Here is a 72,089-nt window from a genome sequence, read left to right as displayed (position 1 = left end):
GGGTTTTTTTCATGGCACACAATTATAAGTGTATGACCCTGGCAACTTCAGGTCACTTCTGTCCATAAGTGCAATTATGGACAAACAGTTCTCACAATCTTATAATCAGTTTTGTCATATATAATGCTTTTCTTGAAGCCCCATCTCTCATATTCATATTCATATCATTATGTGACAATCTCAAGTTATATTCTTTGAAAAATAAATGAAGGGTGGGATTCATCTCACCTAATTTAATCTAAGTAGAATGTAGACACCTACATCTTAGCCAACTTCCTAGGCTGACTTCATATTTAATGAAGAGAATTAGGCAATTTTAAAGCTTGGTTCCTCTGTTCTATTTTAGAAGTCTATTTTAGGCTGCGCCCAAGTGCCAACTTCTCCCCACTGACAGAGAGGAAGCTCAGGATTAATAGCTGAGCTGTAGATGATGACATTTGGTCAGATAAAATCTTTTTACCTCTGGAACTTCTGTAAAAAAAAAAACCAGAATGTCATGTCTAATATAGATAACTTTCTAATTACTATAACATTAATATGCAAATGAGAATAACCACAAATATTGTATTTAAAAACACATATGCTTCAAGAATTTCAGACTTCCCTTTCTTTAGTCTATTTGATGAGCAGACTGGTTTTCATCTTTTTGCTATATTTGAGTACCTGAAACTGATATTAAATACTGCTTTAAAAATACCATTTCCCCTTCTCTTCAAATATTTCTTTTTCTCTCACTTCACTCACCTTGAAGCTCTCTCACTTTCTATGGCTTTTTTTTTTTTTTTTTCTGGGATTTACTGTACTGACTTCTGCAAGGGTATGTGGAAGGCGAGAACATACAAGGTTTATCTGATCAATGGCCTTTTCAATGGAAAAGGAGATAAGTGAAGGGGAAAGGGTTAACAAGACAAAAAAGGTAGGCAAAGGATAGATAATAAAGACAATGGTAAAGACCAAAAGTCTCCAGGTACTAATTGCTGGACCATTAAGAAGCTCCAGGCACAAGTTTGGAGAAGATCAACCTCAAGACGTTTCTGTGTCTGTGTGAATGCGGGGTCTTGGACCTGGCCACTTTGGTAGGAATGGTGTGTGTCCCAAAAAATAGCTACTAGCAAGTGAGGCAGGCATGAGTGAGGAGTGTGAGGGACTCAACACTGGCAGCTGGAATGAGACCATGGATCATGGCCTGTGTGCCTGCTGCCAGCTGCTGGGCAGGGGCACATGTCTGTATCTCCCCCAAACCACGTGTGTGGGTTTTGTGGGGTCGCTAGCAAACCCCCACAGGACCAGCCTGTGAGCAAAGGACCTTGGGAAGTGTTGAAGTGCACAGGGTCTGGGCAGGGGTGGCAGCTGGACAAGTACCAGTACCAAGCCAGTACTTGAGACATGTGAACGTACAAGTGCTTGTGAACCCAGACTGGTGCATATGTGACCTTTAGAAAACTCCAGAAAATAGCTGAGATTTTTTTAACTGGCATTAAAAAAATAAAATCTCTACTCTTCTTTTCTTCTACCCTGTGTTTGAGGTTTTCTTCTCTTGTTTATGCACTATATCTGGCTGCATTTGACACACCTTGTAATACGTATCTCAAATAGAGCTGTGTGCAACTTGGCAGTTTCACTTCCCAGGGGCTCATGCAATTACAGTCTGTCAAACATATATCACTTAGCTAAGCAACAACTAAGGAGAGCAATAATAACCTACAAATTTTTCACGGGAAAGCACTGCAGAAGAAGAGGCACTGTTCCAAGTGACAAAAAAGGATTTTAGCTCCAGAAAGAATAATGAGATAAAATTAAGACGGGTGTTTGTTTTAATTATTTTGCTAAATATCAGGAGGGGAAATTATTCTGACTAGGGAATTATTCACCTTGTTACTCCTTTAAGAGAAATATTAGAAACTATGTCACTTGGAAAATACATTGGCAACTGGACAAAGGGGAAAATAAAGAACAAGCCACAAGATAAAAAGACAAGTTTGAGGGAGAGCTGGATGCTTTTTCAGACTTTTTAAAATTAGATTGTTTTGGGGGTTTTTGACAGAAAGGATTGTGAAACTATGTTCTTTGTGGCTTTTGGGTATTCACTCACTGTTTGTCAGATTCTCAACAGATTAAACACTCCTGTATTTTCTTTTGAGTTGGTTTTTGTAGTACAGCTTCACTCTATTTTCTGACTTCTGAGAAAACAAAACCTATACTTGTTTTTCTTTTTCTTTTCTTCCTATTTTTTTGGTAACATTCTGGGTCTATGCTAAGCAGATCACTGTTCAACAGTTTCACTGTGAATAAAAGAGAAAGAAATTACCGTATTTTCATCTCAAAATGAAAATAATAAATTTTCTGCAAAGGGCAAGGGTTCACTGATTCTTGCAGAATCTAATTTGCTAAGCATAGCAAATTAGACCAAGAAAGCTGATTATGTGTGAGGTTTTTACTTCATTCTGTAGTCTGCTATTCCATAAATGGTTGCAGGATAAACCTATTCAATTAAGATAAGGTATTGTATATTGTTCAGAAAATATATTATGCCTTTTTGAAAGTAAGTTCCTGGTTTTTCATCTCTTTTTTGAAGTTTTCTTTCTTATGGAAAAAGCCTCTGCTTTCTGTGTTCTTGTTTGAGCTCAAAGTACATTTCATGATCTGAAATAAAAAGTCTGCATTAAAAACATTGCAACATTTAAAATATTATACATTAGTTTACTGACCCCTATCATCAACAGTAAAATATCTGCCATATTTCCAGTGATAGTGTAAAATCTGTGATATATTATTTGATATCTTATTATTAAAAATATTACATATAATTCTATGTTATTATACCTTTATATCTGTAATTTCATAATAACTGTATAGCAATTCAATTTCAAAAGACAACAACACCACGTTTAGAAAAGAACATTGTCCTGGAAGGACCAACCATCCTTGTATTTGATTTTCACATAATAAGGCCTGCAGGGGAAATTTGGAGTCCCAGCCCAGTTATCATAATGTCTTAGGAAATAAAGTGCTTGGCAGTGTCACTGCAACAGGCCCCCCACTGGGTAATAATTAGCATTGACTCCATGGTTCACAGAGGCTGATCAATCTCTTCATTATTATCATTATTAAGAAGCCCATTGCTTCTATAGACAGTTACAATACACCTGGACCTAATTGGTCCACCAATCCAAATACCATCACCATTGGCTAATTGAGAAACAAATTGGTAAACAAATCTCCATAACCTATTCCACATGTTCACAATACCAAGTGCAGCAAGGGAAGATAAGAATTATTTATCATTCATTTCTCTGATCTTCTCACAGCCTTTCCCCAGAAAGGCCTGGGAAAGTTGTCTGGTGCTCTCTGCGGCCAGAGATCTGCTGCCACACTTGGGAGTAGCATCCATTCAGAAATCCACTGTGTTAAAAAAATCTTAAACACTGAAATGAGGAAAAAAAAATGTAAAATCTTCTTTTGTCTGTCATCATAAACACCTATTGGTCATAAACATCTATGTGGTTACATATATCTGGTATATCTATCTGAAAGTAGAGTTCACTGGGTGTAGAATTTACAGTAGAACCCCTTGTCTTTTCTGTGAAGTCTCAAGTCTTAATTCTGGCTAAGAAAAATACATAATGTTATCAATGTTTTTCATTAGACAGAAAAGCAACGTGTAAGGGAAGTCTCTCTCCTCTCCTCTCCTCTCCTCTCCTCTCCTCTCCTCTCCTCTCCTCTCCTCTCCTCTCCTCTCCTCTCCTCTCCTCTCCTCTCCTCTCCTCTCCTCTCCTCTCCTCTCCTCTCCTCTCTCCTCTCTCCTCTCTCCTCTCTCCTCTCTCCTCTCTCCTCTCTCCTCTCTCCTCTCTCCTCTCTCCTCTCTCCTCTCTCCTCTCTCCTCTCCCCTCCCCTCTCCTCTCCTCTCCTCTCTCCTCTCCTCCTTTTTGTTTTTTCTTTCCCTCTCCCCCTCCCTCTTGTCTCTCTTGTTTTTTAAGAATACAAACCCTGAATGGAGCTTGTTGTAAACTCCTCCTGGGTTCTGGTTCCTCCTTCCACATCTGCCTATGTGTTCTGCATTGTAAAAATGCAGAAAAAAACATATGAAAAAAATATAGAAGCCAAATCCATGTTTTCTGCCTTACATCTGAGAACTGACAGTGTTAGACCAGCAGCACCTTGAACCCTGCATCCCCTTCTGCATAGCAGGACAGCTTCAATAAAGATTCCATGCTGTAATCTACAAGCATGTTTCAGTTTCAAGATCTATTGTTTCAGTGATAGACTACCAGTGACTGCAGCTGTAATACACACCAAGCTGAATTAGGGCTAATGTTCTGAGAGGTAAAACTGGTACAATAACAAGAAAGATTATTTTCTCTTTGCTGATACAACCTTCTATTCCTGGAGAGAGAGAGAAGGAAAAGGTTGCTTTCCTGATCAGGCATCCCAGAAGCAATATATTCTCTGTTACTAGAGGTTAAGATTAACTTGAAAATTAACAGCAGGAAGCTCCAAGCTCTCAGTCACAAAAGAGACATGGAATTATCCTCTAGGAATAAATCCTTCCTCACAAAAAAAAAAAAAAAAAAAAAAAAAAAAAAAAAGCCACCCTGCATCTATCAATTGACTTAGAAAACTGATGAGCATTCCTTACTCCTGGTAGATATGACTTGAAGATACTGCACTTAATTGTACATTCATTAATTACCCTGAGTTACAGGGTGTAATGTGATCAGTGGTTTTCAGCTTGTTGTTCCCACAAAAGAACGGCTTCACCTACTAACTGGTCATGTCAGAGAGGCTGGGGAGGACACTTAGGAGATAAAGTACTCTGCTTAGGTGACTTCAGACTCTCAGTTCTTGACATGGAACCCACTGCCATTTCACAAAATCAATCTTTCTCAACTACTGGAGCAAGACCAGAAAAATATTTAAAGCACAATTATATTGATGTTATTGGATACCATCTACTCAGCTAATGAGTGTTGAAATACAGGTTATATATGTCCCATTGCCACCATAGGATTTTTTTAACTAAGCAGAATCCAGCTCACCCTGTCAGATGTGGACATGAAATAAGTTTTTATCCTGGGCAAACAAAAGCAAAATGGAAGGTTTGTGATAAGGAATAAGCAGACAGAAACTGAAGCCATCTGCACATGGTCTGCACTGTTTTTTTTTTCCAAAGGCTCCAACACACATCAAAATGCCTGAGCACTACAGTGTGTGCAAGCCCACCAGAGGCAAAGTCAGGACACAGGTATAAATAAATGTTATGGCATCACTGCCAGAAAAAACAATTGGTTAGGTAATTTGGCTTACCAATTAGTGTAGGCAACCCACAGATGTACAGTTTATAATAAGTTATTTAAGCCGTCTGCATATAAAAATGACTTAATAGAAACACATGGAATCTGAATAATTTTTAAGCAGGTGAAGTAAGCTATTTTCCATGTTGCACAAACATAATAAGGTCATTTAAGAAACAATTATAAGGCACCACAGGGTGAATAAAATATAAAACTAGAATGACTGATGGCCAATATAACCTATCTTAGTTTCCATAATTGCCTATGTGTTCTACAAAGTTAAGTAAAGGGACACATGCAATTAGTTGCTACTGTATGATTAGCTATTATCAAGGAAATAGGATGATTCCAGAGCAGGAACTTAGCTCAAGGAATACAGAATTAAGCAATGTTTTCTTCATACTGCTGGTAGGGGATTTTTTAAATTGTATAACTTTTTTAAATTTATATCTTGAGAAATATTCTCACTCACTGTTAAATGTCCATCAGCCTTCCAGAATTCATCACTGAGTACCACCAGTAGCTGTCAGTCAGACAATTGTCTACCAGATAATTCAACCTACCCTGCTATCTTCTCCAAGGGAGTGAAATAGCCACATAACAGGAGCTTAAATGGTGGTTTTATCCAGAAGATTATTCTGTTTGTGAAGCAGTTGATTTTGAAAGATTAGAAGTCCTTTACATACTTTACATTCTATCAACAAAACAATGTACTGATAAAAGTTAAAGCAGTCTCTCTAATTATAATCAAATAGCACACGATATATTGTATAGAACCTTCAAAGTCTGCTAACTTATCCATACTTTTCTGGCTCTTAGGTACTTATGACTACATAGATTTGCTTCTTTTAAAGAGTAGATTATGCCTTATCAGCTGTTTGGAAAAAATCTTGATTTGACAGTCTATCAAAGCTTGACATTAGAAAGACAAAACGTTTTTATATATCACTATGGAATGTAATATTGATCCTATTTTAAGCTAGTTAATATAACTTTTAATTAGGGCTTTTACTTAGAGAATTATAGCCATTTTTCTAGTTGGTTACAGTTTTCAGATTTGATGCAATCAAAACACAAACCTTTGTGATGTACAAAAGAACAGTGCACATAGTGTAAATGGACTCCTGAATAGAAGTAGTATGACCTTGAGATTTAAATATACATACCTAAATTAAAATTATGACTCCATGCAAAAATCCAACAGCAAAGCTGGAATGTAGCTGTGTTTTGATACATCAAACCTGGATGACTTATATTAAATTAATCAGAAATGTAGAACTCAGCAAGAGAATGCTTATTAAAATCCCCTTACATAGGCATTTCTCATTAGCTTTGAAAAGATGCTATAGCAAACACTTCTCTAAGCTTAGCACCTTCCTGCAAAAAAAACCTGAATATATCTTTTATGTTCTACTGAATGGACTGTGGTGAATAGCAATTCTAACCAAAGTCTTAATTTGTTGTACAACTAACTGTACAGTCCTTCTCATCACTGCCTTATAATCACAGAATCAGAGAACACACTGAGTTGGAAGGGACCCATCAGGGTCATCAAGTCCAAATCCTGGCCCTGTGTAGCACACCCAAAGAGTCACATCATGCACCTGAGGGCGTTGTCCAAACAATTAATACCATTGATTTTACAATATCCCTGTAAGTAACTATAATTTTTTCCACTGAAGAAATGAGGCAATGGGAAATAAATCTTTTATCAGGGATCCCACTAAAAATCAAAGGCAAGATATCCATGCAAAGTATCCATGTCCTAGTCAAGCGAAAATTACTAATGCAAAATATTTGGCATAGTACAAGAAGAAAGTTGACAGCTCATGTTTTTCCACATTTTGGTTAAAGGCACTGTTGTGGTTAATTCTAGAATCCTATTAACCCAAAAGAAAAGGGTTTTTTTTTTCTGACAGAAACTGCCTGCAAGCCCAGAAACAATGTTCTTCTGTCTCTACTGATGGAAAATGAGATATTTTAGCCAGTTTGGAAGTTTGGGTCACAGTCTGAAGGCCAGGCAAGAAGGACTCATGAAGGAATCAATTTTATTTCTTGCAACATCAATCCTAAAGAATTCTTGAAAGGCAAATTAGAACCTAAATAGATAGTATTGATTTGGGTGAACTTTTCTTGAGAATTTTGAAATCTAGTGGACACAGCTCTAGAAATCTCTTCTCAAATATGTTTATCCTCCAGTACAATCCAGACAATGAATCTGCTAGTCTGAGAAGAATCTATGCCCCACAGCAACCTCAGGATAATTCATCTGCCACTACTTGAGCTTAGTTTCCACACCTGAAGCCGTCTATTCTTCTAGAAAGGAAATTTGTCTCTTAATATTAAAACTATCTTTCTTCAAAGACTTCAGATGAAATAAAAATGGAATTTTCCCTTTGTGTCCAGTTTTACTATTTAAGTTTTAATAATTTAAAGTTTTATTGTCCTGAATAACTGAAATCATCTGCTGCCTCTGATCTAAACTGCTCTCTGGGGCAGGAATTGTCTAAGAATTATCTTCAAAACCAGACACTCAGCCTAAATGCAAACAAACTTGTAAGCACAGCCTGCTCATGCCTTCCAAATCATGGAAGTGTGCCGGGTAAGTCTGCATACTGCTAGGCACACTGCTTGCACTCAAGTCTACATTTCAGATTTGTGGATGGCAGTCAAGCAGGATGCACAGCACATTGCATTCAAGACCTCTTCAGGGGCAACTGGGTCTCATCCCACATAAAGCTAAGCCGCTACGGAAATATAAAATGATTGAGAGGTGATAAAACATTTTTAGGTAAAAATTCTATTCAGTCCCACATCATATACTTGTGCTTCACATCAATTTGATAATGATGGCTGAGCTGTGCTGTTCAAGGGAAAAAATACTAAATATAATAATAAATCATAGTGCTTTAATAAATGGTACTAACTTAATGTTTGGCAGCTAAACATGTTGGTCAAAACTGTATCCCTCTTGTATTTTGTAAGACAGATGTAGATTAATACATTTTAAAACAAAATAATAGTTTTTGAGATTCTATAAAGGACTTTTACTCTACTCTTGCAGTCCTTAAGCATCAGGAGGAAAAAACTTCTGTTACATTAGCTACTTACTGTGAACACACTCAACACAACATTTTCTTGCCTCTTTGGAAGTGTTTTCTAGCTTAGGAGTAAAAGTCCTTCAGAAATAAAATGTCTTTATTCACTATTCTTCTTGTAAAGCCTAGTACAGTCACACTGAGACCTCTGGCTGTAACTACTGCAGACATAATGTAGATGAGAAACGTCTGCAAATTATTTCTGACTCTAAAGAATGCAGTCTGTGGTGTGCAAAAATCCAGCCTTTAATTATATAACCTTAAAAATAATTTCTTTGCATGATGCAAAGTGTTCTGAGGGATCTTATCTCTTATTGAGCACTGACAGTGACAGCCTTGGAGTATTTCTCTCTTATTCAGCATACTGATGCTTAGGCAGTACAACTGTCTGGAAAATGTAAGACTATCTTTGGATAATAAGACACTGTTAAGAAGTAAAACTCAACATATAGGACTAGGATTGTTCACTGAAGCAAACAAATCAAGTAATAATCTGGAGATTGGTAGTCTCAAGGTTCCACACATATTCTGTGGTTTGTAAATCATCTCTCACTCTATTTCTGACAGAAAAGCCACATGGTTCATCTTCAAGAAGTCTCTTTTCACTGCATCAGGGTTACCAATTCTAGCACCAGAATGAGAGGAGGTAATTCATGACCTTACTTTCTGCCCTGGGACCCTGTCAGTCCCAAAGACAAAAGATGAAATAAAATATCTTTTGGAAAAAAAGAAAAATCTATTCACAAAATCAGCATGGAACTAATTATAAACCAGGAAGAACTCCCATTAAGGCCTGATAGTAGACAAAGCCATTTGAGTTCTGACCAAAAACACATACCAGTGTATTTATTTAGCTCTCTCTAGGAAGAGAAGAGAAATTGTTACATTCAGTAACTAACTTCCAGTAATGAACAGGTGCCCATCATCACTGTATGATCACTAGTCTGTCTGACAATTAGCCAATACACAGATTTTTATCACTTGCACAATAGGGCCATATTTTCTTTTCCTGCAGAAGCTCTCTTTAAATAACACCTTTTAGAGACAGCTGAAGTTCATCAGTTGATGACAGGAACTAGACAGTGCCATCTGCCTTAGCAGCAGTTCAGGTAATAGCAAAGAAAAGATAATTGCCAAATATGAAATGTGCAGGAGTGGATTTTTTTTTAAACTTCCCATCAGAATTGGATCTACATGGCACTATGTGATACTCTGAAGAAGCACTTTGAGTCAGCTCTCAAAGAGCTTTGCTACCAGTGTAAGTGTCCTGTGTTGAATATTATGTTATCGCAGTTTTGTTGCTTTTGGTATCTGAAATAGTTGGAGATCTTTGCCTAACAACCCACAGCACTTAAATGTGGTCTGCATACCAGCATAATAGCTGTACTTAAGGGGTATGTACATTTTTCCTCCTTTCCTGGGCTGACAAAGGTTATCTCCAGGACACTATTAAGGGAGAAGCATTACTGACGTCACTAAGGGTGCTGCACATGCAGGTCTCATCTATCCCACGCTGCATTGAAGGTGTTCAAATCAGAGCAGCAGAAAAAGTGGCTCTGCAAAGCAGTTGCATGGAGAAACTCAGTAGCAGACACTAGAGGTGACTACTGACTCTGGGGCCAAAAAGGCACCAACTCAGAGGTGGGCACATAGCAACAGGAAGATCTCTTGAGGGAAGGAAGCTTCAGATGGCCTCACAGATATGGGGCAAAACACTCCCTCCACAGGGCAAGGCTGATAGCCCAGGACTGCATTTCCCCTTCTGAGGTCAATTTGAAAGTACATGGAAGGGAGAGGTAGAAACACACAGTAATACTGCTTCTGTTTTTCATTTAGTTTAAAAGGGATAAACATATCTGCACTCAGGGACAGTATCTCAAGTCTACCTCATCCCAGATGGATAGTCTCAGTTCTAGGCAACAGATTCAAGCTCTTCTCTCCCAGTGTTTCCTATAACAGAGATTCCAATTTATTTTCACACAGTAGCCTGGGTTCAGCGGGAAAAGTTCCTTAGTACCAGGTAGTTTGCAGCAAAAATGGGAAGTACAGGGTTTGTTTTCCATCAGGGAAGTGATCCATGGATCTGGACCCACTCCCCAAGTGATCATCTACTCCATCACACAAGCCAGTATATCAAGAGAGCAGCACTGTTTCAAAGGGACTAAAAAACAAGCTCTTGGCACTGGGCAGCTGCTCTAAGAAGCAGTTGGAGCCTCTGGAGCTGCAGCCATCTTGCCAACCATGCAGCTGTGGCCACCATGCCCCTGGAGAGTGCTCCAAATGCACAAATGTTCCTGCCCTTAGAAGAATTTTAGCTCTCAGTAAGTAGCATCATGGAAAAATAGGAGCCTGGGTGTCTGCTGCAGGCCTGTGAATACTATCCAGGCAGCTGACTGCCCAACTCTAAGGAATAAGACAGGTAAAAACAGAAATTTCCATAAGAAGATTACCTCCAAGCGAAGGCAGGTTGTTGGAACTACTGCCTGTTTCTTAGAGGGTATCAGTACTGATAGTAGTAAAAATTTAGCATACACCTCTCTAAAATATCTTCTAATCAAGCTCCAGTAGGTGTATATACTACCTACTATTCCAGTAGGTACTTATACTACTATACTACAAGTGAAACTATGTCATATTTAGAAGATTCTTTTGCTGGCATGTACACAAAATTTCTTGGACTCTTGCACTGATTAGAACATGATTTCTATATTGGGGATCATTAGAAAAATTAAAACAATGTCTCCTGTAAAATTAAACACAAGCTGTATGGGGAATCCGTACAGCCCTATTCTCACTTTAGAATTTGGCAATAACACCCAGCCCTTTGGGCCAGTATCTGTGTAATCTAGATGTATTATTATTATTTCTGAAGTGTCTATTACAGTGGTATCAACACACTGTAGTTTGCCAAGAATCTGAACTCCCAAAGCAACGTCTTTCAATAACTATTCAAAAATTACCTTTTCTACTATTTTCTAATCGCTAGCATACACTTATAAAGGTCACATTCTGAAAGTTTGCATGGAACAGACATGGCACACACTTCTTCTTATTACTGCCTATCCAGACACATTCAAACTAATAAACAGCTTGAGAATTTTTTAAGAACAATCATGTCTTGCTCTGCTTCTGAGTCACCAGGGATGAGAACATCCAGTTTTATGTCCACTAGTTTTAACTTTAGCATCAGGAAAATCTTCACTCCATCACAAAACTCAAAGTAAAAATCTGTCCTTTTTCACAATACAGCATGCCTGTCTTTTTATTGAACTTCTTAATCTCTTGAAAATTCTCCTTAATTTTTTTCAGACTAGCTGCAGACTGTCTTTGACAGGATTACAGGAACCATGTCTAAATTATGCTTCTCTATGAAGCAGTCTTGGACTGCCACAGTCTCTCTGATCCAAATTCCCATGAGCCAGAATTGTTGGATTTGGCAAGTCTGCAGTTACACATGGCCTCCAGCTGTTCTATGATAGGTTAGAAAATAAACTGGCCTTCATCCAGCTCAAGGGATTCATGTCAAACGCTGTGTCATAAGAATTATATGTGCGCAATAGTAAATATTCACATTTTATTCCCATTTTCTTAACAGTCCACAGATATTTATTATATTACTAATAAAACAGAAAAAATGGCTTTTTATTCTTGAAAAAGAAAAGGATATATTTAATTCAAGCTGAGAACTATATGAAGTCTTCAGTATTAAACACAGCCTTCTAACAAGCATATATAAAAATTATAGCTACTCTACATTTTAAGCAACATATGCATAGTTGTCATACAGAAACAGTGGTTCAGAAAAGATTCAACGCTATATTTTTGTTCCTAATAGTAGTAGTAGATTAATGGCATCTCTCAATTTTGTTATAAGAAATTAAAATGAGTTCAGTTACACTTCAGTGACAGGATGTATGGTCAATCATTAAAAAAAAAAAACAAAAAAACAAAAACAAAAAAAAAAAAACAACTAAGCCTTTTAAACCCTTTACAATTAAATAGAAGTTCATAACCAGCAGAGAAATGAAAATCCATCCATTATCCACCAATCCTTGCCACCAAAAGGCACTATAAATAACACCTAATAAAAGGCCAAGAACAGTGTCCTCTGGATTGGGTTTCTGAAGGAGAAAACCAGAGCTGAAGCAGCAGTTGAGTTAGATGCAGAAATCAACTGAACAGGACTCACAAGACTAAATGCAGACCAATCTGACACTTAAACAGTATGTATGGCATCAGTTCTTATGTGAAATTATAATGTGGAGTGATAATGAGTATCAGAGAGATGACTAATCAGACTAAACAGTCTAAAAAAGGCAAGTTAGTAATTGCACTAGCACTTTTTGCTGGTAAATCACTGAAAGACTCTAAGCAGGTTTTGCCATTATTTTGCTAGAATCATGACTGAAATTTCTTAGCTACTCAGCAGGCACCAAGAGAATGATATTCAATAAAAGAACTGCACTTCACAAACTTTTGACAAATAACAATGTTCTGAGGCTAGTATGTGCTTTTAGTATAACTGCCTACATTTCAGTAAGATTAAATTTTTATTAAAAGAATTTTTTCCTTTTCTTCTCTTACTGTGAAAATTTGTATACTCTACTGTTGTGAAACAGTTATTTTTATCAGAGAAAAAAAAAGGATTGAGAAAAAATGACCTAAATTATGATAATAATTTACATTTCCAATAACTGAAGATGCATTTTGAAAAGCATTTGTATCACAACTGTCTCTACACAGGCCGGCTGAGATTATGCTAAGCTTTATATTGGCAAATGGTGAGATATAAACCTGATCCTAAGAGTTTGCAGAATAAGTGACAGGTATCAGGGACTACAGTAAGTCTGTAAGTGGCAGCTACTGAGCTTCTTCTAGAGATATCACTACTGCTGCTGACTTCATGTAGAGAGTTTTACAGGGGAGTCACATTATAGGGTGCTGGCTAGAACAGTCTTAAAATGGATTCCAAGATCCTCGGATAGATAGGATGAGATGGTTAATAGATATAGAGAATACAAAACAAAAGAGATAAACAGAGGAGGCACATTTACCCAACTGGGAGATGTGGATATGCACCACAAGCCCTCTATTCTCACTCTCACATATTTGGCTACCCTGGGTACATCTGCCACTGCCGGCTGCCTGCAAGTCAGGGGAGCCAGGAGATAGGGAGCAGTGCCACAGTACACACCCACAGCTCAGTTCCAACATAGCCTAAGGGATCTGCTCAACATCAGAAAAAAAGTTAGGGATCATTATGGAGGAGAAACAAGGATTCCTAGCTCCTGACCAAAAAACTGTACAGATTTATATTGTGAAAGCTGACTGAGAAAATGAATATGCAGTTAAGGAGCAACACAAAAGTATGTGGAAGAAAAGGATCCCCTACAACAATCAGTGTGTTACCAAATGCCCAAGCAGGCTCTGGCTGTACTTCCTAAGGAATCTTATGCTATTCCCCACCTGCCCCAGTAGATTTACCTTCTCATCAATAATAAAGAATTTGCTTTCCCCAAAAGCCCAGGCAGACTAGAAGTAAAACATCTTTGTGTGTACTCAAAGATAAAGCAAGCACTTGTAGCTTTTGCTGATTAGCAATTACAAGATTAGCCCTGTGAGGAAAAATTCCCTAAGATTTATAACTGGAAAGCACTTTTATAGGCCTTTGTGGACCATCTGGTAGAATTTAACAGAAAACTCTGCTTACCTCATAGAATTCTTTGCTGGCATTTTCCATTACGTCTAGGGCTTTTTCTGTCAGGAATCTCTCCATACATTTTGCTGACTCTAAGATTCTCTGGATGAAAGAATGAGCTCTGCACTCATTATAATGGACAACTTCTCTCCAGCCTTTCATTCTATCATTGTAAATGAAGTGACACTAAAAAAGGACATTTTGGGCTGTTTCCTGGCAGGACATTATGCAATTCTGTTCCTTCCTCAACCTATAGGGCAATATGCACCACACATCAAATATGCACTATAGCTTCTCTGCTGTCCTCTTTACCATTCTTAAAAAAAAAAATGTAAATGCATGGTTCTGCCATTACTTGTGTCCATAAAATAGCAGGCTATTGTAAGATAGCCTGTATTTGCAGTACTTGAAACTCTGCTTTTTCCTCTCATTCAGTCTTTCCTTTCTTTTCCCTGCATGTGACCAGTTTCTCACAGGAGACCTAGTCTGGCACAGCAGCATCATGAAAAAGGCATCAGGGTAGATTCTCCATGATGTAAAATTAGAGTCTTCCAGTCCAATCATATCCCCATCAAGGCCCTCAAATGAAACCTCCCACTGAGATACAAGCGACTGGGTTTCCATCTGTGTGTCTCTTGCTGTCAGTGGCTATTGTTTAAGTAAACACTGGTTTGTATTACTTTCTCCTTTTTTTTTATTTTATTCAATACATGTTGAGGCCTGGTTAAAAGGAAATGAAAATTGATGTATTAAAAGACTAGTATTTTCAGCATCTTGTGATGTAAATTGCTAATTTAAAACCCAAAATATTGTTAAAGTGTCTTTATTTAATAGCAGACGATTGCAAGCTGTAATTTGCAAGCTGTAGTTGCAGATGGCAATGTTTTTCTCTCTTTTCAGCAGCACAGTAAAGTATTTACTGCAGTGATCTGCAGACAATGACATACCAACTGAAAAGAAATGCTCAGGGGTAATACAAACTATCAGGATTCCCATGAGGTCCAGCATGCAAGGTACCTGCAACTAAAGCATGAAATTTAAATACCAATTATAATATTAAAATCTCTTACTTGTTCTCAAACAACTCTTTGCAATAGACAATTTTATGGCATTCAATTGCCAAGTATGTTTCTAACACAAAACAACAACTCTTGTTTTCTTTCCTGATCTTTAATCCCTTTAGATTGAACACACTTATTTTCCAATTCAGACCTGGAGGCCCAAGTCTGGATTTGAAACTGACAGCCACCATCTGGACCACATGAGCAGAAAGGGTGATATGTGATCTGGCACATGTCTAGCATCCTGTTCCACTTTTTGTACATCAGGACATGTCAAGATACCACAAATGTATTGAACGAAAGCTTTGCCTTTTATTTCATTTTGTTAAACAACTCACTACACTCACGGAAGTTTATTTTTCAAGAGAAAAATTATTTAATATCATCTATTTAATAGCATTGTATGAAACATTTAAATACTGCATTCTGTAGTGCCATCTAGGGGATTTAAAACCTGGAATAAAGTGCTTATGATATTAAAAAAACAATAAACACTAAAAAATCAGCTATGAGTGCCAAGGCAATTTCTTATGTATATCTAGTGTTTGGATTACTTTTTCCTGCAATAGGAATATTTGAATAAGGTCTATGTACAGTGTCACATCTGTAGAATCCATAAATAGGATAAGACGTATTTTTTCATACTTCTCCTTTATGGACAAATAATTTACAAAAGCAATCTTAAAAAAAATATCTAAAATAAAATCAATGTCATGCTCTGAAATGGGATTTAGAAAAAAATTCTAGCCTTAGTTCAGTTACCAGGAAATATATGGGATTTTTTTTGCACTACAGATATTTATAAAAATATCAGACATGTTATTGTATAAAATTATAGGAAACTGAAATAAAACAGGAGAGCTACTGGCATTTTCTTCAATCCTCATTTTCATTCAGATTATTATTTTTCTAAAGTTTTCTGAAAAAAAATGCATTACAGACAGCATTACATAGTAATTTCCAATGCATGACTGAAGAAATTGTTAGCAATTTTTAATTTTATATCCTTGTTGATAGCTAGAATGATCTACAGGCTCTTCAAACACATTTAGTTTTTTTTCTTCTTACAGAAACCAACTATAACAAGTTCACACATTCTAGAAGTGATCACTTGAAAAGGAAATGCAGAGCAAAAATCAGACGATGTAAACCAGAGAGCTACAAGCCTCCCTTCACTCAGACGACAGACATGGTCCATTAGTTCATGCCAGCACATAAAAAAAGATATCTCTGGATCATCAACAGTCATCAGCTGCCAAAACATCATTGAAATCTGTGAATAATTTACACAGGCAGAGAACCTACCTACACACTTACATGATCATGCATTTTTTCATAGTCCCTGTAACAGATCAGTTTCCAGACATCAGGACAAGAGACAGGAGCATGTACTTTACTTCTGAATTTCCAAACCTCACATTTTTACATTCTTCAAACATGTACATTGAACATTTGCAGTTGTGTGCTGAAAACTATTTGTTCCTAAGGGTAAGATTTGAAAAGCACCTAATAAGTGTCTTAAAAACACATATAACACAGCTTTTGACACAGCTTTTATTTGGAGCTATTTTAGGCAGTAGTCAGCCTTTGATCCTGAAAGAAGCTTCCATATTCAGCTGGCTGCCCCCAGTTCCCTGCTCCTCTCACTGCAAACTGCCACTTAGATGCATTATCCTTTACACCCTCCAGTCCCACACTCTACATCATAAAGTAATATATTCCTCCCTTCTCACCCACCCAGACCGTGTTCCTGTATCTTCTTCCCCACATTTTTTATCCCATTGCACCAACCCAGTGCTGCACTCTGTGCCTGCCAAGGCCTTTACCCTGTGCTCCCACTTGGAAGGACAGAGCACAGCAGTGGCTCAGGCACTTGAGAGTGAGTAGAGAAGCAGGCAGGAGACACAGGCTGTTAGCATGTATATCCTGATCAATAGTAATTGCAGTTCACTGGGCTCTTGCCCAGTGCAGACCAACAGGTATATCACAATTTAATAAAAGGAGAGGCAGAAGCTCTGAATGTGTATTCCTATGGGAGGTCATGCAACTATCTCTAATAAGCCCACAAGGGTTTAAAAGGGATGATGCAGTATCCAAAAATATGATTCTACTAAGTGGTGTTAGATTTGCTGCCACCTTCCCCAGCAGCTCCAGCCCAGGTCCCTCTTGCCCAACTGCTGAAGCCCAGCCCAATGCCTGGGGACCCCTGAGGGACCTGAGGGAAATGGTTGCTGCTTTCCTGACTGCAGCTTCTACTAGTATCAGAGCTTCACATGTCCCAGAAACACAGAGATGGACACAGAGGACACTGACACAGCTGGTCACACAAGCTGCCTGCCACAGACTAGGTGCTGCCTTCAGCAGCACCTACACACAAAACTCATAAAACACAAGCCAGCCAGCCAACTGCCCTCCTTGCCTTCAGCTGGTAGACAGGAGGTCACTAGTGCAGGCAGACACATGGCAATCTCTAGATCCACAAGCATACACATATCCTCTGTTCCCTTGGCTACCCAGGCAGCAGCCAGGTCCCCTACTTGCCAGCTACTCCAGCTTGATGCTCACTAGCAAACACACGGGCTCACACATTCATCCCTCGTGCACTTCACATTTTCAAGTCTCCCTGGATGTACCAGCACAGACCTTCTGCCCACCTCATGCCACAGCCCAGGCTCAAGGTCCCCTCCTCACTGTCTGGACCACCTTGACGTTTGCTAACAAAAGCCCCACCCCTCACACACACTTGGTTGGAGAAGATCAAGCAGCAGCTGGCACCTGGCATACAGGCTGTGGTCCCAGCCTGTATGTGATCCTGTATTTGATCCCAGGCACTTCAGCTGCCAGTGCAGAGTCCCTCATTTCCTCTCTCACACCACTGCTTCCTTCTCCCAGTAGCTGGGAGCACACAGTGTTCCTGTCCAAGTGGCTGGAAGATAAAGACCCACACTGTTCCAGCAGATGGCACAGAGGCCTCACTGGTTCCAGTAGCTGCCAGCACAGGCACCCTCACCCCTGGCCTGACTCCAGTAGCTAACACAGAATCCACTGAGACGCATACAGCTCTCACCAGTGACTGGCACTTACTCCTTGCAACACACACAGACACAGAGTGAGTTAAGAAAAGATTTAATAAAGCATAAGAAGATAGGACATACTACAGAGATCAGGCACAGTGCTTGGTCAGGCAATGTACAGACCTGGACCATTTTACAAATGACCAATCTCCTTCCCCTGCAGGTTCCCCATGGGATTGTACTTATCTGTTCATCCTTGGCAACCTCCTGATCCAGAGTTCCTCTGGTTTACAATTTTATCTGCTACAAAGTCCAGGTTGATCTTCCTGGAAGTGGCATCTGTGGTTCCTTGACAGCCCACAATTAGTGTGAGTGTTGTCACTGTCTCCATGTTTACTTTATGAGGTCTGTGTCTTGGTTTGGTTTCTGGCTTCCTCCTTTTTCCCTAGAATTCCCAATAGACAAGGTCACTGATCAGATCCCTACATTACCTCCCTGGAATAAACATTCTGACACGTTCACAGGTCCCCATCAATTAGTGTGATTGATCAGCTTTGGTTCCCATCGCTGCCTCACTCATCCTTTGGTCGTCAGCTTTGCGTCCTTCTATGTTCTTGTTTATGGCCTTCTCTTTTTCCAATTATCCCTTGGCATTGGAAAGGTCCTTGACCAGAAACCCTTAAAGCATCACACCCTCTCCTGCACACAGCCTTGTACACACCCTTCCATCCTGTGAAAAGGCATACCAGAGATTCTGCTTCCCCAGGTTGGCTGATGCTGCTGCTGACCCACTTGCTTATTTCTTGCCACTTTCTTTGTTTTCTTTATACCAATGGTGACCATAAACAGAACAGTGCTAATGGAAAAAGTATCATCTTTTTTTTTTTTTCAATGAGCACAGAACTAGAGAGAATATAGCACAAAAACAGAAAAACAGTCAATATATTTGACATTTTCCAGGCTACAGGACTTAACTGGCTTGAAAAATTTGAATGAAATAAAGTTTGAAGCAGTGTTGATATAGAAAAGGATGCAAAATACAGGCTTTACAACAGCAATTATTTTTGAGGATAACAATCTGTTCACCTAAAACACCATCTATATTTAAAATAAGAAGTCACAGGAGATCAGGGGAATTACAAAGCAATGAGACTTACTGTGGTTTCAGAGAAAGTAATTAAGAGCCTAATTAAGGACAAAACCATATAAAAACAAAAGTAAAGTTTGACAGGGGAAAAAACCGCAGAGCTTCCGCAAGAGGAAAGCACTTTTTCCAGCCCTGATATATTTCCTTGAGGGAATGAACACTCAAACAAGATTTTGTGGGCCAAACTCAGAGAGGAACTTGAAATAGGCAACTAATCCATGGAAAGGACAAATTTTACTTCACAGTAGTATAAGGTAATGTACCCAAGCAGTAAGCTGACAGCCTGGAAAATTAAATCTTACTTTACCATAACCAGATTGTACACCCAGTATCTGATAACCATAAAAATAAAGTAGAAGCTTAAGGCAATTCTAATTGACTTGCTATACTTTCCAGGACAAAACCGAAATTTACGGTATCTGCAGCAGTATGTAACTGCTAGAATATCCCTGTATGGACAGTCATGAATTATACATTGTTTTTATTATTGCTATGTGGAAGATACAGGGGTTGAAGGCAGAAGAACAACTGGATGCATGCCTGAGTCACCAGGAAGGTTTTGTTTTCTTTCTTCAAAGTGCACTAGGAGACAGACATGGTGACCTATCAAGGAGAGCTTTGAACTAGGGGCCCACATCCAGAGGCAAGCTAGAAAGCAGTATATACAGGGGAAGTCTGCCTAGGAAAGGGCTGCAAATGCACGATCCTGCTCCATGTGCTTCTGTATTAATGCTCACAGCTTGGACAGGAAACAAAACCCAGAGCCAAAGTTATCTTGGTAGAGATGCTATACAAGCACAAGAACAATAACACAAGATGCAGCCAAAAATAACAGAAGCTGCAGCTTGGGAGGTTCAGGCTGGACTTCTACAGTACTCTTCACTGAGAGAGGAGAGCAGCACTCAGGAGTCAGTAGATTCACTGAGCTGCACATTGGACTAGAGGACTTCCAGGCATTCCCTCTAAGCAATTCTTCTGGGATTCTCTGACATATTTAATGTGCTCCATCTGCTAATTTGAATTTAGTCTATGGGACAGGACTAGAGCTCTTCTGAAGACACCAAAACCAAAAATGTGAATGTCAGCTTCTCAGCATAATTTTGCTCTACTGTGTTGCGCTACTTACTAAAATAGACATAGCCAAAGAAGGCAATTTTAATACCTGTAGGAATTAAAGGCTACTGATACAAACCCACAATGATTTTCAAGAATTTCAATACCCATTTATATTTCTTCTAATACAACGCTGAATGCTTCTGGAAAATCCCCTTTGGCATCTATCTGAATCTTCAGGCACTTTTAAAAATTTAGACCTAAATTTTCTAAGCTCCTTTGGAAAATCCCAGCCTTTATCCTTTTAGGAATGAAAAGAATGAACTGCACAATTTGAAGTTAAGGAAAAGTAATAGCTCATGCACATAGTACCAGCAAATTAACTACAAATATGTGCTTAACATTCTCAACAAAAAAGCCCTGCAAAAGATAGGACACATCAGAAAGCTTATAAAGCAAGATAACCATTATTTTCAATATAATTCTTCTAACCTGATTCTGAAGTCCTCATTTTAAATTATTTAATGGTTTTGATCAGGCCATAGTGTTTTTTTCATCATTCGTTTCGCTGACTAGCATAAGAAACATAATTATCCATCAATTTTATAAAGTTTGCATTTCATCACAGTTTTACTATTATAGAATTAATCATGCAGGAAATTCAAGTGCAGAGACTAGAATGGATCAAATTAAATAAATTATAAAAGTAGGGAAGAAAACTCCATAGGTATTTTTTAAACAAAACAGCAAGGTAGCAAGACTACTTGTTAATAGGGTTTAACCCCAGCCTGCAACAAATTACCCCACAGCCACTCACTCAGTCCCCTTCAGTGCAACGGGGGAGAGGATCAGAAGACTAGAAGTGACAAAAATCCGTGGATTGAGACAGTTTACCTGCTCACACAAGCAAAGCAAAACAAGGAATTAATTCACTCCTTCCCATGGGCAGGCAGGTGTTCAGCCATCTCCAGGAAATCAGGAAAAATTACCTCAGGTAATGGTGACTTGAGAAGACAAATGTCATCACTCCAAACATCCCCCCTTCTTTCTTCTTCCTCTCAGCAGCATATGCTGAGCATGATGCTACTGGGTATAGAATAGCCCTTGGGTCAGTTTGGATCAGCTGTCCCAGCTGTGTCCCCTCCCAACTTCTTGTGTACTCCCAATCTCCCCACTGATGGGGTGGAGTGAGAAGCAGAAAAGGCCTTGACCCTGTGCAAACATGGCTTAGCAATGGCTAAAGCAACATTCTGTTATCAATAATGTTTTCAGCAGAAATGCCAAACATAGCCCCACACTAGCTACTATGAATAAAATTAACTCTACCCCAACTAAAACAACCACACTTGTAAAAGCTCCTACTAGCTGTGAATGATTTCTTATTTCTACCAAACAGAACTAATAAAATTTTTTATACAATATTCATAAAGCTGTGAGCAAAACCACAATAATAACACTTTAGAGTTGTATTGTATCTTTTGTCAAGAATCTATGAAAATCTTCCCAACCACTCATCTGCACTAGCAGAGCAACTCCTCTATGAGGCATTTGTCAAACAGAACTGGGTAAACTGAGGCAAAAATAATTTTCATGGCAGGGGTTGAAATAGATAATAAGTATCCTGCTACCCACTGCTGTGCTTTTATTTCAAATAATTCTTTTGCTAACTCATTTAGAAGAAGTTAATCCCACTTTATCCATTTATTTGAGCAGCACCACGAGTCTGACAATATTCTTTGGGGAGAAAAAACATTGATTTTACATGACTTTGGATCATCCAGTCTCAGACTTTTCTAGGTCAAGAAGGACCATGACAGATTTGTGTAGCACACTACACTACTTCATAAACTAACAGCAGGAGCAGAGAGCTGACACGTGTAAGGAGCAAGAAGCATTTGTAATTATGCTGTCAGGGTACAAAAAAGCAAGTTCCCTGCTCAACTTATGCTATAGATAACCTTCCTCATGCAATATTCACAGCAGACTTCTATCACATTATTAGCAATCTCTTAGCATCAGAAATAATGCTGGTGACACTTGTCATCTAATCCTTTCATTACAAGTTAGAGTAGGATCAGCAGTTGATCAGCACTAGGAAGAGCTGTATTTCTCTGAAGTTATCTCCATAGAAATGGCTGATTTAATCCTAACCCTCAGTTTATCAGTTCATAACTTTGTCCTCTGCAAAAAGAAGCTACTTGTAGAGAATGATACATGATAGTCTCTATTAATATTTTCATCTTTTGACACATTGCATATCCCCTCTGGAATGAAACAATTAGAAGCACAATAGCAAAATTGCTGCAGCAGCCAAAAATCTCTGAATGCTGAATTCAGAGTCCTGTATTGAGCAGCTAGCTGGGGACTTCTGAGTCTTGGCTTTTCCCCCCATGGAGCAAGTCAGCCACTTGGATAGGTGAAGCAGTGATTATTACAGCAGGTCAAGAGAGTACAGAAACCATCAGTGAATTAAAGATCTGGAAGCATGGAAAGTGATATGTAGAACACCTATTTGCTGAGTTCAGCAGCACTTAAATTAAACATTGCTTATGTGACTTTTCTTTCACAGGAAGCATAGTATTTCAATGTCTCTCTCATTGCCTGGCAGTCCTGCACATATTTAACTCTTTACACTACCCTGTGTGCCAGTTCTCTGCAGCATCACATCTCTGTCTGGTCTTTAAAACACCCCAGCTTTTCTGTTTCATGCTGCATCATCATAATACCCAGAACTGTCATCACTGAACTGGTGTGATACTGGGGACAACAGCCCTCAAACACACCCTCTCACATCACAGTCACTGCTGACATGAAGGAGAAGAGGAAGAGTGACCCTGTGGTTGGGACCAGCTGCTGGCCAGTTAAACTGAACCTTACTAGAGCTAAGATCTTTGATATACAGCTGCGTAGCAATGTCAAGTGACTGGTTATTTCAGAGGTGTTTAGCTTCCCTTTCAGACTTCCCTAGATGTGGTAAATCCAGGATCCATGGCAGTTGTCATCTCTCACAGTTGCTCATTACCTCCATTTTAACAGGTTCTGCTCACTTAGGAGTCGTTACAAAGGGAAGAGGAAACAATAAACAAAATCGGCCAAATCATCCAAGAATCATACAGAAGGTAATAACACATTCCAGGGAATAGCAGCCAGGCAAGGAAAAGAAAAAGAAAAAACTTCCCTTGTTCTCTTTGACAAGCTCTTTTCCCTTCCATCTATTTCCTGCTAGTGCAATAGTTTCCTTTTGCTGCTGAATTTTGAACTGAGAAGCAGTAAATGCATTCCTGAAGTAATTTTCCTTTAATTCTCAGTTGTCATCTCCATTTCTTCTTTCTCACTTTTTGCCAAGTATTTTTTCCACTCCTTCCTCCTAATTTTAGTAATTTGTTTGATTCTTCAATATCCTTCTCAATATTGTGTCTCCTTTTCACCTTCAAAGAATCAAAAATCGATCTTACCTCCTTTGCTCTAAAAACTTAAGACACTAAAGAGAGTTTATAAAACCATAATTGTGTAGATATGCATGTTATCACGTGGATCCTTCTATTTAATTTCCTTCCCAGTCAAATGAGATGTTGTGACTTCATTTCATGCTTTGGCTAAAAATGCAAGCTCTTACTATGAAAAAAGAAGCAATGGCAAATCAAAAGGAGAAAATGGCACCAAAAAAATCTACTAAACATGCTGATTCTGTCCTTGATACTTGAAGTTAAGATATAGTGCCTCAAAATTATAAGCTGAGTGATCATATTCCTACAGTCCAGTCATTTTTCTCAGTCAGGTGTCTGCAAGTTAATAAATCTGTTAGCTGACCCTAGCTATGGATTACCTAACTAATGCTCTGTTTATGAAGGATGAAACTCAGGAAGCGTTTTGTAGCACTAAGAAGCCATTAATTCAGTCCTCTAGGAATGCAAGAAAAGGGGATGTTTTAAAATATAATGTATGCTCTATGCCAAGAGTTAGTGAGCCACTAATTGTACTTACAACAAGTTTAATAAAAGAAACTATAACTAACAGCTATCAAGATGCTGAAAAATTCACCAGGGAGTATTATCAAGCTGCTGAGCAGAATCAGCAGACAGGAGTGAAACACATATATGTGTTTCACAAATAGTTGAAAGGTCCTGTGAGCCGCACAAAAATATCTGCACAGGTGTCAAGAGTGCATCAAGATATTCAATCAATCTGTTTAGGAGCAGTCACTTGCACGTTGGTTTTTTTTTTTTTTTTTTTTGAATGTCCTAGTTATTTTTTAGATACTGATTAATTAGAAATATTTAATTGCACTGTATTAGCTTCAGAGTGCTGCTAGTAGACACAGATTTATAATATAGGTAAAATCGAGCAAACAGATAAAAACTAGATCCAGAAGGGCAGAGGTCATAGCAGGATGTTAAAGTGAGACTTGAATCCTCTCTCCCACACTACCAGGTTCTCATTCCTATATCTCTTTTCTTCTTCACTGGGCTATGGATCTGTAGAGCTACACTTGATGCAGAAGGGGAAGGTTTAAATACACAGATTTTGGCCTGCCTACAAGGTGGTTGAGTGTCCTACTTGGATTCACTAAGCAGCTGCAAAAACAGAAGTACCAACACAACCATGAGAGCTGTGTAGTGATTTCCTAATGGTCATGGAACTGTCTTAGAGGAGAGGCAAAATGCATTTGCATCCCAAGCCTAGAGGGGAAATACTAGCTATTAGGTTGTAAGCCAGATTCCTCCAACTGTGTTTTTGTAACTAGATACACCTTTTATTGGATATATTAGAAATTGATTTACTTGGTGAGCCCTGTGTAAGTTTAGGTGGAAAAATGTTTGCTAAACCCTAAAGTACGTATCATAAACTAAAATACAGTCTGGTCTTCGTACAGTGCCCTCCACGCAGCAAGAGAAGGCACGGAGCTGGAAGCAAAAGAGTCAACACAAGAATAGATGGGAATGTGAAGAGTATCTTGAAATGTGAAGGAAAGAGAGAGTGACAAAAGGGTGGAAAGGAGAGTGGCACCTATCACCCGAATGATGCTTTCATTTTTAGACACTGAGACTTTCCTTCAGAAGTCTTTCTCTCTACTTTGCTATTCTGCTTTCATCTCTTACACTCTAATAAACCTGTTGTCTCTCCCTTTATTCCCTCCACTACAAAACAGGGAAATCACTACAGGCATTGCCATGTCCAAGACCAGCATGGACACCCTTTCAGAAAAATATTTAGAAAAAATAGAAAAATAGAGATGTTTCTTTCAGAAACTTGCTCTAGGAGTTTGACATTCAATTTCACCTACAGTAAAATTATTATCTGATATGGAACATGTTTTCTAGTCCTAAAAGCAAATTGAAATATTCTTTATTATTGAGATTGAAGGAAACAGCACCATGCCTACTACCTGGAGGATATAATATTAATATTCCTACACAGTCAAAATCTAGCAAAGAGAACCTAACAATCAAAGTCAATAAACGTGGCCTTTTTGGCAAATTCTTTTATCACGTTTCTAATAATTTTAATTACATTTTTTCTTTATCAATCAAGGAAATCCAATTTCATTTTATCTGCAGTGTGTAATTGGTCATCTATTTCGCTGTTTTTATTTGTTTCTCATGTTCTCTGGCTGATTCAATAAACAGTGAACAGCAGATATTTTTCTTCATGCATAAATGCTCTTATTCTAGTCCAAACCTGAGAATCCCCAGGTGTTTGCACAAACAAAATCCATTAGCACTGAGTTAGATCAATATCTATGAAAGAGTAATAGGGACATGGTCAAGCCAAACAGCTGAAGCAGGTCATTCAGTTAAAATCATGACTATACTGTTGGAGGCATTTCAGCACTCCTGACAAGATGTATGTCAGGCAGGATCCAATAATCCAGAAAGCAAACAAGATATGTACCCTGCACCACTGAAGTTGATGGTTGCATTAGCACTATAGTCTAAATTTTCCAAAATAACTCAAAGACACCAACATGAATGCAAGAGTACTTTAGGATATAATCCTGACTAGATAGATTGCTAGAACAAGTTTCAGTGATGATTTCTGGGAAAAAAAATTAGTTTTGATTTTCTTGTGAAGAAAATAATAATAAGCTCTTATGAGTTATGCTGCCCTACAGCAAGTATTTTTGCTGGTCTACAGAAAGGCCAAAATAGAAATTCCTAACACTTTATTCATGAAGCCATAGTGACTGAGAAAGCGTTTAACTGCTTGCCTCATGAGAATATTCAGCACAGTTCACATCCTTTAAATTTAATAGGCTGGTCACAAATAAACAAAACTTTTTTCTTTTTTATTGCAGTATAAATGGCTTTTCAGAATGCACTTATTTCTCACATTCTGCAATATGCAATTATTTCTTCCCTGGAAACCCCTCACCTAAGTTACACAGCTTGCCTAATATTTTGTCATTGGCCATTTATTCTCGTGCGAACTATCAGCCTTGTCCTTGGCTGTGTCAATCCAAGTACTCCTGGCAACAGCTTTACAAGCCAGAAAATCATTAGCAGAACTAAATTTGGCAACCTTATCCAATTGCTTCACCTCAGCCAACCTTTCAGCACCCTCAGGTGAATCTAATATGGTCCAAGGTTTTGAATACATTCAGTTTCTATAAGCAGTTCCTAACCTGTTGCTTCTCTGTCCTGTGGTCCTCCCCACCCTGTTTTTCTGGTACTCAAAATTTTGCTTGTGAAGACAGAGGCCAAAAAAGACACAGAGTCATTCAGCCTTTTCTGAACCATCTGTTTCTCCTACACTCATTGATGGACCCACATTTTCCCTGGGCATCCCACTGATGCTAGAATATTCTCCTGTTACCCCTTATGTGTCTCAGTACTTTTATCTGCAGCTGTGCTTTGGTCTTTCTGATTTTGCTCCAAATGCTCAAGCAATTGTCTTTGTATTCCTCCTTTGTTGCCTAGTTTTCACTTCTTGTGTGTTCTTGTGTTTCCTTTCATCCAGAAGCACCCTGCCAGCCAAATGACTCTTCTGCCAAAATTTCTCATCTTCCTGTGCAAATGGAAGAGAGTTAATTTTTGAACTCTCAGTAAGTTTTCTTTGAAAAACAATTTTGCTTATGCACTGTCTTTCCTTCATGGCAGCTTCCAGTGGGAATTCTGCCTAACATTTTGAAACATGGGCAAAGAAATTGCCAGAATAGATTGAAATCTGGTTCCTGAAGGTGAGACCCAACTCTGCTCTACATCTTTCCAGCTTTCCTTCTGACTGACCTTGGACACGTGTGAACAGCGGGTCACATACACCATTATACTGTCTGACCCCTCCAGTATTTGCACTGGGAAGCAGCCAATATGCAGCGCAACTGTTTCTTGAATTAACTGCATAATGCTGCCCTTCCAGGATTTGTCTGGACTGTTAAAAATCCCACAAAAAAGATAAGGATGTACAGGCATCAACCTCCTGTTAGTTGCTTTTGTCCATCCTCATCTCCTTTCGGTCAGGTGGCCTGTAGCACACCCCCAGCATGGTATCCCCAGTGTCAATCATCAAACACATTTGCAGTTTCATGGGAGAGGACTCTACCATAGCTTTCCTCCTCTTCTCCTAATTTTCCTAGAAAGGCTGTAAACACTCGTGGAAGTGTCTAAATTGTGAATAGTATTGCACCTGATCTTAGTGATTTTGATATTTACAGGCTTATGGAAGTGCATGGAATCACAGACCTTTCTTGTTTACCAAGCTCTGCATGCTAGAATACAGACACTTGAGAAAAGCCACATATTGCCATATTTACAACTTTCCTTCTTATAAAAAGCTTTGTTCCCAGTTATGCCAGTTCTCTCAGAAATATATAACAAAATAGAGCTTTCTAAGCCTTTTGGATACTTCTATATTTAGCCCCACATTTTTGTCTCCACACAGAAATATATACAGCAATGCACTTCTGGTCTCTCTTTTGTTTCCATTTCATCCTAAAGTCATGTCAAGAACCAATGGAAACAAGGCAAAACACTAAGGGAACCACAACAGTGATATAAAAGCAGTTAGAAGGAAGGAAGTAGCAGTAAATAAGATCTCAGGCCGTGTGAACATCAAACCACACCACTATAGCACAGCTTGTTTTCTGTGCATTTCACCTTGAAGTTGTCTTTAAAATATACCCTAAAAAAAAGCAGCCACTCTGTTTCCACACCTGGAAAATGTATGGTTTGCCAATGAAGATGAACATTTCCTCCTATAAAAAAGCAAAGGTGATGAAAAATCTTCCAAAATAAAACCTCAAATAATTATATATATGTATCTGTATATGTATATATATGTATATATGTATGCATATATATGTATGCATATGTAAATATATATGTTCCTTCATGATAAGCCATTTATTTCAAAACCTCCTAACAAGTTAAACCTAAGCCTATCCCTACATTCTCTCCCCTAAAATAAAATTTAAAAAAACTGGAAGAAAAAATAATTTTAGGTTTTTTATAAGATGAAAAAAGCATTTTAAAATAAAAAGCAACTAAATTTTTTGTAGTCCTAATGAGGAAATTGAAACATGTGCAGATGATGCTACAGTTACTCTAGTTCAAAGAGGTATGTCTCAGCTTAATAAGGTCCATTTTATTTGCCAATGAAGAGACTCCTGCAGGATGTGAGAAAAAGAAATATCATAATTTGCTCTCCAGAAACTGCTAGCATCACTTTTGGTGCATATTAATGCAGCTCAGTACTGTCAATGAGGTGATTATTTGCTCCCTAGAGAGCTCATCTCACAGCTAGTTTTTAGGATCCTTAGGAGTTTTTTGTTTCATGTGGTGCAATGTATAAATTATATTCTACAGCTTATTCCAGCAGCAGTGTCAGAGAAACCACCTCCAGTTCTGGTTTTAGTCACTAATTTACAAAGTTGCAGAAACAAATGTGTAATTTTTCATTTTATGGGGTTAAATCAAATACACTTTACTTCTACACCTGTGAAGTCATTCTACCAGTGTAGGAGGTTCACTGCAGTTTGTACAGGTACTGTGACACTTCTCTTAAGTACCGGCTGTAAAGCTACAGTGATACAGACTTCAGTAGTGCCAGATTCCCTAAGTGCCAAGGGTTCTGGTGTGCTTGTGTAAGGAAGTTTCTCTGCCTTGGTGCCAAATAGGAGCAATTAAAGCTAGCTGAGATGTGCCTAAACAAGCCTTGATCACATGTAAGTATTTTTTTAATGTTGGACTGATTAGTTACTGTATTGGATGGAGGCAATAGGGATGCATCTGCATTAGTGCTTTGAATTTAGGAGCTTTGAGAGGATTAAGTGCTATACTTTGGCTCCAGTCACAGAGGAATCTTGGAGTGTACAATCTGTATGTCTTTTGGATGACTCTGGGAGAAGTACTCTGGCAACTCGATTCATACACTTCAAACACAAATGATAATTCAGTTCACTGAGCTAGACTAATGTTAACTTGAAGTAATCCCTCTGAAATTCTTGCTGCAAAGACACTAACTCTTAGAAGTGATCATAACATGGTCAAAACTCACTTTTCTTGGACATGTGTCCTATTATAAATGCAACTGAACTACAATGGACTTCACAGCTTCTTGTGTTATAAAGAAATATAATTTCATCCCTTACTGTATTATTTGAAGCTGCTGCAAGACATAATATTGTTTTAATAGTTGGATGCAGTTTACAGCAATTGACACACTTAACATTTAATGAAAACACATCTCATATTTTTATATCTACCTCCCATTTAATGACAGCAAATTCTTTTTGTAATTATAACTCGTATAAAATAGTACACTCAGGCCAACTAAGCAACAGCGGTATTTCTTTCAGTGGATACATGCAGTGTAAATGCACTGTGACACCTATTGAAAACCAGCAACTTGTTCAGAGCTCTCTCTGGAGTGTATGTGAAAGATTATCCAATCCTGAACTGAAAAATAAGTAGGAAGCACACCTTGTCATGCTAACAGCTGCTTTAAAAGGCAGCCATGCTTTAAAAGGCACCCAAATGACTATGCAAAGACAGTCACCCAAAATGTGAATTCTAGACTCTCCTCTCCTTGGCAAAATAAAGGTCATATGACCCTAAAGCTCTCATAACCAATTGCCATTATAAAACTTATTTTGTCCTTTTAGAAAGAAAGCAAAAGGGAGAGTTACTGGTTATGTAAGGAGCTCATTATGTGTCATACTTCACTCTAAATAAAAAAATCAGAATATGATTTTTAATGTCAACTACAAAGTTAGGTAGCTACACAGCATCTAAAGCCTCTAGATTTTGCTTTCTGCATTTCACGTTTCTTGTCTGTTAGTTTTGTCATTACATAAATTTCATAGATGTTCTTTCTTGCATGGCAAGAATGGTAGGGTGGCCATCTATATAATATGCATTTCAATAGAAGTCAGTTATTCCAGATTTAAACCTAAGTAAACTTGTTTTGTATTCTGAGGATTAAAAGAGAACTTAGCACAGATACTTTTCTGTCTTCTGCCTTATAAATATGAAATAGGCATTTGGAATATTTTTCTTATAAGAGTTCCAAAGAATTTCCTTTACATGACGACAAAGAAGTACCATGACCTAAGAAACTCTGTATAAATTTATGTGATTACCTATGCTTTCATGCCATTTTCAAAGACAGTACTTGTGGCCAAAGGTTGGGGTTTCAGTTGGTTAAGGGTTTTCTCATTATTCAAATTACTAAAATGAGAAGAAAGTGCTTTACCTCAAGCTACTTTCCAGAGGCTTCCTTTTCATACCTAACATAAAATATTGCCTTCTTGTCACCAAAACACTTAATAAGAAGCCTCTACTTTGTATTCCACAACTGTTCTTCTTAGAGGCATAAGATGATGCAGTAGTTACAGAAATTATCTCTGTGTCCCCACTAATGCACATTTTAAAGCAGTATTATCACCACAGCTTTGTGGCATACCAGTTTCTGCCAGTGTTTTTACATATTTCTGCAAACAGCCCCTTTTAATTTTCTGAACTCAGGCTCTGTAATCTCTGTCAGTAAAAGAAATAGTCAAAGTGCCTGGTGAATGGCACATACACAAATCTATATATATGTCTGTATCTACACATATAGAGTCATTAAAACAAATCCCCTATATCTAATTCACAAAAGTTAACTCTGCTAGGTCTCAAACAACAGAATTTATGTTTATGGTTACTATAGACTGTAGCTAAGTATCTTCTTTATTTATCTTGTTATTTTTCTAGTCTCTCCCATCAGTGTGTGCCATTTTAGGAGTAATTAGATCTAAAAAATTCCTCCTGTTCACAACGGCACTTAACTGAAAAGGCGAGCTTGATTCCAGTATATGCGATATAAATTTAGAACTACTGCGTGTTTGTCTACATCAGCAAGCACAAAGAACATTAATCCCAGCTCATGAGCATACCAAAATCAACAACAAAGATTTCTAGCTTTTTGTTGCATAACTCATCTCTCAAATGGCTAAAAAAATCCTCCTCCCTCTACCCCCCAAAAGCCTTTTTAAAGCTAACCCCTTAGAATAATTATCTTCCAATTGTAGTATTTATCACTGAATACAATACTGATGTGTGAGAAGGAAAAGAAAATGCTAGATTTCTTCCACAGGAAATGAAAATGGAGCATTTTATCCTTGCCACTTAAAATCCTTGGACATAAATACTGCGCCCATTACCCTGTTCCATGTTAGTCATAGAGAAATTGTGCTTAGATTTTTTTATCATGCTCCTCACTTCAGTGCATTAAGTGACCTGATTAGCATCCGCTCTCTTGCCAGAGAAGGCAATGTACACAAGCACTTCATTTAATACAATTCTTAAAGTACTTTCAATGTATAAATAAAAGCATATTGCCATCTATTTATTTTAGGGAGGAAAGGACACAGAAATATATGGTCCACTTAGAGAAAACATGAATTAATCAATACAGCATGCACTTTGTATCATTTGACAGCAGAAAGCCAGCACAGCTGCACAGTTCTATCATGGCTGTCCAGCTGCATCCCAGCTCAGAGGTGATGGATCATATTGCAATCTGTACAGGAAAATATCCCATAGTTACAAGCTTAAGTTTCTGAACACATAAGCCTTACACTGTCATGGAGAGTTTTACTGTGTCAGAGCATGTTTATCTTGGAGCTTCAGGTGAGTGGGATGAACTATGCTTACACTTCAGCATCCAGTAGCATGTTGTAGCTCTTGGTCCTGGCACACATTCTGGTCACGTTCAAGCACACAAGAGCCCCAGCTGCTTGCTCCCTATTTCACAATTTGGACAATCAAGAGACCAGAGCTACAGCAGACTTGGGAATATTTTTGTCTATGTGCAAGCCTAAAATATCTTTTTGTCAATGTTTAATGGGAAGTCTAGACAGAGAGAAGAAAACAGAGTCATTTAGGAAAACATGCAGATATATAAAGAGCCCTGTAAGCTCACAGGCTTTCCAAAGCTTTCTGTTCAAGTTGTCATAGTCCATGTAAAACTCAGCAAAGGTGTGGCAACTGAGCAAAAAAATCTGTCAAGGTGAGATAGAGCCTCCTAGCTAACCAAAGACAGTATAGAGCAAAACTGATGTTATGAGTGGCCTCAGTACTCACAAGCCAAATTTCTCCTTATTGATATGAAAATTAACTTCTCACAAATTATGCAATATCCTATACTCCTCTTGCCTAGAAGAAATCGTCAACTACCTGCAGATGTAGCATGCAAATGCTTTGAAACATGGCTACTCCTCAGAGTTCTGTTGAAACAGTATAATTGGGTCTGATTAAAGACTATGCCTAAACACTACACTAGTTATATAGCTACATAATATATTACAGAGGGCTAAAAAATAAATCAAGTGAAGGTAAAGCCATTTTCCCTCAACCAGCAAAGTTCCAGTGTTTCTGTGCAAACGTGCTCATTGTTAAACAAAGTCAGCATATTTGGTTGTGCAGCCTTTTTTGGCTTTGGCTTCTGTTTACCTCATTAGTGAACTGCTCTTTTAATCAATAGGTTGCCAACTGGGAAGCTAAGTTTCTTGTTCACAGCTTTGCATGTTCCAGTGTTCTCAGAAACACTGATGAAATTGCATCCCGTTTTCCTTAAAACAGCATCTCTCTTTTTGGTTCATTTTACCCTGTGTACCAGAGAAATTGGAATATTCTTGATTTCATTAATAGTATTACTGAACCCAGAGTATTTTCTCTATATGCTGAAAAAGCTAAAATAGGCGTACTATGTTCTGCATTTGTTTTTCAAGAGATATGGTCTATCCCCAAAGCCCCAAATTAAGTCTATGAACATGCAAAAAAGTTATTGGAAAAATTTCAGCGGAATTATCTGTGATGCATATCTGAACACACAGCTTCTGAATTTGTGACAAGTCTTGATAAAAACAAAGTATGCCTGTATGTGTACTGCAGGGTAAATAAATGAACACAGTGCACAAGTTTTAATGTATTCTAAGTTCACACACCAGCTTACCCAGCATTAATTTTTCCACATGCATACTTTCAGCAAGAAGATGTTTAGTGTGACATTTTAATATGTCATGTATGAAAAAACAAAAATAAATTATGTGATGCATTTCTTAAGAAACAATTTACAGCTTTCCACACAGCTCAAACATGCTTTTCAGCAGCCAAGAGTTTTTCATTCACAATATTGCATGCTATAGTATTAAAAACCCTTTAAAAAAATCTCATATACATTTATCCTACTTCTTTGATGGGAATTGTTTCTAATGAATACCAGGGTCTGATCCTACATTTTTTTTGCACATGCCTGTCAAGGTACTTTAAAACTAAAAATGAAAATAGAGAGCAAAGCAGAAATTCACTTTACTTTTTACTGAAATGGATGCTCAGTAGAAATTGGTTCTGCCTAAAACATTTTTTATAGTCAGTTAAAATATGTTGAATAACACTTTAAGCCCTTTAAGTACCAACTCTCTCTAAGCAACCCATCTAACAGCCCCATACATGTGTCAACTGTGCATTGGCTAAAATTCCTTAACATCAGGAACCCCTGTTTGAAGCAATTTTGCTCTCTAATGATGCAAGCTTAACACTCTATGCTTCTCAGCATCTTGCTTCATAACAACTCTGCTTTACCAGAGCTAGATGCAACATACAGAATGCTTCTAATACAGAAGCATTTGAATCAAAATATTAGATCACACCAAGGTCCATCAAATCTTAATGATCTCTTAGAACATCCAATGCAACTGTTTCACAGGAAAGTGTCAAATCATTCCAGAATGAAAATTGTCTACACCAATCTACACAAAGTTTCATCTTGGTCTCATATCATTAGACATAAGTTTAAGCTCTGAAATGAGAACATAGGATGGTTTACTAAGTTCTTACAATTAATTTTAATGACTTTGTATAGCATGATTAAAATTATAAACATGCATAAACATACTGTCTTTAGTTTTGCTAAATGTTTGGTCCTATCACTTTCTGTTGCACTGTAGTTCTCCCATTTAATTACTTTATGCATGGGGGAAAAATATCAGCTTTCAATTTCCCATCTATATTACATACATCCCTAAGCTTTTTCTGTACAGCACGTGGATCTCTGTCTCTGCAGGTCCAAGTCCTTGTGGAATAGGTTATCCTAATGCTGCTTAGGTCTTATGTGGAGATATTTATTGCATAATTATGTAAGGAAGACCACATCCTTCCTTACATCTCTATTATTCTAAATATAAGTAAATAAATGTTCTCATTAATGCCTCTTTTGTCTTGTATTATAAAAGAGGAAGAAAAATTGTTCTTAATCTTTCTACAGTATTCAGTATTCTGTAAATTTTATTGTGCCCCCACTTACTCATCTTCTTTCTAAAGAAAACCTTCCCAATTTTCTTTCATGAGAGGTGTTCCAGATTCTCTATAATTGTTATTGTCCTTCTCTGAAGCCACTTATAGATGGTTAATATCTCTCTGAGATGTGGTGGAAAGCCCTGCACACAGCGCTATACAAGAATATATACTCCCACTATGGACTCACAAAAGTATTATAATAATCTCTTATTATTCTTCACCTTACTCCATATGTGTCCCAAAATCATGCTAACTTTCCTGACTGTAGCTGTGCACTTAACTGCTTGTAATTATTTTTCTCCCTTTCTCCAAGCAATACTCTTGACTTAGAATTCTGTAAAGTACACCACTAGGTTTAATTTTAACTTCAGTATGTATTTATTAACACTGAATTTCATTTGCTTTTTTGTTGCTCACTTAGCATCTCTACATTTTTGAAATTTTCTACTGTTTTCTTTGGTCAAGCAAATTTTCTTCACCAGGGCTTAAAGTGACATGTGGAACAACTAGATCTTTTTGAATCAGTCAGACTGGTCAATGGATGGACTTAGATGACAGCTTTTGAATAAATCACATCTCAGTAAGCAAACATGCAAAACAAAAACAAAAAAAAAACCCAAACCAGCAGTTGCCAGGAAATGCACATAAATAGGAAATCCTTTTTGATTACAAAGAAGTGGCATTTGCAAATACAACAGAATCACTACACATAGTATTAACTAGGACACGTACATTGTATTGAGCAAACGAGATAACCCTATTAGCATTCAAAACTTGGTAGCATAATGGTAGCACAGAATATTATAAATGCATTACAGTGTCACCTTGTATTGTGGATAAGTGGGGTTTTTAATAGCTGAATCAGAGCAGCGATAAATTTGAGTCCAGCACTGAATAACGTTTTTAGTCTTTTTTTTCTCTAAACAAACAAAGATCTATTAGCCATCCACTTCTTTTTTTATTTGTGTTCTTATAATTCTAAGAACTATAGAACCATGATACATCTTCTATGTGCTTTAGATAGAGAAAACCTTTCTGACTACATTGTTAGTGCTTCACCTCCTAGTAACATGTAATCATGACTTTCAGAACAATTTGTATAAACTACCAGCTTTAATATAGACAAAGAGCTTAAATCTCCCAAAACAGTTTAAATTTGCATGAGAATAAGTTTATGGGAAAATATACTTTGGATAGAATGCAATTTTTGTATTAATCTTATCATATGACTCTGATCCACATAGGTTTGACTATGCCCTGAAATATTTTCAGCAAAAATACACATCCTCACAATATTGGCCCTACACATTTGACCTAAGACAACCTGGGTTTTTCACATACTTACCCACATTTATAGACTCTTCTTGCATCATTTTCAGTGTAAACCCAGAGGCACCAATGACTAGGAAGAAGAAAAAGCATAAATGTCACAAATTACCACATCCTACCTCTGGATATGACTACAGTTCTATATAATAAATTCACATCTCTTTTTTAGTCTGCCCCCCTGTGACAGCATTTGCTTAGCCTAAACATTCCAGTTAATTAAAATAGAATGCTTTGTTTGGGTTGGATTTTTTTTATTGGGGGAGTTTAATCTCAAAATTTCATTTGGTGTAAAGCTAAATATCACAATTTTCATATTTTGGGAGAGGGAATAAAATATGTTTGCTTTGTTGAATCATGTTGTTTGCTTTTATTTTTTCTGAAGCTATTTATCAAATGCATTAAGATAATAAATCAATATGTTTTGTGGGTTTAAAAGCCTTTCTCCTGAAATGTTTTGGCTTGATCTAATTATGGCATCATTTAGTTTTTTCTGGAATCACAATGCTCTGACTAATTTCATTTACTCTCAAACATAACTTCCCTTATTTTTCTCTCCATCATTCCCTCCTGTGATTTTATGACTTGCTTTTTATGCATGCAAGTAAAAATCACATGAAGCTGCTGGGACCACTCAGTCAAAAACTCCGTTATTTTGTTTACACATAGTTTGCAGAGGTTTAAATCTAGTAAGAAACCTTGATACCTAACTCTTATCCCACTGAAAATAATCAATGATATGACTCAATCAGATCAGGACTGCATCCATGATTTCTGTACATCCCTAAAATACAGAAGCAAATCCAACTTGAATAAAATCAGTTTGGGAAAAGAGGAGGAAATATTTGCATTACAAAATAATCCTTGCAGTATCTACTTGAAAATCTCTAAAATAAAACAAGCTATAACACTGATCTAAAAATCTCACAAAAATATTTTCCATGTGAATTATGTCTTTGGTGAAATTTTTTTTGCTTTTTTGAGGTTTAACAATCTTATGTATACTTGCTGTGTGTAAATCACACTCAGCACTTTCGCCAAAAAAAATCCAGAGAATTCCATAGAATGTAGTATTAATACAATAGAACTAGCATAGCTCCTGAAATAACAAAACAAAAGAAAAAAAAAGAAAGAAAAAAAAGAAAAAAAATTTTAAAAAATCCAAAGAAAGTGATATTGAGAAAGCAAACATTTGCTCCTGCTGAAAGATGAACTTTTTTAATTAAGTCTACTTCTTTCTTTCTCTTCTATTTTGAAATGCATTATTATATTACGTATCATATATTACCTAACTGCAAATACCTGTTGCAGTATTTTGCATATGAAAGGCTTTATCGTAATGCCTTCCATTGTAAAAACCATACAGAAACAAAATATTAACATTCCAAGCTGAAAGTATTACACATTATGAACAGAACAAACCTGTTGTTTACACCCCAGCAACTTGCACACATGTCCCAGATAACGGCAACAGAATTATGCCAGGGATGATTTAAGGATTTAGGCCCAGTGTACATCAATTTAGTGGCTTCAGTGAAACTGGCTACTTCCAAAGTTTCTAATTCACTTTGAGGGGGACAAAATTTTGCAGTAATTTTTTGAAGTTGAAGGAAATGGGAATGGGACAAAGAATGCAAGGGACAGGGACCGAACTTACAGAGAAATGGGGAAGAAGATGTCTTTCTATTTAGGAGTCTGAGTTCTGTAAATAACTAGTCTCCCCTATCTCCCTGCGTGATTAATTAGGACATCCTAATACTCATCTAATCTGTACACATCGAAAAACTCAAAACAAATGAAATGCAGTTGTTCAAATGTCATTTTGCATACAGATGGAGGGATCATTCAGGAGCTCTGTGAAGGAAGGCCTGGCAGATCAATCATTCTTGAACTCACAGTTTTCACTACTAGGTATTCCTGTGAAAGATAGAAGGAAAATCACTACTGACACTGGAGTACGTTGGCACCTCTGTATGTGAAAACCTGTGATTTCTTCCTACTCAAAGAGCATGCTCACTTGAAGTAATTTCTGTATATTCATGCTGATATTTACTATGATGCTAAAAGATTCTAGGACAGCAATGCTGTCAGCAAGACAGTGCAGCATTTTCAAGTTCCTTCCCTGAGTGTGAGATGAAGTATTTAATCTTTCCAATAAGCATAAATGTGAAGGAAAAATTGCAGCCTGAATGATTTTCCTAGTCAGAGATGATTAAAACACAGTGTGAGCTTACAGACATTAGTACAGAACAGGTATTCATCTTTGTTTAAAAATACAAAACAATGGGCTGCAAGAGATGACTGCGGAATTAGGAAACAATAGCAGGAGCTTGGCCACAAGACATGAATTAAGTCCTACACCAAAAAGATGGAATGCTATTCCAAAAAGAAATCCTAAACTCTGTCACATACTAGGTCTCCATGCAACTTGTAAGAAAGCCTTTTCCCAAGAAGCATATGCACTTCGCTATTGCTTGGTAATAGCTCTCTAGTCTTTTATTCTGAATGAATGGGGTTTTTTAATTTTACCGAGATCCTTCACATAGCTCTTGGCATACAGGGCTGAAGGCTTTCCTCACTCAAGTTCACTACAGATGTTTGCCTTCCTGTAATCCCTTCCACAGCAGAAATCACCTATTCCTCTGCCCTTTATTTTTTCTATACAGTTTGAATGACTCTTCAACATCCCCTATACAGTTTGATTAACCCTGCAACAGGTCCTTTAAAGATTCAAAGATTTTAACAGCTAATTTTAAGTGAGATCTAATCTACCAAGAAGCCACAAACCTCAGAAAAAACATTCATTTGTGGCATCTGGGTAGGACTTTTGTTGATGGCTGAAGTATATTGCTATAGCTTTCTCTAAAAAATCAGCTGACACGTGCTTCAGAAGTTCTCTAGATACATACCTGCAGGTACACTTACAGATACACAAGTTTCATTAAGTGAATAACTACTGTTTATTACTTCAGAAGATTTTTCTTTTCTTTCTTCTCACTCTCTGTCCTTTTCATATTTAAGTACTTATCTTTGTTCTTTTTCTTCTTACCGCATCTTTGTATGGTTTTCTTCTTACCGCACCCCATTGTATTCTTATTTTTCTTTCCTTTTTCCCTTTTTCTAAGCCTCACATACCTTGTCCTAATTTTGCTTGCCCTTGGTGATTTTGCAATGTTACACTTTAGTATCTAGAATATCAGTGGTAGAAAAGATTGTAATTTTTTGATAAACAGATTGGTAAGAGATAAAAGAGTTAATGATTAGCCAGGAAAAAACAGATTAAGTGGACATCCCAATAAAAGCATTAAAATTTTTCCACTTATCTGTTCTGTGCTGAAAAATACTGCCTAGAATGTGTAAGGAAGGTACTTCCTTTGTGTGTCTTTCAAAATTCATTTTGAATACATAAGGGTGCCCTTCCTTTTCAGTTACACATTTAGTATCAGCTCCCTAATTTACTGAAAACTGGGTTAGGGAAGCTCTACACATAGATTCTGCTGCCAGTATAACGTAGGGCATTGCAAATGGTACAGCAATAAGCATTGGAGTTATAGAAAACACAATTATGTTTCTACACATGAGGAATCCATCAACTAAAGATAGCTTCTACTTCTTACAAGACTGCAAACAATGGCCAGTGGGTTAACCTTGACTGGCTGCCAGATGCCCACCAAAGCACTCTCCATTCCTCCTCCTCGGCAAAACAAGGAGGTGAAATAAGATGGAAATGCTCAGGGCTTAATTAGGACAGGAAACTGCTACATGCAAAACAAACTCTAGCTGGAGAAGATTGATTTAATTTTCTGCCAGTTAAAAATAGACTAGAATTGTCAGAAAAAGAGCAAACTAAATATGCTTTCCCCTCACTCCCCCTTCTTCCCAGGCTCAACTTCCTTCCTTCACTCCTTGCTCTTCAATTTTCTCTCTGCCCTAAGTGGTACAGTAGGATAAGGAGTGAGGGTGGTGGTCAGTCCATAATAACATTCCATCTCTGCTTCTCCTTCGTCCCCACACTGTTCTCCAGCGGCAACAAGGGGTCCTTCCCACAGGATACAGCTCTTCCCAACCTGCCTCAGTGTGGCTCCTTCCTATGGACTGAAGTTGTTCATAAAGTGCTCCAACGTGGCTTCTTTGCACACAGCACAGTCCTTCAGGAACAGACTGCTCCAGTGTGGGTTCTCTGCAGTCCACAGTTCCTGCCAGCAAACCTGCTTCATGTGGGCTCCGCCTGGGCTGCAGCTTCCTTTACGACACAATCACTTCCTCCAGCCTGGGATCCTCCATGGGCTGCAGTTTGCAGCATTATCTGCTCCACCCGTGTGTTCCATGGGCTGCAGGGGCTCAGCCTGCATTACCGTGTTCTGCCCCTCGGGATGCAGGGGAATCTCTGCTCTGACACCTGTTAACACCTGCTCCCCTTCCTACACTGACCTTGGTGTCTGCGGAGCTTTTTCAGCATTTTTTCTCATGTCTCAGTCCTCTTTTTCACAGCTGCTGTGCAGCATTTTTACTCTTTCAAAAGTACATTTATACAGAGACACCACAAGCGTGACTGCTCTGATCATCTTTGACCAGTGGTGAGTCCATTTCAGAGCAAGCTGAAACTGACTGAGCGACACAGGGACAGCCAGGGGCTGCTCTCACAGAAGGCACCTTTTAATAGCCCAAATCCTCACCCCCTGTGTACCAAAACGTGCTTTGCCCTGTTTATAATCTAGACTCTTTCTAAAAGTCACTTTGAATGTTAACTTGTTTCCTCAACTTTTGCATCTACGGATGTATTTAGAAATGAAAAAACAGTAGCAAACAAAACTTGGACATAATTTTAGCAAGACAAGGGAGCAAAATGAGCTTTGCAGGATAAACAATGAGCCAAATTTTTACTGTAACTAAAAAACTACTAAATTGTTAAAAAGCTGATAAGTCCTGGCAAGTATGAATCTTGCTAATATTATACCCCAGAAAACTGGGATATACAAGGCTGCAGGACTTCCCAATGGTAAAATGTTCTCATTATTATAGAGAATCTATCATCAATATAAAAGTAGTAAGTAGGCATTTTTCTTCAAGTATTTTATGCACTAAAACTTATCCTTAATTTCAAAGCTATCTGGTTATGGGAACTGATCAAAAAGTGAATTAATGGAAATACAGATAAAAATATGTTTGATGCCTATAAACAAGAAAACTGAGCAGAAATGTTCATCTAATTGCAATTCTCAGCTGTATCCCTGTCTTCTCAGAAAGTCATCCTCAGCAAACTAAGCTGGATGCCACACATTTTCACATGAATATATAACAGTATTACTGTTAGACAAACCCAGATTTTAATATTGACTAAGAGTGAGAAGCCTGGGAGAAAAAATAACAAACCAATCCAAGTGAATGAAGCATACAGGGAAGTTTCCCACAGTGTGCAGCAGTTTTATACCTGCTTTGCTTTCACCTGGATTTACAGTGAAAGGATTTGAAGACAGCTTCCTTCCGTCTAGAAACCATTTTTCTCTTCTTTTAATTTTCCTAGCACTCTAAACAAGAACAGTGTCTCAAATAATCACTCTGAGTCTAACCATCTCCAACACAGCACAAGGATGTGTTTTGCCATGGAAGTGGCAGCACAGGAACCAGTTTTCAATGGTGACAAAATGAAGTGGGTAACAAAAGAATAAAGTCACAGTTTATGACAAAGACAGAACCGTGGTTACCTGACAAGGAAAAAAATGTAGCTCCTATGAAAATTCAATGACAAGGTATTGAGATAAATACCATAGGGGACAAAGCAAAGCAAATTACATTGTGTGTATTTCAAAGGTTTTAATTTATGAAGCTCACAAAATAGGCAAGAAGAATACATTTCTTGTACTTGTCATGATGGAAGTTGGTCCTGAGGCAGGATTAACATTGCAAACTGATATCAAATACACACAAGAAATCATGAATATTTATGATAATGTATTTCATAAACACATAGAGCCAATAACTGCAATCCTAGATAACCTGGTACTGTTAAATCTAATCCTTACTTGGATGTTATAAAGAAACTGATGCAGCACTTCTATGTAAAATACCAAATGACATATTCAAATAAGCTGTAAGAGCTATTGTATCAGGTACAGAAAGTAAATTAAATAACTGTCACTCATTACAAAAGACTTGCTAATGTTTCAGCACCAGACTTCTGTGTCCTCTTAGGGAAAAACAGGAATACCTTGAAGGGTGGAAGAAAGCACTATTTCAGTTTAAAACTTTGAGCAATAAACAGATAAGAAAGTACCACACAGTCATGTTATCAAATAACCACTAAATAGGTAAATAAATCAATAAGAAACACTGGCTAAAAAAAGATAAAATAAAGATAGAACATCTGAACAAAGTAAAGCTTTAGAGACTGTCAGGATTTGTGAAGAAAGCATGTAAAAATGAAAAATTAGCTCTAAAGAAAGAGTTAAATTTAGAAAGGGAAGGGCAGTAGGTGACCAGCAAGGAGGTAGGTGAAAACTCAAACCTTTAGAAGAAAGTTCCAGTTGCTTTCTGGAGAGACTGCCACATACTCTAGACTTTGGGAAATCTGAGAAGGAGAAATTAATAAACATGCAAAGTAGGAAGAGTTTTCCATGTCCCATTAGAACAAAACCAGCACCAAAACAACCAAGAACCCTGACTCTGACAGGTGCTTCACTCCCTGCCCCAGCAGGGCAAGCCCAGAACAGAGGCAGCAGGAGAAAACAAAAGCTGGTCATTAAGCAGGGGGAAGAATCAACAGCAAACACAGTGCTAAAATATTAACTCCCTAGAACAGAGGAAATGGTCTAGAATAACAACAATAAAAACATTTACTACAACATACAAGTGCATATAATCCCAGGATTTCAGTTTTAGATTCTTGAATTGCTACAGTGCTACTACAGTACCTTCTTTGTCTGTCAGAAGTCACAGCCCAGGGAGGCCCAAAAGGCCTACAATGCAAATCTATAGTTTTCCTAGGACAGCATGACATGCTGTAGCATCTCAGCTCTTCAAAGAAAAATGTTATTTTCTACAGCTCCGCCCTATGTTTATTTTGTATTTTGTTCTGCATGAACACCATACAAAAAATATTTGCAACAAAATTTCCCTGACTCTTAAGTCATTAAACTTCTGAAGTGTTTAAACATATCAGGAAGGCATAAATCACCACTCATCCAAATCACTGCATTTAAGCACATATAACATAAAGCAAGAGATTTTGTTCAAATAATGGATGTATGTTAGATGACATTATCTGCAATTGTTGACCAACTGCACTGAGCCCACAGAGTGAATTTCCACCTAAAACAAATCACATCACTTGCTTTCTGCTTCCATAGTGATTAATGATTTTTTTTTTTTAATAGAAACTTAAGATGGTTTCCAAACAAACTTCCTAGAGTAACCAATACTTTGACTTTCTAAACCTCTTGGCTATATCTCATGGCAGGAAATTTTCTATAGCACGTTTCACACATTCAGTGTCTATCTTATATGTACATATAGCCAAATGGATTCCACCTAAACAGTAAATGAACATGCTGAAGTTATTTTTAATTAGTATATGCTACCAAAAAAATCTAAGCTAAAGTAACAAGCCAAAGTTTCAGTAAGTAACATGTAAGAACATGCACACTAACATACCTTTGATTAAGTAAGTTCAGTACATTTAGCTGCAGTTCTCAACAGAGTCAAACAAAACCTTGAGGTTTTCAGCAATTTAATCTATTCCAAAGACTGCATAAGTGTAATGTGGCAGTTGCTATAGTAACGACATTTTTCCTTGGAACTCAGAGTAGATACAAGTGTAAGCGATTTCTCCATCTCACTGTCTAAGTTACTGCTGTGCTATGATTCTAAGCAGCAACTCTAACCCAGAAACTATCCCACTTGCTAGTTATTTAAAATACATTTAACATTTTCTAAAATATCCCTTTCTGATTGCTTAATTCTACCCTATACTGCTCTGACATCACACCCTTTCATAAATCCTCTAGATGACAGTTCAGAAAAATGAAAAAATTTGAACAATTGGAAAAATGATAAATAGAACAATTTATAATTTATTAATTGTATTGAAATTATAATTTCCATATATAATATATAGAAATCTGTCAACACTTATTATTAAAATTTCTGCTTAGAACATTCTTTGAAGTATATCTCGGTGGCAATGAATCCAAAAGAACTGGAATTTTTGTTTAAAAAGCTGTTACTTATTGATAGCTTCTGTGAAGCATTTTTCTTTTTTGCCACATTTTCATTTCATTCCCTCACAATCAAAACACTCCAGACTTGAAGCCATGTTGGTAATTTACACCTCTGTAAATGCATTACCAGATTCTGCTGGTTTGACTCCTGGCTTTCTGGTGTAAAAGGTGGAAGTATCATTCTACTTGCATTTAGTTGCCAAAGATTAAATCTGCCAAATATGCTACAGGTGAAAACATACAGTAGAACAGGAATGTTTTCGTTAGTCAATACATCACCATATTAATGAGCAAAAATGTAGGGGACTGTGCACTAAAAACTGCCTTGTAATAAAAAGAACAATCTGAATACACGTCAGGGATTTCAGGGGTGCTGAGCATCTGCAGCTCCAAGTGAAAAGAATGGGAATTGACATCAGTGGAATTATACCAGCTTCCAGCACCTGTGAATTTGGCCTCAAGGTGACCTAATATGCCTTTTCCATCTTTCATTTCTGTTTGATAGCAACAGCACAACCAAAATATTTTCTCCTCTTTACAATTAAACTAACCAAATAAGCTATTTAGAGCAGAACATTCAATGTATTGAGGCAATTTACTATGTAAGGATTTTCTAAAAAAATATCATTTTCTTGATTGTCAACTATTCAAATTCTATTTAAAATTCCCATAAAATCCTCCCAAGCAAACAAGAACATTTAAAACTCAGATGGTGAACAATCATTTCAGAGTCCACTGCTTGTACTTCATCTGTGGGTGAGTTAATACAGATTTTCAACTACAATTTTTGGTCCCTGTATTTCCAATTATAAATTAATCATTTCTCTTCTGCAAAGGCTCTTTTCATTTTAAGTTTGTCAGATGTACTGGCTTGGAACACTAGACTTGTAGTAGAAGGTAAAAGTAGGTAAGGCTAAAAATCTGAGTACCATGCTCTACCAGGACTCAATGTAATTTTTTGATGCAGCTTGGGAAGGTTGGTAACAAATTCTCAATGTCCCAAGGAGTTTCACAGGCTTCATATGGAAAAGCTGGCCATGACTTCAAAGATATTAAATGGACATTTCATGTCAGCTGTGACTGCTTGCTACTAACCACTGCCTCTGACACAAGCAATGCCTTCCTTTATGTAATAATAATATGCCTGATAATGTCATGAGCTATCATGGAGTGGGAAAAATTATCTTGATGTCCTTCACATTCTCAGATTATTCTTATCCCTGGCAGATCTCTTACAGAAAAGAAATGGACATTTTACCACTGCTGTTTAAACCAAACCAGTCCCTAGAAAATAATTCAAGCAAAAAAAAAAAAAAAACAAAAATGTAATTGTTGCCTTTAAAAGCCTCTCATTTTCAATTTTACCCATAGCAAAAATGATGGTGTTAGCAATGTTGAAAATAATGATCTATTTCATGGCAAGGAATAATTAATGTTTATACAGAATCTCAAAGGTAGCAAGTAATGTTGGTAGGATACATGAATAAATACAGAGCCAAAACAAAGCCTCTGGAAGTTTTCCTACTTTTGGAAAATGAGGGTGTACATACTGATCAAGCACAGTGTGACAAAGCACTGTTAGTCCACAATGAATGATGGATAAGACGGATATCTTTTTCTACTATGAAGACTGGTTGTGCATCCTTCCTAGCTACCAGTCTGAATTAAATTGCATTTTGTAATCTGTTCATATAGAAAAGGGTACAGTAAAAAGGGTAGCTATTTCTTATGTTTCTCAGCTATGGCAAACCTGTCATCTTTTTTCTATTTGAGTTACTAGATAACAGTTTCTAACTGCACCAGACTGCACCAGACCTTTTGACAATTTCCTTAAAGTAAATTTGCTATTTCTTATCTAATCCAAATAGCAATAATTGTTCACTATACTTGTCCTATCATACTTAAAGTATGGGGCTACTATTGTCAAACAGCATTTTGACTTCCATGTAGAGAGAACTGTTTCTTGGCATATAATTTCCATTACTCACAGTTAAAGCTCAGATTCCATTTTGCTAGTCAGTCTCTCATTTAGGGCTTTTTCCCCCTGTTCTTCCTTTAGCTTCTTTCTCCTACACTCAGTATACATGTATCTATTGAAGATTAAGAACCACCATAATGGTAAAAAAAAACATTGTTTTGTTTCTTGCAAAGAACTTGGAGATACTGACAGATGAGTTAAACTTGAGTTGTCAGAACATTTGTTTTCAGCTTGAACCCAGGTCAGTTTTTTCCTTAACTTGAAATAGTATTTCTGTAACTCAGGCCATTGTGGTAAATCCTAAGGAAATCACCAAGCAAGAACAACCAACATCCTAACACAGCTAAAGTGCTTGTAAATAGATTTCTTCTGTGTCCTAAATTAAATTGAAGTGTAAAGATTTATAGCATTACCCTGTGACAACAGTCACTAAATTAGATGTTCCATTACCCATTAAGCGCTAAACATTTTATTTATATTGCTTTGTTTTTTAGAACTGTATGATGACCTGAAACAGTAAATAAGTATTATGTCACTATAATGGATTCCACATGTAAATTGCAACTCTGTCTTTAATACAGCTTTACCCAGTTTTAGTCAAATAAATATTCTCACAACAAATAGGTTGTTCTTCCTACTAAACTTGAAGATGGATTAAAAATTCAGATACCTTGAATGTGAATCTCTTTGTCACATTATGCTAATATTTTCTGAAGTCTTCAGGGCCCACTGTTAAAGTTTTTAGGCTCCTACATGAAACCAAGGGGCTTGAATGATGCAAACTTAGGGAATTTAGGGCTTTATTACATTACAAAATTTACCCAGGCATATAGATCAGATTCATAGAAGAGTTTTGCTTCTGTCTTTTTTTAGAATTTATAGAAACACCAGGTCAATTTCCAAATATTTAAAAGCAACGGTGACAGAGATGTAGAGCTCCAACTTGGAAATCAAGAATTTGTCAAATGGATAATTTTTCAGCAGAGAGAAAAAGAAGAAGAAAGGAAAAGGAAGGTGGGACTGTTAAGTATATACATAATAACCACATTGGCATTGACACTACTCTGTACTGAGAGGATAATTTCATCAAGCTATTTGTTGTGCTTTCAGTCTCCTACTGCATTTTTCTCAGTTTGCAAACATAGGCAATGTAGAATTAGTAAAAATGGATCTGTTTCAGAGTCCAGTGCAAATCAAAGATTCAATGCCATTACATTTTCTCCCTCCTTCGTCAGAATGAATTCAATGTGCTAGTAACTCAACACATAAGCTGCTCTACTCTGCCTACATGTTACAGGGAAGTCATAAAGTGTTACCACCAGCCTGGGAGTGTAACACTCAATGTCCTTAACTTTTTTAACCTTTTCAGCTTTTTATGAACAGAGAGTACTGGTTCTATGGAGGGTTTTTTGAGGTTTCTTCTCTTTCTAAATAGTAGTGTGAGCATTGAAGGATTTTAATTTCTGTTTTGCTTTAGAAAACCAAGTCTATTACATGATCATCTCCAAGTAAATAAAACAAGAGGACTATGGGTATGATGATGCTTTTACAGAAGTTCTACTTTAGTTAGAGTGATATCATTAGTCAGTTTGAATGCATACGTATTAAGTGCCCCACTGCCTCTATGAGGTCGAGCTGATTTGTAGGGGATCCCCATATACACAGAACAAGCACAACCGAATCATTTTGCTTTGTTAGAGGGTTACAGTGGTTTCAGTCACCACCATGCACAATACCATTCGGAATTATCTATCTTCTGTTTCCTGATCATTAAGAGTCCAAAATTACATATAAGGTCTTTACACCACAAATTCAATATCAGCGTTTAAGCCAACTTACAGGCACTGCAAAGAGAATTTTGAATAGCAAGTCTTATTCTGATGTAAATATATCTGTTTCAAAATATCTCATGGCATTTACTTCAATACACTTCGTCCCAGCATGACCTGTTAGATGATATCAGAATCTATGCTTAACATAAAAGTAGAAGGTTTTGATTTAATTTTTCTGTCTTTTTTTCCCCAGTACTGCCACAGAATGATAATCAGCATCAACAGTAGAAATTTTTTTTAAATATACGATTTTTCAAACTGACATAAAGTTTACTTTGAGATTGCTGTTTACAGACTACATTGTCCTAAACCCTATCATTGTGATAGCTTGTTAAATCTCCCTGGCTCATGTTTTTTGACTTTTCATTACCATTGGTTTTCTGGTTTCTTATTCCAATGTCACATTTTGGTTTTCATTCAGGAGGATTCTGATTTTGATTCGTCACCTCCTAACAGCTAAAGCAATGTTTTACTGATTGAAAAAAAATTAAAATATAAAAAGGCAACAAGGAGAGAAAGGGAAGGGAATTGACTGCTGGTCTTCCTTAATTCCTCTATGAGGCCTTTCTGTTTTGGATGTGTGAGAACATCACCAAGTTACCTACCATCCTTCTAGCAAGACATGAGCACTCCCACTGAACCAAATTCTGCATGAATACACATTAGTGCTACTTTGATTTCTGAGGACAATGGCCTGATGAAATCACACAATTGTAGTTGCATGATTTAGGTGATGTTATGCAAAAACAAGGCATCATGCAGCAACTGAGGGAAAAGCAATTACAAATCTAAATGCACCATCACACAATAACACTGCAGAGCAAGGTTTACTTAATTAGTGAAACACTCCGTGGCATTAGAAAACACCACATTGTTTGGTTACCTAACTGCCAAGGTTGTGACTACCAAATATCTTTGCTGTGTATTTCTGGGAATAGTGAAAGACTACCTGACACAGCCTGATACTAACACTAACACTACGGATATACTAGTCAACAAGCCCAAATTTCCTTCTGTATGTGAGAGAAATACTAGCAAAAGTTCTACCATTACACCTAGGTAACTTTTGCTGATAAATATTTAAACTCCATCATAAGATTTCATATGCATACCAATGAAAACTACTACACAAGGGTGCTGCAAATGAATTGGCAATAAGAACAGAGAAGAAAGATTTCAAAGAGAAATTCATACCTGGCTGTGGTTTTCAAACCTGCCAAAATGCAGAAGGCAAGAGGCAGATACAGAGGATTAAATCCAAGTCCATTTTGAAGAATTATTTTATCATGAAACTGCAGAGAAAAGAAAAAGAGAGAAAAAATAGTAACAAGGATGAATCAGGGATAAAGAATACAGGAATATTTCTCTTTCAACATTAATCTTACAAACTGCATACAAACATACAAAGCTTTGCAGCCAGACATAAGATTAAATTTCCCATATAATTGTATTCCAAACTATGTTTTTCTTTTCTCTCAGGTATTCATCCCCTAATTAGGCCTAGGAAGATGACTAAACATGTTTGTATTTCTATTACTACTGACTACATGTTGTTAACCACAGATGATGTCAGATCCATTCAGCAAAAAATGTGTAGCTTACTTAAATTCTGACCTATACTTTTTTTTATTTTGTAAATTATGTGGTGCAACTTAGTGTTTTGGAAAATTTCCATGTTTATTCACTTTATAAAAGATAAATTTAGATGTAATGCACAAATTCTCATTGATGAGCAATTAGTCTTAAAGCTATTTTCCTATGCTACAAATCAGCACAGGAAAAAGCAATCTGCATGTGCCTCTTAGAAACTGTTAAACATACAAAAGCCATGACAAAATACTGTGATTGAAATATATTTAAAACTTAACTTTTTTACTGTTTCTTTCCAATGTGGTTCCTTGGGGAAATGCAATGTTTCTTTGTGGAGAGATGTGTAATAATGTAGCTCTAACACTAACTGGGATTTAACTCTTTGAAACAAAAAAAATTCTCTTTGGCATTCCAATTTCATAATTGTGGCTGTCAAATCTAACTGCTGAGCTGCTGTCTCAGACAGCAGCAGCACGGAGATGAGGAAATAAAGCAATTTTCCAATCAAAAATTCAGGTTCTATTTCATTTAACACCATCTCCTCGTGTACTTAGCATTACTTCATGAGCAGCAGGGATTCAGACATATCTGTATCCTGTGTAAAAGTTCTGGACATTCTGGACAAACAGATCAAAACACTCAGAAATTAAATTATATGCAAACAGACTTTTGAAATTCTAAATAAAAAAATAATCAGCCATTAGGATAAGGTTCTGAAGCATCTCATAATGCTTAGAATGGGACAGAATACTTATAGAATATATAATACATTGGATTTCTCATTAAATAATTGAAGTTAGAATATACTTCTCTGTATTAACTTGGAATGTTAGTTGCAAATGCTATAAATACACTGATTTCTTTATTTTTGTATGTTCACAATAAATAGTCACATTATTCCTATGGATTCCATGCACAACCACACACAACAGCAGCCAGTCACTGCTGAGGGCACTGCATGTCTCTTCCAAGGTGCACATCTGTAGAACTCAGTTCAGGGCATTGCAAAAATACCTGGCCAGTGCAGAGAGAGAGCACAATACTGCTGTGTTTATAACTGCACTGAATCTTACATTGTGTGCTGAGATGTGCCCATTAACCTTGATATGCCACGCCAGAACAGAAACATTGCTTTCACAGTCCTTGACAGGATGCTCAAGACCAACTGCAGCCTCTCTTTGCAGCTCTGTGCTATGCCATGCAAACATAGTCAGGAAGGAAACTTCACAAATCAATGGCATTCTTCATTTTGGACAGTTATTTTCATTACAGTGTGTGGCCAAAGTTTACCTCTTTTGGCAGAGGTTAATCCTCTATATCACTCTACTTTCTACTAAAATCAAATTATATTACATGATATCTTGAATATTTCTCTTGATGGCATGTTGAGGAGCTTTGGCAATCATCACCTTTCTCTAATAACTTCCTTAAATTCCAAAATTATGCCTATTTGACTGATGTAGAGTAAATAGGACTCTCTTCATGTGTGAGATAATCCCCCAAGTATTATAGCTCTTCTCAAACACTTAATTATCACTTTTAAACCCTCTTAAAGAGTCAGGTGAATTCTGAAGTGTTCTGTTTGCAGAAAATTATTCATTTGGACTATTTTCTGAATTATTTAAACAGTCCTTAACCTACAAAACTGCAGTATCTCACTTTTAGAAATGTAGTTTATCTCATAAATCTTTTTATCACAATTTCAAAAAATACCTATGCAGTGCCCTTCAGTGCATGTTTAGCAGTCTGTTTAGTTTCCTTCAGAAGTTCTTTAATTATTGCCCAGCTACAACACGTGTGACCAAGGAGGCATCAAATTTTTCTGTTGCCCCTAATTTTTATGACAATGTGCAGCAGAGTAGAGGATAGTTTGTGTTAATTTCCCAACTTCTGAAAAATAATAAATTTGAACTCACATTTATTATCACTTTTGATCATCCTACAAGTACAGCCCCTCATGCCTGTTTGTTGGTACTGTTCGAGTGTGAACATACACCCACAGAGCTGCTCACCTTCATGACACGACTTCACAAGAGCCTGGTCTTGTTGCCACTGCTCATCCAACTACTTATTCTTTTCTTAGAAAACTGTGTCACACAAATGCTGGTTTATGTTGAATGTTCTTTACTAGAACTAATATACTATGATAGTCGTAATATTGTAAGCAGAAGTATGAACCTAGAACTGTTTCATACCATTTATTGCTACATATTTTGTGAGTAAACATAAAGGTAAATAGACTCATTTTCCAAACTGAATGCATCTGATGAAAGATCTATGATAAAATGCCAATACAGACAAACTGCAGGCTGACAAGCAACATATTCACTTAATTTTCTTTCTTTGTGGCTTCTAGGCATTATATGAATACAACATCACCAGTTAAGAGAGCAAAATCCACTGATGACAGACTGTGACAACATAAGGCAGTAAAACATTTCAGCATCTGCTCTTTTTCTCTATGGCTGCTAAGGGTGATGTGTTTGGCTCTATCTCTCCCTTGACCTGCAAAGTGAGTCAACAGGGTGACTTCAGTGTAGGACAAAGGGAACTTACTTTGGATGCCATCTCCTCTGAAATCTGAAAAACAGGTCACAAAGTCCCAACTGAACAATTGCATTGGTTTTCTGTTTGATTTGGAATCTGTCGATCTTCTTACCGGCAACTGTTAAGTATATGGGACAATCAAAACAAATTCTGATTTAGCAGTAACAGCTGGAGACAGTACAGGTATTGCCAGCCCCAGCCCCAGCTAGGTATTCCCTCTTGGATTCCCAGTTGCTATTTCTACGCCCAGAGAGCTCCTGACTCTTGGCAGGTACTGACACACTACAGAGAATTCTGTGTGATTTTCATTCTCCAGATCTGAAAGTTGAAAGAAAAATCTGAACTCTGCAGAGTTTTCATTGATCTGATGAAAGCCATTGTCAAATTAAGCTGACCTGGGCTTTAGAGTCTCACAGAAAGAATATAAAGGTGTAGCGGAGTCCCTTTGAAAGGGATGCTGCCAATAGGAAAAGCATGTCAGGCAGAGGATGCACTGTCAATGGATAATTTCAGCTGGTTGAGGCTGTCCCAAGGAACAGTGTAAACATTTCAGTACAGCAATAAGTCAGGGAGTAAGACTGTTGTACTGATTCTAATGGCCTACAGACAAAATGGTGTTCTAGCTGATTTACAGTACTTAAGAGAAAAAAGCTTTCATTTCTGAATGTCTTTAAGGTTTCCCAAACAGTTTTTGATCTCAAGAGAATCATGAAGAAAAGAAAGTTGCTTCCCTAGTCTGACAAGAGATTGGAGTGCAAAAAAATATTTTAAGTTGAAGAGTGAGCTCCATAATTTACAGGGAAAAAATCAATTTTAACTATATTTAGTTTCTGTTTACAAGAAGAAATATTTGCTTTGCTTTACTAAATTATATTTGTGCAAGCCAAACATCATTACATGGCTTTGAATAACTCAGAAAACTATTTCCATAGCACTGAATGAATTAAGGAAATAATATAATCAGGACATTAAATACTTTTCTTCCTCTATTCATATAGCTTTTTTATTCTGTCCTTGCTGAACTTTTTGGTCATTCTTTATTCAGGTCATGTCGAATAAGAGAACAGAATAGACTGGTGAGTAGAAGCACTCTAACAAGCAAGATAAGATGCTCCATCACTTTGTGATTAAATATTCAAACACACTGCCCACTGGTATCAACTTAGTCATGACTGATTTAAATGATACACTAAAAATGTGCTTTAATCTTCCATATAATAAGTTTTAAAAATTAAAACTGAAATCACAGTTTAAAGAAAAAGCTACCAGTCATTTCAGTCATCTTTTACTTGACTGCATGTTTTCTGCTGTTAAAGTGGCTGGTTTCATTAAAGAACTGAATACAGCTGCAAGTGTAATGCAGATTATGATCTAGAGTCAATAATTTGTGAGCTACTAAATGTCTTGCTGGATATTGACATCAGTACATTAAACAAACATTAAACAAACTAATGTTCTTCCCAATTATTTTTTGCCTGTGAAGAATCTTAGAATGGTTTGGGTTGGAAAGGATCTTAAAAGTCATGTAGTTCCAGCTGTCCTGCCATAAGCAGGGACACCTTCCACTAGACCAGGTTGCTCAAGGCCTCATCCACCTTGGCCCCAGGGACAGGGCATCCACAGCTTGTCTGGGTAACCTGTCCCAGTGCTTCACCACTCTCACAGTGAAGATTTTTTTTTTTTTTAATATATATCTAATCTAAACCTGCCTTCTTTCAGTCTAAATCCATCACCCCTTGTCCTGTCACTACATCCCCTTCTAAAAAGTTCCTCTCCAGCTTTCTTATAGGCCCCCTTTAGGTAGTAGGAGGCTGTCAACACCTTGCCAACAAAACTGAAAAGAATATATATCTTTAACCTGTTCTTTACCACTTCAAGCATTTTTCTTTAAAGTTCAAGTGAGAATATTTAGAATTAATAATAATGATTCAAAATACTATACCTGACTTAGAATACTTTCTGCCACTTTATTATATTTCTGCACTATATACTTAGCACTCAGAATTACTTCTTTACCACAGGTTTAATCAATGACAATAGAAAAATATGAGCTTAAATAACTAGAGCACATAGACAAAATAGCTACATTTGGAACTGATTTTTCAAACAGCCCTTTTTCTCTATGAAATATTTCCGTTTTAATGAGAATTTTTGATTCCCGCTTAATAATCTATTCTTCTTCTCCCCAATTATAGTGAAAGCAGAGAGAAGTTAACTGTGAAATTCACTATGATCTTGGGAGAAAATTGATAGACCTTGCTTGACAATTTATCAATGAGTATGTTAATTTCTCCCACCTCATTTCTTTTTTGTTATTTAGGTGGATGATCTGAATAATTTTTTAAAGCAATCATTTATGCTGGGGACAACACAGGCAAAGAATTATAATTTACCTGCCCGCATTACACCACTGGCATGTATGGATTCTTCCTTTCTTGATGAAAATTAGGATTCATCTTCAAGAATCAGTCAAATGAAAAAAAAAATCATTAACATTTATTCAAGCATGGAACTGTCAGACAGAAATTTGCAAGTTATGAGTTAATCCCATGACTTTCATGTGCTCATTGATTTATTAAAATTTCATAATAAGGACAAAAATCTTCTTAGTATAAGACCCACAAAGCTCAACACTATCTTCCTTCGAAAGTAAGTCACAATAATTTATTTTGTACTTAGTAGTGTATGATTTTCCAAGTATAAAAGAGGAACTACATCACAACTAGGAAAAGCGATTTCACAAATCAATAAAACCAAGGGCATTAAAACTAAGGGAATCCTACAGGTTTACAGAGCTTTTCACTGCTGCCTTTGCCGGCTAGTCTCGGGTAGCACTGAAAGAAAGCTCTTTACCCAGAGCAATCACACCTATGAACATGAATTCAACTGGCAGTCTCTTTCAATTTCTTTCTAGTACTTAGAAGTACTGCCATATAGTTGGTCTCCATGCTAGAAATGGATGCAAGCAGAGAAATCAAGGGCTGAATAGGTGGAGTTTTACCTGATTCCTGAAGATGATATCCACATATCCAAGTTAAAACAGGCTGAGTAAAAAGGTTGGTTTTCTGATTTCTTCAAGCAGCCCTGCACACATTAACACTTTTTCAGGTTTAAATTACAAAACCTGCTTCCATAATCTTCTATGATCAGAAAGTTTTTGCATCCTTTCAATTATAAGAGATTTTTTTTTTTTTAAAAAGATTCTATCCCAGATAATTACAGTCACAGTAATATTACTATCTAAAAGAGATTAAAACATTGTCAGAAAGTATATGAAGTTAGTTGCCTTGGCAATGTCAAATCTGTGAGGTGAAAGGGACTCCATTTTCCAAATCTTAGACACTGAATTTACTTAAAGCATGACTAGGAAAATGCAGCTCTAAACCTCATATAACTTTGTGGATTTCACTTATATTTTCTTTCTGGAGGATAATGACAGGTACACATCTTGTGAAAGGCATAAAGATAACACCACAAATTCTCCAAGTGTGTCTTTCTGAAAAATCCTTTGCAGATTTGACACAAGGGGTTTACTTTCTTATTTTATCTGAATGTCTGTTTTCTTTGTGTATTAAATGCTCAACTACACTTAAAACTGTGTTTTCAATTATGTGATTATGCATTTGTGTAGCCCCATTGAGCTTCATAGGATTACTCAAGCAGAGAAAAATTTGCAGAATTACCACTCAGGTTTGTCGATAAGAGTTTTTTCAGTTAAAAAAAACAGACTTTGTTTCACAGTTAGTTCATTCATTGAGGAATATGTAGCTGCAAGTATTTAAGTTTTTAATTACAGTACATTATACAATAGAAATTATTATATTTCCCTAGAAACAGTGTTTATCTCTATTCTTTAATTTTACAAGGATAGAAATGTCACTGTCTCTACTACAAGAATGGCCCTTCTGAATTGGTTTCCATGAAAGTAATCATTGAACATTACTCTGAATCATAAATTGAAGTAAATCAAGTAAAGCCCCAAAGTTTCTCCGAACATAACACAGAAACACATAATGATTTTGCAATTTCTGAAGATACAAAAACAATTTCACTTTCAGGAAACGCATTTTCCTTCTCGTGGAAAAAACATACATTTTCATTGAAAAAAAAGGCATCTTTTGTGATCAGTTTCAGTTTTATTTTTTAATTTGTGCCATAATTTAAACACAGTTTCCCACAGAAGTCAGTCAAGAAATGACCTGAAAAAATACTATATAATTAATAGTATTTTCTAATTTACAGACGTAAAACAAGTACACACAACAAAGAAAAAGTGGCTATACCATAAATATTAACAATAAAAATAGGCTAAAACAAAAGGCAAATGCTAGAATACATTCATTCCCTCAAGCTAATTTTGGAAGCTAGGTAAATCATTAGCTACATAATTTTGTCCCAATCATGTTTCAAGCTGAAGTCATAGCCTACATTTTGTTTATGCAACTAGGGTAATTTGATCGTGATAGAGAAGCATGAAAATTTCTTTGAACTAAGTTCTGTCCCAAGACATAAGCAAGAATGTTTTTGTGTTCCCCTGCTTTCTTTTTGATCTGCTACTTGCAGGTTTATATATCTATGTTCCAGCATGAACTCCAACAAAATTGACCATCCTGGTATTGATAAATCTGCTCCAAATAGTTCATTAAGCTTGAAATCACACTTAAACCCATAAAGGAAGCATATATTAAAAGTGGGAAGTACTTGCCTTTAATTTGAAACACTGGACTAAAACTCAGAAGATTTGTGTTCATTCCTGGCTCTGACAGACATCTTTTGAGTAATTTAATCTTTCTGAGACTGAGGTCCCCAGGTGTAACACATCAATTTATAATTCTTATCTGGAAGGTAAAGTTCCTTAACTCCAGGTTTGCTCCTTACTTTCTGTATGTACAAAAATTTTAGACCAAATTCTTGTCTGGTCTTTCAAGACACTACTATAAGAAAAAAAGTATTTTTGTTCTCAGAAAAAACACATAAAAATCTTGTTTTATTTACCTTTGACATGACCTGATATCTTAGGCACTGGATAAAATGTTTTCTTCTCTGAAGTTAGTGGTTAAGTTACTCTTACCTTAAACAGAATGCATAATTTCACTGATCAAGTTTGCTAAAGATCAATTAACTGGATTTTTCATGTTTTCCTCTTCTTGTCTTAATCTGCCTGCAGTAGCTGTACCACTGCTATTTCTGCATCAAGAGAGTTTGGACTTGCTCCTGCTTGCACTGAGCCAAGTCTCTGAAGTGGCCCAGTGGGAACAAAACAAATCCATTGTCAAATTCAAGCTAGGAAACTAATGATGAATCGTTACTAAGAGCTACATGCAGACACACCAGCAGGAAAAAAACAACTCCATTTTCAGACTAATTTAAAGAACAGTCGCTATCAAGGCTACCCTAATGACTGACAATTCATTTTATCAGTTAAAACTAAAGTCAGAATCATTATACCTGAGCATGATCATTAAGTGACAGTGATCATCAGACTAAGACAATGCCATATTATCTGGATATGCCTCTAAAGTGACTAGAGCCTCATGGGACTATATCATCCAGATTTTTGGTCCCCGTACTGGCACTCAGCCAAACATTTTATTTTCAGGAAACCAGCCTGGTGATCAAGCACTCAGTTTACAATTTTCAGGTGTCAATCCATTCATATGAAGTACACAGAGAACACTTCAACCATACAACAGCCTTTACTTAACATTTCTGAAGACCAATGTGCTCTAAACACCTTTGTAGGGGCTTTTAATGGGAAAACTGCACAGAACACCATTGTCAATTGTCTTAGGATGCAAGATATGGCTGGGGGTGTGTATTCTATTGCCATCTGTTGGAGGTGGGGCAGTTATCTTCTGTTAATTGAGCCACCTGTTAAAACCAAGTGGGGCAGTTTTCTTTATCTCTTCCACAACCAATCCTCCCTCTGGAGAGATATCTTCTCTTAATGGACCATTGAGCCTCACTGCATAATTGATAAAATTACATCATTCCATTGGGAGATGCTCTGCCCAGGGGGAGGAGCCAAATATTCCTACCTGGATATAATATGAGATTTGGAACACCAGACAGCCTTTTCCCACTGGATTTTCAGAGGAGCAGCTTTCTTCTCCACTGGATTCCCAGAGGAAAACCAGGCCATCTACATCACCACTGAATCTGCAGAGGAGAACTACACCCTTCTACAGGATCACTGCTTCAACAGAACCACACCTGTCACTGCAGGACGACTGCAGTCACCATTTAATGGGACTGCTACCAACACCCTGACCAACAAAAAGGGTGTCAGGTCGTATTCTGACTTTGTCAGTGTTGTTTAGTATTACTACATTTTCTTATTTTTATTTTTTTCCTAATAAAGAACTGTTATTCCTACTCCCATATTCTGCCTAAGAGCCCCTTAATTTCAAAATTATAATAATTCAGAGAGAGAGGGTTTACATTTTTCACTTCAAGGGGGGCTCCTGCCTTCCTTAGCAGACACCTGTCTTTTCAAACCAAGACATCAATGCACAGGCTATCAGAATCTCATAACAACATTTCAAAGAAAATATTTTCCATAAAAGATAAATGAAGTCAATGTTTACTTCACAATTGTGTCTTGAATTCTAGTGTTTCATGGCAGGTGTTAACTTCATGTTATCCCTACGACTGACTTTCAAATTAGAAGCTGTAACTCTTTCACTCATATGTAATTAAACAAGCTGTTTATGGGACTTGTTAGTGAATGCTGCTCTCAACACCATCCACTTTATAGAAGACTAATTATTTTTAAACCAGCATGAATGTTAATGGTATCTCTATGAATCTTACATGTGTTGGTGAAAGGTTGAAGGTTGATCTCACTGCATGGAGAAATCAAATCCATTTCAGAAAGTTGCCAGTGTCTGACATTAAAATAAAACACAACATTGAGAGAACTTGGACTGTCCCCAAATTCTCCTTACCCACACCAGTACACTGTGGTGGAATATATCAGAATATATTTGATGAAGAGCATGAAAACTTCAAGTCTACAGGAAAAGCGCCAGTACAGATAATTTTTCACAGTTTCCAACTGATTGGAATCCCCATTAGCAAAGGTCAGGCTTAATTTGCCACAGCTGCATTCAGAAAGCCTGTGGTCCATCATAGTTCAGGGAAGACAAAAAAAAAAAAAAAAAAAAAAAAAAAGCCCTGCTTAACTCACTCGGTAGGAAATCATTCCATTAGATGCATACAAAATATGTACTCAAGGGCATGAGGTTTTATTGCGTAGGTACTAAATGTTAAGAGCATGTAATAAATGTTGTACCTAGGTCATTAAAAGAAGAAGATATTTCAAAAGTAAGACAGGTATTTTTGAGCTTATGTGGCAGAGGAAAGTCTAGCAAAACTTAACAATAGGTATTACTACTGCAGCAGTCATATCAGGATTTTGAATTTTTTAATATCCATTTCAAGTATTTCAGAGGTTTTTTTTTTTTTTTTAAATCCCTGTTACATAATTAGCTTTAAAAATTACTCAAGTTAGCATTTTGTCTATAAGTCACAGTTTGAAGTTTAAAATAATGTTGCCTATTCTTTACACAATTGAAAAGCTGTGCCAATATTATCTTTGTTGCAGCAGCAGCTGCTTGCAAATGCCTTTAGAACTGATTTGGGTCTCTCTGTCATGTGTTAATGGAATCAGGCAGAGGCTTTAATAGTGTGTGTTCAGTGTATACAGTTCCTGGGTGATCCTACCAGAGCAGATAAATTCCTAGCAGCTGATTGTGCAATTACAGCATCATCATATCTTCATGGATTTTTTTTCCCCCAAGCATCTTGCCCTGGCATCCATATTGCCAGGAAGTTCCACAGGCTGTAACTCTCACTGCTGCAAAACCTCTGATAAATGTGGGCATGAGAAGCCCAGGGTGTGGGCACAAGGAACCCCCCAACCTCTGTTACAGCAGCAGAATGAAGAGAAGGTTCTGAGTGTTGCTGTGGGGAATAACACACTGCACTTACAGGGACTTCCAGCATAAAGCAATCTAAGCAGTGCTTGTTTTTGAGATGTATTACCACTAATTAATTGATTTTGGTCCACCAATTCCTTGCAAGTGGGAAACAACAAGGTAGACAAAATGACACTGAAAAGGAACTGAGGTTTTAAATGTGTAGTAACTTGCAGAGCATAAGTATGTCTCTAGGATTTGACAGAAATTGTTTCAAATTCTATCAAGTATATGTGTTTTATTCACAGACAGTCCTTTAAAAAACGTACCCATCTAAAAATAACATTTCTAAAGAATAAAATCTATTGTCCAAAGAAAGTTAAGACAAGAAAAATTCTTGTCACTCCGGACTGGCAGAATGAGAGCAAAGTGAAAACTGGGACAGGGGAATAAATCACATAGTCATTATTTTAAATAAATGCTGATCTGGTTAAAGAAGCTATTGAAGGTAAATTAGGAATGGGACTGGATGTCTCCTGTCTGTGTGGTCATCCCATTAGCACCTGCAGAATTTTCATTCATAAAATGTTCCTGAACAGATTCTTAATGTCATGTGAATAACAACAAAGAATAAATGGTATTGTGTCAAAGCAACATTCCTTCAAAACATAGTAGTTTGCTGTCCACCATATTTAAAGCACCGTGCTCAACTACATGGAAAATGTTTCTCCTGAAAGAGCACAGCATTTTTCAAATATATATATTCAGCTGAACCAACTGCAAAGCAATCACAGTATGGCAGCTGAAGTATAAAAGTACCAGCAGATTTCTGGAAAAGTGATGACTCCACATGACAGCCCCCCAGACTACACTGCAAAATTTATGACCTTGTATAAGAGTTTAACGAAAACTCTTTTTCTTATAATTTAAAAATTGAGATTTAACACATTTTACCTCAATACAGTCTAGTACAAAAGATACAAATAGGATACCTTCCTCGGAAATTAAATAAGACTTTTGGACAAGATTATGAAAAGTGCTGAGATGGATTATGAAGGGAAAACTTCACATATAAGCAGTCAGCTAGCTCAGGTAAATCCACGGAAGTTAGATGTCCAGTCTGCCTCAGTGATCTTGAAAATCCTGTTAGGTACCTCTAAGTATCTAAATGTCTTTGAAAACATCCCTCTGTGCCTAACATTATTAGGAATCACTGGACTTGAAAGACAAAAGGGACTCAGCCTCATCTGATTCATACGATTCAACAGTACAGCTGGCCAGTGAAGGATCCCTCCACCATCAAGTAGGAGACAGACACTAATCATAAAGTCTCCCATAAAGGATAAAGCACTCTCTGGAAATACCTTTCTCAGACTTGGTATAAATTGGCCTCTGGAAAACAACTAGAGGGAGTTTAAATGGCTAGACACATAATTCATACCTGCAGTCTAGGAACAGAACAAAGAATGCTCTGTATTGATGATTTCAGAAAGTCTTTTTTTTCAGCTTCTGCTTTGCCCCAGACACTAATTAGATCCATGTTTTAACCTGTACAATTGTGATGACTGTCACAATAGAAAAACATCCCTCAAAATAGAGGTATATTCCAGGCACCAACTTATTCTACATCCTCAGGCATGAGTCCCCAATAAAATGCAACAGACTCACTGAATCACTGAGCAAATGTACCAGGTCATGGGAAGGAACAAAGATGTGGCCATACTGCAATCTGCATGTTTATTTTGAGATGCCTTTGAACACACAGGCAGTAAAGTGGTCTCACCTACTCTTACTTGAGTAAGAGTAATTCTCTTACTGAAGAATTACACACTCAGCAAAGCTAGGCAGTGCACTGCTATAGGAGAGCACAAGATCTGAATTACTTAAATTTCACAATATATTCATGAAATAAAAATAAAAATGGGGCCTCCTTGCTCAACAAAGGGGAAAATTTCAGAGTTCACTGAGTGAAAAGAATTGCACAGGGAATTCTCTGAAATACTGATGGATGGGAAGAACATGAAATTTTGAGGTATGATGAGCCAGGGACAGTAGAGATATAAGTAGGATGAAATGAAGGGAATTTGTGAACTGGCTTTGAGGAAATGGCAGAGATAATGACATAACAGAATTAAGAAACACCATTTTTTTTACAATGCTCCCTATGCTAAGAAGTTGGGGGACAATTCATTCTGAACATACATAATATACAAAAGATGAAGAGAAAGAACAGCATTCTCATTCTTCCCACATTTTCCATAAAATCATATTTGTTCAGTAGCTACCTATTAATGGACACATCTTTTGCAGCCATTTGCTTTCTTTGCATTAACTTTGGTTCTGCTTCTTATCTTGAAAATGTGAGCAACCTGCACGCAGAAGAGTAAGTCAGTGCCCTCAAGTAGCCAGTTATTTTGTTACCAATTATCATTACAATATCTGTATTGCATTTTGCTGAAAAAAATATTTTATGTGGTATGAGCTATATCTATAGTTTCAAGATAAACACTGGAATTTTAAAAATTTTAAGAAAAATCCATTGACATTTGTTTCCAGTCATATTTAACCACTTTTAAACTGCTTAGTGTCCATTAATTCAAGGGATATCTGAACAGAATTATATTATTCATCACTTATCTTTCAGATTTATTGAGACAGACCAGAAATAGTGGAAGGAAAAGATTTCTAATGCAAGTTTCTTGAGTATGTGGATTAGGACTTTTCACGTTCACAAAGAAACCCAGGAAAACTTTTGATCTGAGAGACTGCGAACGTTAATGATCAGAAAGAATGTCATGGAGGATTTGTTTATATTTCTAAAACTGTACAGAAAAATTATTTATAAAGGAAACAAAATGCAGGCAAGAAATGAAAGACATTCTTTGATAAATTAAAAATGTTTGCTTTCTCCTATAATGTAAGAAAGCTAGATGTAAGAGAAGTATATTGTGTGTATGTTCAAAGGCTTAACAGCATGAGGTATAGAAGTATTTCAAGTGGTAACAGCTCAGAAAGTAGTATAGGTCTTGAAATTAAATCATCCTCATAAATAAATCATCAAATAAAGATAAAATGACAAATTGGTATTAGTCTAATACAAATTTAGCTGAAGTATTAATATCCTTTTTTTCCCCCTCAGGAGGAAACTTGCTATAAAACTATTCAGATAAATGTCTTCAGGTGTAAGCATTTACGGTCAATTCTTTATTGCTTTTGGTCACTCATAAAAATTGTTGTGATGTCAAGCCATTGTTAAGATGTCAAACTACAGAGCAAACATTTTGATGTATCTTTGAAATCTGCACTGCTATTTCTGAAAGTATAAGTTTCATAGTTCTCTTACATATTAGGCACTGCATCGCTGGCCTCGGGAAAATCTCCCCCTACTCCTTCATATGGACCCACACTCTTAGTGGCAGCTGTATATTTCCTCCATTTCTGAAGGATCATGTGTCACCTTACCATTTTGTGTTAAAGTCTTGTTGGCTTAACACACATGAAGGAAAAGATGCCCCCTTTGTACAACCAACTAAACCCAAGATTTAACAGGAACTTTCCTGCGAAACACAGATGAACCTAAGAAGATAGGGCATAATATTCAGAGCAATATCTCATCCTAAAAAAAGTCATAGAATAAGGAAAATCACAGCTGCCTAGTTCTTATCAGAAGATAATCCTCCACACAGTGCACTGCTGGAAGAAAATTTCACATCATTTGTCTTTTTAGCATACTTTATAGCAGCTATTTTTCTTCACATTCATAAAACTCTTGTGACCCTTTTTGCTCCTTCTGTCAAACTTCTAATTGTTTGTACTGAAACTATCTTAATTAAATGCTGAGATTTTTAGGGTGTGGACCTTGTCTAATTGTTTGGTTTATAACACTGTGAGTGTAGAATGCTTATATTAATATTAAACTGCATCTTGTCCTGTATTTTATGATGCTTGTTACAAAGAAATGGACATCTTGTTTTCAGCCTCCTTTCTAAATTAAACAAGGCTTATATGATCAAGGCTGTGTATATCTCCATGTATATTTGTACTATCAAAATTTCAGATGACTCTGCCCAAATCAACTATATTTATATTCCCCCCAAAATGGGAATGAGCTCAGCAATAATAAATACCTACCATGCCTCACGAAAATAAGTGTGTTGAAGATGCTACTTCCCTGAGAATAAAACCTGCAACACATGCCCAGTGCTTTTGAGATACTATAAAACAGATAGGCACACTATTTACTGCTCAAATCTGAGGGAAGAACATCAATCAGCACTCACATCTTTCATTTGCCAGAACCAAATGTGTTTCACACAGCTGTGGAAAAACAGATTCACCAATTTTGATGCTCATAGAGCCACTTAAGAGCTCATAAGCAGACCTAGTGGTCCATGCCAAAGGTGTACTTTGTCCAGCTACCCATGGCAGGCTGTGGCTAACAGCAGGCATGCACTGAAAAGCAGAGCAGTGGAAATGCACAGCGTTGTTTCCTGGGAGTACTGCTTCCAGTGATGTACAAACCATGGACATCCTAAGCTTGGCATTATGTCTGTGTGCTTAATAGTTCTGCCCCCCTGCAAGCATTTGTTCAATTGATTTTGGCATTTCTGTAGCCATCTGGCATCCCAAAATTCCCATGGCATTGGAGTCCAACATGTCACCTGCATGCTTCACGAAGAAATGTTGCCTTTTGCTTGCCTTGTACTGCCACCTTTTAGTTTTACATTTTATTCCCTGGAGTTTGTTTGGTTTTTTTTAAGAAAAGAGCTCTTCGTTGGTTACCCACAGTTTACAACATGCTATTCTAATGACCTTGGTCATACTCTCTCTCAGTTGCTTCTTTCCCAACTGTTTAGAGCAAAGACTTAAAACTAATTAAAAATACATTTGAGCTTCAATGACTTCATGTTCTTTGGATCATTTTCAAAAGAGGTACAGTACACAGTACACTATGCATAGGATTGACTACTCTCTGTGCCAAAACCCAACCACTACCTCTTGAGGTATTTTTAATATTCTACAATATATTTCTGTTTAAAAAAAAAGGAGATATTTCTGAATTTTACCTATTGAATTGATGTCAATTCAGGTCTTAAATTTGAAAAGAATGGTACAAACATTGCAATAAAACTATTTTTACCCAATTAATATAGGCTTTTGATATTTACTACTTGATGAACAGAAAGGAAAAAGAAGGAGCAAACACCTTCTACCTTTTCATCAGGGCATAAGGGGTAAAGGAAAAGTAAATTGTTTGATAAACAGAACAATGGGAATGGGGTGGCTGAGTACTTTTCCAGGCTAAGTTCCAAGCCACTTCTATAATCAAGTTTCAATCCAAGTAAATGTTTGGCTCACTTCCTTTGTATCTGACAACCTAAAGTATAAGTAATTCAAGGGCTTATTTTTTTTTCATTTTCACTTTGATGAAAGCATTCTTACTTTTCATGCAGTTCTCAGATCAGATCAATTGTTTTATTTTTCTAAAATGCCAAAAACAGCGTAGCTAGGAGGATACTTATGCAGGAAAAAACGAGCTGTTGCTTCTCTGCTTATTGCACAATGTTACTTGCTTTGTTCATGTGCTCTGTTAGTTCTAGTGGATGCCATGCTGTCTAAAGCTTTATTTCAGAAAGGAAAAACTGCAGTAATTATGGCCAAAAATGTCAGGCTGCACTGCACAACTATTCTTTGCACCACAAGTCAAGAAGTATGGCATTCTTTTGTAACACACCTCTTAAACCTATGTGTTTTGCAGTTTGTCTTACATCAAAAAATACTTCTTAATGCAATGCCAGAAGGCATTTAAAAAACAGTATCTGAAGCTGTGAGTCACTCAGTTTGGAAATAGATTACAGTATTCCTTCAGAGAAGCAGTAACTGAAAATTGTCTTCAGAGTGCTGGGGCCAAACACATAATACTCTAAAGGCATGGTGCTTGCTATGCCCTTTACTGGCAGATTGATTTTCATGTTCTCACTAAGCTAGCATTTAGCAATATTACACTGCTGGTTGGATAGCAATGACAACCCAATTAGAAAACACAGTCAATGAACAGGTCAGGCAGCCATAGTCCAGATATCATCAGCAAAACTAGTTGTAAAACTTTCTGTTGACCCTTTCCTTATCACAAGTGACCCACCATAAAAACATGTCAACATTTTGTGAAGAAGCAAAACAGAAAATAAATTATAACTCATCCAAATAAGCTAATAGCTTAAGAAAACTTTTAGAGGAATTGTCAGCATAGGAAATAAAATAAATTGGTAATAGGGTGAGATTTCTGATTTCCCCATAAATACATACACTGTACTGCTTGTGGGCTTCAGAGAAATGGTTTTTGGGTGCCCTGTGCTAATCAGACATATATTCTAATAGCTTAGAACCACCAAAAATAGAAAATCGTATGGCTGTATTATTTAGCCAACTTAGCTTTCCATATAAACATAGATCATTTTGAATTTTGGTTTGATCTCACTCGAAACAAATTAGATAGATAGATAGATAGATAGATAGACAGATACGTAATTACAATATACAAATAATTCCATATGGATTTGAGGTTATGAAGACTGAAAACAGGCAGTAGAGATTTCTCAACATATGACTCATACAAAGCAGATTAATGTATGGATCAAGAAGGAAACTACATAAATTGTTGTGCCTTTAAAGAGGGACAGCTAGGGATTTTTTGATCAAACTGAGAGTTCAACTCTGAAAGCACAGTGTTAGCACTAGGGCTCTGAAATATAGTGTTCATCAGGTATGAAGCACAAGTCTTTAGAGACAAAGTTACCAACCCTTCCAAAAAAACAAGGCCCCATTGGACTTTCAAAATGGCCAAGATCTTTCCTGAAGTCTACTGATCTTTTCTAAACTCAGAATAATTCTCTTTGTAATAGACTAATGGTGTTTTTATTGTCATAAAAATAGCTTTTCGACATTGCTGTTATTATCTTCATTAAAACACCCTGGCTATGCTATTTTTCAAAGTTCTTCTGTTCAGAAATGCCTCTTCTTACATGTTCCATCATTGATGTTTCTTCTAGAACTATTGAATCTCTCTCACCTTTTACTTTAATGTTGAATCAAACTAGACTTAGTGTTCTACATAAGCAAGAACAGCCCTCAACTTTTATTCTGTCATATGTCCTGTTTGCAACTCCCACGGTAGACTAGTTATGTCTTTGCTATGCTGCAGCCTTTATAGGAGATGGACTTATTTGCCTCTAACATCCATGCTGATTTAATGGTTTTATATAAATAGCAAATTAAAACAATACTGGTCATTAAGGTCCTTTCAAAATTGTGTCAGTGAGTTTTTTTTTGCCTAAGAAGGAATGTCAGGATGCCATTACAAAATCTAGGAGCAGCATTAACTAAAACAGCACAAATACGTTGAAGCTATGTGCATGATGCTGTTTTCTGAACAGCAGTGTAGGCACATCTGAAATCTGCTTCCTCACACTACAGAAACTACTTATTAGTGTCTGTATATAACACATCATCACCACAGGGAAAGCTAGTTTAAAATCATAAATGTCAAGACATAATTAACTTAAAGGTCAGGTTTAATTACAGTTGTTGAAACTGAAATACACTAATTACCATTACTATGTCAGAAAAATTCTTAAAATGATTTGAAATGTTTTGTTGGTGCCCGTACTTTTCTGTAATTGACATCTTTTGTCTCATGATGGAGAGGTTTCAATGAGCATTTTTTTACTAACTTCGAAGCAGAAAGAGAACAAACCAGAAAACGAATGAACAAAGCACCACCACAAATCTCAACAAAACCTGTTCTCTGCATTACAATATTATTAATTACTTTCTTGTAATTGGCACTTCAGATAATCATTTAGATAATGAAATTATTTGGAGAGTCTGGTACGTGGTTGAAACATTTAACTGTGTGGCTCTGAAGTTTAATGACAAAACTAATCAATAAGTGAAACAGACTGGTGAGAAAATAACTCAATAACTGAAAATTTCACTCTACCTGTAGGCTTTTCCAAGGATTCTACTGGGAATAGTTATTGACTCACATAAGTATTTTAGTTCTCTCTTTCCCCCAAGGTACAGAAAGTTTGAATGCTGTGATTTCATTTTCTCTTCTGTTATCTAGTGTTTATTCTTCCCTTCCCACCACAGCCAGGAGTTCCAACTTACCTCTTCCTATACTTTTAGCAGTGTGATAGACATTTTTTTCCCTGAAGAAGCCATTCCATAGAATGCTAGAAAGCTAGCTAGAATATAGCAGAGCAAAGGTTAAGCTATATAAATTTCATATATAAATTATATAAAATTCAGAACTCTAAAAGCAAATACAGCAGATGACTCTGGAGGGAAATATTACTAACTGATGAAGACAGGCCATCAAATGCACTGATAAAAGAGACATACTCATTTATTAAGTTTCATTCATTCTGCACCTGAGGTACTGGGTTGTAACAACTGCCCCTGTACTGTGGTGCTGATGCCTTCTAAAGTGCACTAATCACCTGAAATCAGCAAGAAATATTTCTGTTTCTGGAGGAAATATTTCTACTTGGTAAGTGGACAGCTCCCACAACCCTCTCCCCCCGTTTTCCACAAGCCCCAGTACTTGGTGCTTCGCAAAAAAAACTAAAGAAAAGAGCTCAAAAGTCTGAATATAAGGAATATATACATCAACTGAAACAATGAAGGACAATCTCAGGTACACAAGTATAGAAGGAAAGTGGCAGCTCAGAAACCAGCAAAAGAACAGCCTTGACTGTGCTACTGCCTTGCATCTCAATAAACGGGAAAGGATAGCATTTAATTAAAGAGTACCTGCCTCCCAGGTACTGATGACATTGAAATCAGTGTGGACAGAAGGCATTAAAGCTGGTATAACCTGAAAATTCTCTTATTTAAGATTTACAGCTAACTGTTAGAGAAAAGTGAAAATTTATTAAAGGCTTCCATCTGGCAGAATGTATCATTAGTATTCAAACTGATAGCAGCAGTGATTTAAATTTAATAATCCGAGTGAAGATATGCATCAAAAAAAAGTCTTTTAAAATGTCTAATAGCAATAACTGACTTCTTTATTATAGTCTGCCTGTGAAAAATGCCAGATATCAAAGAACAAGACATCAAATGTTAATTTCAGTGTGTTCTTCTAGTTGAAACTCACATTAAAATAATATACTTGCTGCAAATCAAGTAGCACAGACTGTACCTGCTTGTACCTGCCTTGAGAAAGATTTGAAACATCGAGGCCCAGAAAAAACAGGAGTTGGACCATACAGAGGGGAGCAGGGAAGTTGTAGGAGTGGAAGTGGGGGCTGCAGGGGTGGCCTCAGTGATTCCAGCCACTGGCCCCAATGCAGGGCACGGCTGAGCCCTGCTGCCATGGGTGTGGGACCTCCAGGAAAAAGTATCTAAGAAAGGGCAAAACGCTGTCCAGGAGAGAGAAGCAAGTTAAACACAAGTGTAAGAAATAGCTCTATGAACACCAAGGTCAAAAAAGAGGAGGGGGAGGGGCTGCTCCCAATGCTGGATCAGAGATTCTCCTGCAGCTCATGGGAGAGACCACAGCAGAGTAGTTGTGAGCAAATGTCCACACTACAGAGCAGGAGAACACACCCAAGAGCGGCGGGATGGTCCCTAAAGGAACGGCAGCCTCTGGACAGCTCATGCTGGAGCAGCTTCTCCTGGCAGGAGCAGCAGCCCATGGGAAGGGCCCACACTGGAGCAAGGGGAAAGAGGGAAGAGAAAGGAACAGCAGAGAAGTGCTTTGGACCGACTGCTGCACCCAACCTCTGGCAAAGCTCAGTGAGTGGGGTAGGAGGACAAGTGAGGAGAGAAGGACTGATGCTGAGCCTGGGAAAAAGGGGTGGAGGCTTGTGAGAAAGGTGGTTTAGTGTTTGTTTCTCACTATCCAACTGTATTTTAACTTGCAAAAATAATAGCAATTTTTTCTGCAGGCAAGACTCTGCCTCTGATAGCAATCGGTAAGTGATTTCCCTTCCTGATCTCAACCCATAAGTTTTTTCATCCTATTTTCTTCCCATGTCCTATTTACAAGAGTGAGAGTACAAGAAGTGAGAGTGGCTGGGTGGATACATGGCAGCTAGCCAAGATCAACCTAATCTTGTATTTTTATGGGCAACACGTCCTCTGAAGCTGTACTTGGGTATCCTTTGTGAGAAAAGTGCATGTAGAACAGAGATAATCTGTAACCTAATTTTTTAAAAACATTATTACCATGCCAAGTTGCATTTTGTACTTGTTTTAATTAATTGCATGAAGTTACTGTTCTGCTTTCAATTTTTACAGCTGAGGTTTCATTTTTAGGCAACATTCACCTCTCATTCTCAATATTAAAGAAACTTTTTATATATCATTCTTTCATGCCTGTTCTCAGCCCTCACTTAATAACATGGGATTCAGGAATAGCTCATATAAAGCTAAGGTGACAACACAGGGTACCTGCAGAACAGTCTTTCTGTTAATATATACTGGGAATGCCAAAAAACACTCCAAAAGTCACAGACAGAATCACTGATATACCATTTAACAGGTGAACAAGGGAACAGATAATTTATTCAAGGAAAAAATAAACATGAAAATTAAGGCAAAGTCCAAGTATCACAAACTGAAAAGGCTGGAAAAAAATGTTGTGTTCATTAAAAGAGCTAGCATGAAGTAACTACCTAGTGTGCAATTTACATCAGTGTTGCACAAAAAAATACCTACAAATGACTTACCCTTTTAATGATTTTTTTCTTAATTGCAGAGTAATGGGCAGTTCAAATTTACAGGTTGGTAATTTGCTACTGATTTGCTTTTTATAAGTTGAACAAGAAAACAACATTGAAATGCTTGAAATATGTTGTTGGCAAGAAGCCAGGCTAGGGTGTTTAAATGGGGCCAGGTTCTTTAAATGTCCCAGGGCCTTCTTTTGCAGGAAGGAAGGCACTGGTTCTGCATTGGCAGTGTCACAACAGGTGATCGATATCAAGACTCTCACTCCTTTGTCTCTTCTGGCTCAGCAGGGGTGAGCACAGCCAGAGTCTGAAGTAGAAAGGATTTCACAGTAGTCAGGCAGCTGTGCAAAGTAACATGGGCACATCTCACATGGCCTGGGGGTAGGGGGTGAACGTGGCAGAGTCCCTGCTCCTCCCTCAGAGAGCTGTTTCAAAAAAAAAAACAAAACAACAAACACTCTACCATGTTATTTTTTTTCCCTGTGCCTATTTTTCCCCAGCAATGCATGTGGATTCACATGAACTAACTACTCCAATGGCAGGTATACCAGAAAAACAAGTTTTGATTTTCAATTAAAAATCCTGAAAATATACACTGATTTCATTTTTTAAATTTCAGTTTTAAAAAGCCATTTTGATTTTGTTCCATAATGTTTTCTTCCAATTGATGCATTCTTGATAATCAGGAAAAAGTCTTTTTTGCTTAGCTGTATGTCAAATTTAGAGGAGGAAAAAAAGCTAGCAATTCAGATTCTTCACTGATATTTATTCTACGATAAAGTTCTATACCACAGCTCTGAAGGTGCTCA

General features: G+C 37.1%; 1 long non-coding RNA gene across 1 annotated transcript; it reads right to left on the bottom strand.

Annotated features, from left to right (window-relative positions):
• Positions 1-42,014: 42,014 nt before the first annotated feature.
• Positions 42,015-71,704, bottom strand: LOC137473468 (uncharacterized). The gene is made up of 4 exons (XR_010998826.1): positions 71,281-71,704; positions 52,635-52,743; positions 49,683-49,780; positions 42,015-42,167 (listed from the first exon to the last, which is right to left on the bottom strand). It is a non-coding gene; the product is annotated as an uncharacterized lncRNA (long non-coding RNA).
• Positions 71,705-72,089: the final 385 nt, after the last annotated feature.

This window comes from Anomalospiza imberbis, chromosome 4 (genome assembly GCF_031753505.1).
Source record: "Anomalospiza imberbis isolate Cuckoo-Finch-1a 21T00152 chromosome 4, ASM3175350v1, whole genome shotgun sequence".
Lineage (NCBI taxonomy): Eukaryota > Metazoa > Chordata > Aves > Passeriformes > Viduidae > Anomalospiza > Anomalospiza imberbis.
The sequence above is the reverse complement of the archived record's forward strand: the minus strand, read 5'-3'. Positions and strand labels throughout refer to the sequence as shown.